Here is a 72,089-nt window from a genome sequence, read left to right as displayed (position 1 = left end):
GAAGATGGGTTTTCTTTACATATGTAAACTAAAACAACATAATACAACCTACTGAATAGCAAGCAGATACGAGAATCCAGCTGTCTTTTATTAAGTATGACATAAAACAGCTGTGCAAAAATGTCAAGCAATGGTGCTTTTCTCACAAATTTATTTTGGAAAATAAAGTTATTTCTTTAAACAGCTTTATTAAGGTATAACTGAAATATAGTAAACTACCCATGGTTTAAAGCGTACAGTTTGGTAAATTTTGAGGTATGAGCACATCTATTGACATCATCACCCTGATCAAGATAGTGAATATATCCACCACTCTCAAAAATTTCCTTTTAAATTTCTACCTCCCTCCCTGACTTGCCTCCCGCATTTCCAGACAACCACTGATCTTCTTTCTGTCATTCTGCCTTACTGTGCATTCTCTAGAATTTTATATAAATGGGTTCATACAGTATGTACACTTTTTTGTCTGCCTTGATATTCACCTGTGTTTTTACATGTGTCAAAAGTTCATTCATTTTCATTGTTGAGTATTCTTCCCTTGTATGGATATAATATAATTTGTTTTTTGATTCACCCATTGCTATGGTGTGAATGTGGGTGTCTCCCTGAAATTTATATGTTGAAAAGGTAAAGCCTAAGGTGATGGTATTAGGAGGTGGGGTCTTAGAGAAGTGATTAGGTCATGAGGACAGAGCCCTCATGAATAGAACTGGTGTCCATAAAAGAGGCCCAGAGATGGGACTCCCCTAGTAGTCCAGTGGCTGAGACTCCATGCTCCCAGTGCAGGGGTCCGGGTTTGATCCCTGGTCAGGGAACTAGATCCCATAAGTGCAACTAAGACCTGGTGTAACCAAATAAATAAATAAAAATATTTAAAGAGCTTGATTGGCTTCTCTGGCACTTGAGTGTACAACAGGAAGTCTGCAGCCCAGAAGAGAGCCCTTGCCTGACCTGGCTGTTACCCTGATCTGAGACTTGTGGCTTCCAGAACTGTGAGAAATAGATTTCTGTTGTTTGTAAGCTACTCAGTTTGTTACGTTTTGTTCTAGTGGCCTGAACGCATAAAGACTCTGGTTAATGGGCATTCGGATTGTTTCAGGTTTCGGTTATTATAAATTTGCTGTGAACAATAACATATACATCTTTGTATGGACATATTCTTTCATTTCTCTTTGATAAATACCTAGGAGAGAGAAGACCGGGTCATATGCTAGGGGTACATTTCATATTTTCAGAAACTGTCAAGGAGGTTTCCAAAGTACTTGCACCATTTTACACTCCCACCAGCAGGGCATGAAGGTTCATATTCCTCCACATCCTCACCAACACTTAGAATAGCTGTTCAGTTTTTGCCATTCTCACAGGTGGGTATCAGCATCTTGGTGGTGGTTTAGTCACTGTCATGTCCAACTCTTTGCAACACTATGGACTGTAACCCACCAGGTTCCTCTGTCCGTGGGATTTCCCAGGCAAGAATACTGGAGTGGGTTCCCATTTGCTTCTCCAGGGGGCGTCTTCCCGACCCAGATAAACTGTGTCTCCTGCATTGGCAGGCAGATTCTTTACCACTGAGCCACCAGGTAGGCCCTATTGACATGGTCATTTAACTGAACGATTAAGAATGTTGAGCATTACTTCATGCATTTGAGCATATTTTCATGCATTTATTCGCCCTCTATAACTTCTTTGTTAAAATGTCTGTTTAAATATTTTGTCCATTTTAATTGGGATGCTTTTCTCATTGCGCTTTGAGAGTTTTTTTAGAAATTCTTTTTCATATTCTTTTCTATTATGTTTTATTACAGGATTTTGAATATAGTTCCCTGTGCTATACAGTAGAGCCTTGTTCACTCATTCTGTACACGATAGTTTGCATCTGCTAATCCCAAACTCTCAGTCTAACCCTCCCCTGAGTTTTCAGTTTTAAAGCCTTAAAGTTCACCAGTGAAGCTATCTGGTCTTGAATTTTTGTTGATGAAAGTTTTTTGTTGATTGATTCAATCTTCCTGCTAGTTACAGTATCATTCAGATCTCCTGTTTATACTTTGAGTCAGTTTCGGTAGCTTCTGTGTTTGTAAGAACTTGTCCATTTCATCTAGTTCATCAAATGTGTTGGCATGCAGTTGTTTAGAGTATTTGCTTGCAATTGTTTTTATTTTTGTTACTTTAGGTTTACTTTGCTTTTTTTCCCCTAATTTGTTCAGGTAGAAAGTTATGTTAGAAATTTGAGGGTGTTTTTTTTTTTTTTTAAGTATAAGTATTTGCAGCTACAAATTTCCCAGTTTTTGCTGCATCCCATGAGTCTTGGTGTGTTGTGTTTTAGTGTTCATTCATCTCAGAGTGTTTTCTAATTTCCCCTGTGTTTTCTTCTTTGTTTATGAGTCACAGTTATAGAGAATAGATTTGCCAAGATAAGGAGAGGGAAGGAAGGATTGGGAATCTGAGATTATCAGAGGCAAACTTTTGTATATAGATTGGATAAGCAACAAGGTCCTATTGTATAGCATAGAGAACTACATTCAATACCCTGTGACAAACCATAATGGAAAAGAATATGAAAAGAATACATATATATATGTGTGTGTATGTGTGTATCTATATATATATAGTTGAGTCACTTTGCTGTACAAATTATATCCTAAAACAACTATTCTTCAATAAATTTAAAAAATTAAAATAAAATATTGGATAGAGGAAAAGTGTGTTTTTAAATTTCTACCACTTAGTGAATAGTCCATGTTCCCTTCTATTATTGATTTCTAATTTCATTCCATTGTGGTTGGAGAAGATACTTTTCTATGACATGTCTTTTAAAATTTATTGAGACTTTTTTGTGGCCCAAGACATGGTCTATCCTAGAGAACATGCAAGAGAGGTATGCAGTGTCAAGGGAACCTGTAATGGAAGTTTGACCTGGGCAGAGAAGTCAGGGAAGGTTTCCCTGTAATAGTGTCAATTACACCAAGAGCTGAGAGATGGCGAAGTATTAACCAGGAGAAACTGGGAAGAAGCAGGAGTCAACAGCAGACCAGCCTCACTTCTCCATAGGGCATATGAGAGGCTGATTTCCTTTTTTGTTCTCTTCCTCCTTCCCCGCTGTTTCTTCTCTTTCTATTCCTTTTCCTATTTCTCCTCCCTCTCTCCTTTCCCTCTCCCCCTCTTTTTGTCTTTATTTTTGGGGGGATAAATGTTGACGTTTTTCTCAATATTGTTTGAACAATCATTGGAAATTTTGTGTATAGGATGTTTGTAAGTAATTGTAAAATTCAAATGGAGAAGGTTTGTGCTAACTTTCTGTGAGTTGATCAATTTTAGGGAGAGGTCAGAGTTTCAGGGTTTGGGTGGTATTTGGTTTATTGTTGTGATGGAAGGCTGAAGGGATGGCAGCAGGATGCCAGTTGACTTTAGATATTTTTGGTTTAGATTTGTTAGACAGCAAAGTGAAGTAGTCACTGTGAGTTGGATATAAGTTGGATATGGGAGTCTGAAATGCAAGTTGGTACTTACAAGTTTGAGAGTGATTAGTATGTAAATGGGAGCTTCCCAGGTGATGCTAGTGGTAAAGAATCCGCCTGCCAAGGAGGAGATGCGGTTGCATTCCTGGGTCAGGAAGATCCTCTAGAGAAGGAAATGGCAACCTATTTTGGTACTCTTGCCTGGATAATCCCATGGACAGAGGAACCTGTTGGGCTGAAGTCCATGGGGTCGCAAAGAGTCGGACACGACTGAATGACTCAGCATGCACACACACACATGCTAGAGAATGGTGATGCTAGAAGAGAATTTAGGAGCTGTATCCTCCAGTGATTTTCAAGAAGCATTCTAACACAACCTGTGGCGCTGCCCCCTCAAGATAGGATTGGATAGGCTCACTTAATTTGGGTATGTTTTAGGACTTTAGTTCTTTTTCATATTGATATGTTTAAAATGTTTAAATTTTTGTAGAGAAGAAACTGAGAAACTGAGCCATGTTCTCTGAGTGGGAGGATAGAAGACTGATGCTCATTATCAACCTTTTCTCTTTTCTACCAGGCATGCCAGCATGGACCCTGGCAGCATTGATTGCCTGCCTCAAAGGTATACAATATGTCCATTATCATGCCCTTTATTATGGGCCTCACTTCTTTACTTCAAATATTCCTTCTAACATAACATATTGATCTTCTTTAGAAAAATTCTGATAGATACACATTTCTTGTTAGCACAAAAAATAGCAGTGGCATAAATGAAATAGTACTCTATTTCCCACACACAGAAAAATCTTGCTGGTATAGCAGCTTTGCTCTCCAAGATTCCTGGGAGCCCAGACTCCTTCTTGCTTGTTGACCCACCAACTGTGTGGTGTAGTTCTCATCTGCAAGTTTCAAGACAACTCACCCCATGTTGGTTGTACTCCAGCTAGGGGGAATTAGCAAAAAGGAGGAAGTAGGTGTCTCCTTTCCCTTTCAGGGCAGAACCTAGTGTTACACATATCACTTTATTCTGATCCTTTGACCAGTACTTGGCCAGTCACAAGGGTGCCTAGGGCAGATAGCCTTTAGTCAGACTGGCCTTATACTTGGCTAAAAAAAATCACTGTAGGAGACAGGAAGATGCATACCTGCATAAAACCAGCAGTCTCTGTTTCAATTGTATTCTTATCCTATGATGTGTTATACTTCTGGCTCTTCCTTAGAGGCTGGCACTTGGGCAAGTGGCTGGCCTGCATCTTATTTGGCATCCACCCATGGGATAGGCACAAAGGTGAGGGGGAGGTATAAAGGGATGATCCTATAATAAATTTTCAACAAGTACTGCAGGATCTCCTTCAATTGTTTCATGTATTTGACTTCTGGATAAGATACTATTTGAATAAAGTGTTACCTAACTGTGATGGTTAACTTATCTGTCATCTCTTTTGAGCCATGGGGGGGTACCCCATAGTTTGATCAAATATTCTGATTATGTCTGTGAAAGTGTTTTGGGATGAGATTACCACTGGACTTGGTAGGCTGAGTAAAGCAGATTGCCCTTCCTGATATGGGTGGGCCTCATCCAACCAGCTAAAGGCCTGAATAGAACAAGAGGGTTGACCTTCCATGAATAAGGCAGAACTTTCCCTGCTTGATTGCCTTGAACAGGGACATAGTCTTTTCCTACTTTCCAACTTGAACTGAAGTATTGTCTCTTCTTGGGGTATGAGCCTGCTGACTTTCAGATGAACTTACACCACCAGAATCTCCAGATCTCCAGCTTGATGACTGAAGATCTTGGGACTTCTCAGCCTCCACAATTGCGTGAATCAATTCCTTACATTAAACCCCTCTCTCTATATATATATATATATGTCTACTTTTATCTTTTCCTCTATCTCCTATCAGTTCTGTTTGTCTGGATTATCCTGGCTAATACACAACTTTTAAACATGTAAGAATTAAAGATTTTAAAATTAAAAAATAAATAAATAAATAACTAAAATAAAAAGACTAGAAGACACTGATATAGTCCCTATATGTAACAGATGGAGAAATTGAAGCCCAGAACCATTAAGTGGCTCCCATAAATTCAGTTCGGTTCAGTTCAGTTCAGTCGCTCAGAAGTGTCCGACTCTTTGCGACCCCATGAATCACAGCACGCCAAGCCTCCCTGTCCATCACCAACTCCTGGAGTTCACCCAAACTCACGTGCATCGAATTGGTGATGCCATCCAGCCATCTCATCCTCTGTCATCCCCTTCTCCTCCTGGCCCCAATCACTCCCAGCATCAGGGTCTTTTCCAATGAGTCAACTCTTCACATGAGGTGGCCAAAGTATTGGAGTTTCAGCCTCAGCATCAGTCCTTCCAATGAACACCCAGGACTGATCTCCTTTAGGATGGACTGGTTGGATTTCCTTGCAGTCGAAGGGACTTGCAAGAGTCTTCTTCAGCACCACAGTTCAAAAGCATCAACTCTTCGGTGCTCAGTTTTCTTCACAATCCAATTCTCACATGCATACATGACTACTGGAAAAACCATAGCCTTGACTAGATGGACCTTAGTTGCCAAAGTAGTATCTCTGCTTTTAAAATGCTATCTAGGTTGGTCATAACTTTCCTTCTAAGGAGTAAGCATATTTTAATTTCATGGCTGCAGTCACCATCTGCAGTGAGTTTGGAGCCCACCAAAATAAAGTCTGACACTGTTTCCACTGTTTCCCCACCTATTTCCTATGAAGTGATGGGACTGATGCCATGATCTTCATTTTCTGAATGTTGAGCTTTAAGCCAACTTTTTCATTCTTCTCTTTCACTTTCATCAAGAGGCTTTTTAGTTCCTCTTCAATTTCTGCCATAAGGGTGGTGTCATCTGTATATCTGATGTTATTGATATTTCTCCCAGAAATCTTGATTCCAGCTTGTGCTTCTTCCAGCCTGCGTTTCTCATGATGTACTCTGGATATAAGTTAAAAAAAGCAGGGTAACAATATACAGCCTTGATGTACTCTTTTTCCAATTTGGAAGCAGTCTTGTTCCATATACAGTTCTAACTGTTGCTTCTTGACCTGCATATAGGTTTCTCAAGAGGCAGGTCAGGTGGTCTGGTATTCCCATCTCTTGAAGAATGTTCCACAGTTTATTGTGATCCACACAGTCAAAGGCTTTGGCATAGTCAAGAAAGCAGAACTAGATGTTTTTCTGGAACTCTCTTGCTTTTTCCATGATCCAGTGGATGTTCGCAATTTGATCTCTGGTTCCTCTGCCTTTTCTAAAACCAGCTTGAACATCAGGGAGTTCACTGTTCACGTATTGCTGAAGCCTGGCTTGGAGAATTTTGAGCATTACTGTACTAGCATTTGAGATGAGTGCAATTGTGTAGTAGTTTGAGCATTCTTTGGCATTTCTTTTCTTTGAGATTGGAATGAAAATGACGTTTTCCAGTCCTGTGGCCACTGCTGAGTTTTCCAAATGTGCTGGCATATTGAGTGCAGCACTTTCACAGCATTATCTTTCAGGATTTGAAATAGCTCAACTGGAATTCTGTCACCTCCACTAGCTTTGTTCTTAGTGATGCTTTCTAAGGCCCACTTGACTTCACATTCTAGGATGTCTGGCTCTAGATGAGTGATCACATCATCATGATGATCTGGGTCGTGAAGATCTTTTTTGTACAGTTCTTCTGTGTATTCTTGCTGCCTCTTCTTAATATCTTCTGCTTCTGTTAGGTTCATACCATTTCTGTCCTTTATCGAGACCATCTTTGCATGAGATGTTCCCTTGGTATCTCTAATTTTCTTGAAGAGATCTCTAGTCTTTCCCATTCTGTTATTTTCCTCTATTTCTTTGCATTGATTGCTAAGGAAGGCTTTCTTATCTCTCCTTGCTATTTTTTGGAACTCTGCATTCAGATGCTTATATCTTTCCTTTTCTCCTTTGCTTTTCGCTTCTCTTCTTTTCACAGCTATTTGTAAGGCCTCCTCAGACAGCCATTTTGCATTTTTGGATTTCTTTTCCATGGGGATGGTCTTGATCCCTGTCTGCTGTACAATGTCACAAACCTCCATCCAGAGTTCATCAGGCACTCTGTCTATCAGATCTAGTCCCTTAAATCTATTTCTCACTTTCACTGTATAATTATAAGGGATTTGATTTAGGTCATACCTGAATGGTCTAGTGGTTTTCCCTACTTTCTTCAATTTAAGTCTGAATTTGGCAATAAGGAGTTCATGATCTGAGCCACAGTCAGCTCCCAGTCTTGTCTTTGCTGACTGTATAGAGCTTCTCCATCTTTTGCTGCAAAGAATATAATCAGTCTGATTTTGGTGTTGGCTATCTGGTGATGTCCATGTGTAGAGTCTTCTCTTGTGTTGTTGGAAGAGGGTGTTTGGTATGACCAGTGCGTTTTCTTGGCAAAACTCTATTAGTCTTTGCCCTGCTTCATTCTGCATTCCAAGGCCAAATTTGCCTGTTACTCCAGGTGTTTCTTGACTTCCTACTATTGCTTTCTAGTCCCCTATAATGAAAAGGACATCTTTTTGGGGTGTTAGTTCTAAAAGGTCCTGTAGGTCTTCATAGAACTGTTCAACTTCAGCTTCTTCAGCGTTACTGGTTGGGGCATAGCTTAACGAACAGAGATCATTCTGTCGTTTTTGAGATTGCATTCAAGTACTGCATTTCAGACTCTTTTGTTGACCATGATGGCTACTCCATTTCTTCTGAGGGATTCCTGCCCACAGTAGAAGGTATAATGGTCATCTGAGTTAAATTCACCCATTCCAGTCCATTTTAGTTTGCTGATTCCTATAATGTCAACATTCACTCTTGCCATCTCCTGTTTGGCCACTTGCTATTTTTTCTTAATTCATGGACCTAACATTCTAGGTTCCTATGCAATATTGCTCTTTACAGCATTGGACCTTGCTTCTATCATCAGTCACATCCACAACTGGGTATTGTTCTTGCTTTGGCTCCATCCCTTCATTCTTTCTGGACTTATTTCTCCACTGATCTCCAGTAGCATATTGGGCACCTACCGACCTGGGGAATTCCTCTTTCAGTATCCTATCATTTTGCCTTTTCATACTGTTCATGGGGTTCTCAAGGCAAGAATACTGAAGTGGTTTGCCATTCCCTTCTCCAGTGGACCACATTCTGTCAGACCACTCCACCATGACCTGTCCGTCTTGGGTGGCCCCACATGGCATGGCTTAGTTTCATTGAGTTAGACAAGGCTGTTGTCCGTGTGATCAGATTGGCTAGTTTTCTGTGAGTATGGTTTCAGTGTGTCTGCCCTCTGATGCCCTCTTGCAACATCTATCATCTTACTTGGGTTTCTCTTACCTTGGATGTGAAGTATCTCTTCACGGCTGCTCCAGCAAAGTGCAGCCGCTGCTCCTTACCATAGACGAGGTTGCCCCTCCTGACCTTGAACGTGGAGTAGCTCCTCTCGGCCCTCCTGAGCCCGCGCAGCTGCAGCTTCTTGGATGTGGGGTTGCTCCTCTCCACTGCCACCCCTGACTTTGGACGTGGGGTAGCTCCTCTCGCTGTCACCCCATAAATTAGACAGCCACAAGTCCAGGATTAGATCTAATCTTATACAAATCAGTCTAATTTTCTCTTTATAGAGTGTTTTCTTATCTTTCAGGTCATATTACTGTTGAAAACAGACTATATTGTACTAAAAGCCATATTCATGTACTGCTTCTAAAGCACAGCTGACCTTAGGTTTCCTATTATTTGAATAATCTCCATAGAAACTGTAAAATAAAAATTCAGTTTTCATATGAAGGTTTTTCCTAGGCTAAAATGATGGGAAGATGTGGAAAACAAGCATATTTTGCAATTTTAATGGTCTGCCTTGGAACAGAACATCCTCTATAATCTGTCTGGTAGCTGAATTGGTGATTGGATTCCACAAACAAATGCCAATATCACCAAAGTAAAAACACAAATGTTAGAGCAGAGAAACACTGTAAGCACTCAGCATTTAGCAGACTAGAATCCAATTTTACTTTCAAAGCTCAAAAATAAACTAACTCTCTATGGCAATGTTTATACAAGTAGCCCTGTGTCTCATTCTCCCTTGTGTGTGGGTGGAAATAAAAAATAGTCTCTCTGGAACAGACACCAGGAAGAATCATAATTTCTGTGCATACTATGACAATATTTTCTGTACCAAACTTAGGTCATGTCAGCAATGACTTTTCAGAAAGAGTTAATAGGAACTATCCACTGGATTGTAGAGAAAACAAGGGAGTTCCAGAAAAAATATACACCTGCTTTATCGACTTCACTAAAGCCTTTGACTTTGTGGATCACAACAAGATGAGGAAAATTCTTAAAGTGATGGAAATACCAGACCACCTTACCTGCCTCCTGAGAAACCTATATGCAGGTCAAGAAGCAACAGTTAGAACTGGACATGGAAGAACTGACTGGTGAAAGGAGTACATCAAGGCTGTATATTGTCATCCTGCTTATTTAACTTATATGCAGAATACATCACGTAAAATGACAGGCTGGATGATTCCCAAGCTGAAATCAAGATTGCTGGGGGAAATATCAGTAACCTCAGATATGCAGATGATACCACTCTAGTGGCAGAAAGTGAAGAGGAACTAAAGAGCCTATTGATGAGGATGAAAGAGGAGAGTGAAAAAGCTGGTTTAAAACTCAACATTCAAAAAACTAAGATCATGGCATCCAGTCTCATTACTTCATGGCAAATAGATGGGGGAAAAACAGAAAGAGTGACAGATTTTATTTTCTTGGGCTCAAAACTCACTGCAGATGGTGACTGCAGCCATGAAATTAAAAGATGCTTGCTCACTGGAAGGAAAGTTATGACAAACCTGTGTATTAAAAACCAAAGACATAACTTGGCCAATGAAGGTCTATATAGTCAAAGCTATGGTTTTTCCAATAGTCATGTACAGATGTGAGAGTTGGACCATAAAGAAGGCTGAGTGACAAAGAACTGATGCTTTTGAATTGTGGTGTTGGAGAAGACTCTTGAGAGTCCCTTGGACAGCAAGGAGATTAAACCAGTCAATCCTAAAAGAAATCAACCCTGAATATTCATTGGAAGGACTGATGCTGAAGCTCAATCTCCAATACTTTGGCCACCTAAAGAGCCAACTCATTGGAAAAGACCCTGATGCTGGGAAGGACTGAGGGCAGGAGGAGAAGGGGCCAACAGAGGATGAGATGGCTGGATGGCTTGACACAATGAATAAGAGTTTGAGCAAACTCCGGGAGATAGTGAAGGACAGGGTAGCTTGGCACTCTGCAGTCCATAAGGTCACAAAGAGTCAGACACAACTGAGCAACTGAACAACAACAACAGTAACAATAGGAACTAGAGATAATTATCGAGCTGTTCTGAGAATTTGTGCCAATATTATGTTTCTACATAGGAAAAAGCCAGATATGATTCATGTAAGATAAAGTTCATTTAAAGCGTACAATTCAGGGGTTTTTAGTAATTCACAGTGCTGTGTAGCCATCACCACTATCTGATTCCAGAACATCTTCATCACCCTGCAAAGAGGCCCCTTACTTAGCAGCAGTGACTCTGCATTTTTCATTCTCTCCAGTTCCTGGCAACCACTCATCTGTTTATACGGATTTGCCTATTCTGGGCATTTTGCAGAAATAGAATCTTGTAATATGCAGCCTTCTGGGTCTGGCTTCTTTCACTTAGCATAATATTTTCAAGGTTTGTTCAAATTGTAGCATCTATCAGAATTACTTTCCATTTTATGACCAAGTAATACTTCATTATATGGATATGCCACATTTTATTTATCATGTCCTAGCATTTCTATATAATTTTTAAAGTTAACTTATTAATTACTATTTATTCTGTTAGGATTCTGATTGTCATTGCAATCAATCTATAGATCAATTTGGGGAGAAATGAGATCTTAATAAAATTAACTCTTCCAATTTATGAATATAGGATTGTTGTTTAGTTGCTCAATCGTGTCCAACTCTTTTGCAACCCCGCGGACTGTAGCTCGTCATGCTCCACTGTCCCTGGGATTTCCCAGGCAAGAATACTGGAGTGGATTGCCATTTTCTTCTCCAGGGGATCTTCCCAACCGAGGGATCAAACCTAAGTCTTTTGCATTGCAGGTGGATTCTTTACTGCTGAGCCACCAGGGAAGCCTGAACATAGGATTACTCTCCAATTATTTCAGTCTCTAAGGTCTCAGCTTTCAACATAGAGATAATATGTGTTATTTATTACATTTATCCTTAGGTAGTTTAATATTGTCTGTTATTGTACATAGTATTGTTTTAAAATGTATTTTCTAGGTTCTTGTTGCTGGTGTAAATAAATACATTTGATCTTGGTGTATTGATGTTGTACCCTACAACATTACTAAATTCAGAGTTGTTTTAATGTTTTCTATATATTTATAAGAGTTTTGTACATACTCAGTCCTGTTGTCTGTGAATAGAAACAGTTAACACCTCTTTCTTTCCAGACTTTTTGCCTTGTATTTTGTTCTGTTGCCTTATTGAGCTGGCTAGAATTTCCAGTATAGTGTGTGCAGAGGAATAGGATTAGGTGTCCTTGCTTCATTGCTGATCTTAGGAGGAAAGATTTAATTCTTTCACCATTAAATACCATGTTGCATGTAGATTTTCCATACGTGTTCTTCAAAATGAGACATTCTTTTCTATTTCATTTTGTTGAGGGTTTTAAATCACGAAGTCACACTGAAATTTGTTAAAAGCTTTTTCTGCATCTGTTGAAATGGTCATGTGATTTAGCTTTGCTTCTAATGTAGTCAATTAAGTTTGATTTTTATATGCATGTTTATGAGAGGCACTGATCTTTGGTTTTCCTATAATGCATTTTTCAGATCTTGGTATCAGGTCCTACAGATCATAGATTAGTAGTGTTTTCATCTCCTCTATTTCCCATGTGTGTGTAAGATTGTTATTATTTCCTCCTTAAATGTTAGAAGTCATCAGTAAGGCAGGTTGGAATCTCTGTAACAAAGGCAAGCTGGAGTTTGAGTGTGAAAGATATTTGCTGGTGCTTAACACCTCTATTGGGAGAGTGAGGAGTATGGGGTAAAGCTAGAAGTTAAATTTCAACAAATACTCTGCTAACTTCAACTGGCAGGCAGGGTCATTGGAGCCAGTGCTGCTTGTTAGGGTATTAGGCCAAGTGTTTTTACCTTTCTTTGAAGGTTGCTTTGAGAAGGTCATGACAACTGATGCGGAGTGCTTTGCAGACAGGTGGGCCCCATCAGTGCCTACCCAGTCAGTATCTGCATGGTGTCCTCAGCTCTCTGAGATAACCAGTGTCCATGAGCCTTCTGCCTCTTGCCCCCCAGTCCAGGAAGTGCTGAGCTGGTGATGGAGCTCATGTCCTTTGCTTCCCTTTACTCTGGGATCATAATCCTGCATTCCTATAGTCAAAGAAACTCAGTATTCCTTTATCCTTGTATTCCTTTATCAGTTTTATTGTTGTTTTCAATAGGAGAGTTGGTTTAAGACCAATCCTCCAACAGGTTAGGAAGAAAAAAGATCTCAGTTTAGCTTTTGACAACCAGTTTCGAAGACATTGATTTTCATTATCTTTATTAGAAATTTATTTTTAACACTATTTTATCCTTTTAAGATATATTTTTCCTCAGTTGACTACAAAAGCTTAACAAACTTGGAAATAGCTATAAGCCTAGATCACAGTACAGAATGTTTGGTTAATGTAGGGCTCTTTTCAGATGTGCACTCCTCCCACTCCCATCCCTATAATATCCTTTTTCAAAAAATTAAATTAATCATATACACCAGGTTCGTGGCAGCTTTCCTGACAGATCAGCCAAAACAGAAGAGCTTCATGATATCTTCCTGCACAAACCAGTTCTGCTCATAAACCTCAGTGGTGTTTGCATATTTGCATAGTGGGGCTCTGGTAGTCCACTCTGGGAACTCTCAGGATTCTTTATACCTACACATTCTAGGGTGTGGGGGGCTATAAAGTCAAATTTGGGAAAGCTTCTAAGGTACTGTTTTTCAAGAAAGCATATTTGGGATAAAAATTGGTTTTCTCAAATGAAAGGAAGCAGGAGGAGGTCTTGATGTAGTTCATTTTCATGAAATTTTTGTACACTGTACATTTGTAAAGTGTGCAGGGTACATTTTTGTACACTGCTAGGTATGCAGAGAGTTTCCCTGGTGGTTCAGATAGTAAAGAATCTGCCTGCAGTGCAGGAGACCTGGGTTCCATCCCTGGGTTGGGAAGATCCCTTGGAGAAGGGAATGGCTACCCACTTCGTATTCCTGACTGGGAAATCCCACAGACAGAGAACGCTGGCAGGCTACAGTCCATAGGGTTGCAAAGAGTTGGACACAACTGAGCGATGAACACTGTCACTTCACTTTTAACATTCAGCATAACTGGTACTTTTCCTTTATTAACAGTCATCTCTTTTTCAGCCCTACATTTCCCTGTGGAAGGAATCATTGCTTTATTTTGGCACTTTTGAAATAATGGCAGACATTTTGAATGCAGAAGCAATAGCAATGGAATAAAAAAAGAATTATCAGCAAGTGAGATTTCTAGTGTGGGTGTTGAAAACTAATGAAATGCTGTATTATTCTGTGTTCTGCTTAAGAGAATTTGTAATATTCTTCTTTAGTTAAATTTGACTCTATTACTTATTATCATTGCAGAAATGTGAAGAATAAAAAGTTCAGAAGCCATTTGTGTTCAAATAGAGTGCAATTAAAAAGTTCCAGGCAAGTATTATAAGCTCATAAACAAGAGAGCTAGCAAGACGAAGAAATTCAAGAAGCCGATGCTGTTATCACCTGCCAGATATGAGAAGGGCAACAGAAAATCAAAAAGAGAAGAAAAGAAAAAGAACAGTGTGACCATTAATTAGCAAATGGAAAAAGATAATTAGAGGCCCCATAGAAGCTGAATTATGGAAAATACTTCTTCAGTTTTAACAAAGAAATTCCAGGCAGTGACAAGCTTTTAAATTTACAATGAGGATTGATGAATAGAAAAGAACTGGTATCGGAATATTTCAGGGAACAAAGAGAAATGAGTCCAAGCTACAGGATGAAAACAGGCTACTGGGCTGAACAATTTCTGCTAAAAGTACAAGATGTCACTGTACTCTCTCTGCCCTCCTTTGTGCTTCCACAACTATTTTGATTCTTCCATTTAGGGTGGTCAAACCTTTGGTAAATGTTTTTCTGGGAGAGAAAAACGTTGTTTTTTTGCTGGTTGTTGGGTCACTGCCATCTGCCATAACCACATCCTCAAAAGATACACAAGCAAACAGATCCCTTATGAATCTTCATTTTTAAGATGCTTCATTTTTAAGATTTTGCAATGATCTCAATTGAGGTCTGATGATTACTGTTACTGTGAGCTCTGAAAAAAAGACCACAAAGCAAAGGAGAATGTCTTTTGGCCAGAACTGATTAAAGAAACATGAACAAAGCAAACTGTTCCTGACAATAAAAATAGCTACCATTTCTTACGTGCCTAGCACAGGCAAGCCCTACACACGTAATGCCTGCTTTAATCATCATAACAATCTTACAATGTTTTATAATGATCCTTATTTAGTGGATGAGGAAACTGCAGTTTAGGGAGACTGAATAGCTTGCTCAAGACCCCTAACTGATAAGTGGCGGAACTGGACTTGGCCCAGCTTCTACTGACACCAAACCCCACGCTCTTATGGGACACAATGCCCTTGCTATTTGTGGGTCCCTGTACAACTTTCAGTGCTTTCTCATAAGAAATGACAGCTAGAGAAATCCGATGACACGTTGAAAAAGTTGCTATGATAAGAGAGAAAACAAAAGAATGGGAGTGAATCTTAAATCAGAGGTTAGATTACAGAGTCCGTGAGAAAAACAAAAATAACTTATAGACAAAATTAACTTTGAGTGACTGTGATGGATTAAGCATGCTTTACAGTATCTCCCTGATTGTAACTCTAGACAGAATGTATAAAGCTATCTGAGAATGCTGAAGAGAAAATTACAGCATGCATATGTGGAGAAAAATTAAATCTTGAAGAATGACTGATACAGGGGTAGATTTCATTTTTTACTTTCTAGTCGGTGCAGTAAGACAAGAAAAAGATTTAAAGGCATACAGACTGAAAGGAAAGAAAGAAAACTGGCTTCATTCACAGATGACAAGACAATCCACATAGAAAATTCCAAAGATTCTACAAAAAGGCTCCTAGGACTAATAAGTCAGTTTAGAATGGTTGCAAGGTACATGATCAGTGTCCAAAATCAATTGTATCTCTCTCTACATAGCTTGAACAACAGGAAAGAGACATTTTGATTTCTTAGACTCCACATATAAATGATATCACATGATGTTGACCCAACTTGTCAACACTGGAACCCAGCTTATGCAGAAGAAAAGGCTCCAATCAGTTTAGGATTCAGAAGGCAGATTTTTTTTTTTTCCATTAAAGAGGAAAAATTTTTTTACAGTTGATATTCACAGCTGTTCTCTTTTGTGGATTTTTAATCTATTACTTAGTAATCTTTCAATATAGTTGGCTTGAGGTGCAAATGCCATTTTTTGCAAAGGACACGTGTCCCTGATCCTGTGCTAAATGGATCATTTTTGTCCACTTGCTTGGGGAAATAAAAGGTCATGAGATAGATGGGTTATTAAGAAAATGACTAACAGAGAGAACCTTTCAGACTATTCGTCATTGCTGCAATCTGAAAGCATCTTTACTCTGATTAAGGCCTCAGAAGAAGGAATGTGAGGCTCCTTCTAGGCTGATGGATGAGTTAGTGGAGATGTGATCAAGTGTTCAGTCATCTACCATATATGTAGGTCTGGGTAGTTGCTGGCCACCGTGACAACTGGCTTCCACTATCAGATGAAGATACACAGAGTAAGATGACGTGAGAACATTGTCAACTCTGAAAAGCTCTTTTCTTGCACAGGGATATGTTTTGTTTCAGTGGATAGCACAGCCCTGAAAGAGAATGGTTGCACTAATTGTTCTGCCGCAGCAGCTTAAAATTTCTCACAAATGAAATCAGTCACCAGCAGAAGCATCCTTTCGGCCAGTGTGGAGATAAAAGACAATTTCTTGATGTAGCTCAGTCTTTCTGCAGTGTGATTCATTTTCTTGGAAAAGTGATACTAAAGGTTTTGAGAAGATTCTACTCATTTAAGGACAAATGTGATGTGCTATCTTGAAGCTTCATAGAAGTCGCTGGGATGGTGTTAGTCTCTCCTTATCCCAAGTGGTCTTGTGCTCAGTGCTTAAACCCACAAGGTCCACAGTTCTTGGTCTTTTACTTGGAAAAACAGAAACCAGCCGTACCTCATCTTGGGCAGCATAACTGACTGAAAGGAAAATTCCAAAGATTCTACAAAAAGGCACCTAGACTAATAAGTCAGTTTAGAATGGTTGCAAGATACATGATCAATGTCCAAAGTCAATTGTATCTCTTTCTACATAGCTTGGACAACTGGAAAGAGACATTTTCACAGATTCTTCTCTCTCCAAGTGTTCCTTCCATTTGAAGACATGGTTCTAATAATCTACATAAGAGCAGACGTGTTTCTGGTGGTCCCCATGTTCGTTCACCTTGTGCTTTTAATTTCACTGGTTCTTTTCAGGGAAAATTTCCTTGGAAGTCATAAGGTAATGTAGAAAAGCAACAGATCTACACTGAAGAGTGAATGTTAAATACAGAGAAAGTGAACTTCATGCAGAGTATATGTCAGAGCCAAGTGAATGGAGACTGTAAATGAGGGAATCTTCATGGCTCGCATATAAATTCTAAATCATTGATAAGAATTATTACAAAAGAAACAGTTGATTGACCTACTTTTATGCTATAAAAATGGAATGAGTATATATAGCAAATTTTTTCTTTGCTATATCATTTTAATTAGTTTTTAATGTAATCAGTGGTTATATCGGCACCATATGTAAATGTTATTAGTGTCATAACTTGCATGCACCATATACCTCCTTTTCCAGGGTGCATGAGGCAGCCCTGGAACACACATGTGATCACGTATGTACATATGTGTCAGATTTGCTTCTATCCTCATATGCAGCCATTCTCAAACTCCTCAATATTATGAAGCTACTCCCTTAATGAAAGATACAGCTGCTGTGAACAGAATAGTATTATTGCAGTTGACTGGTGCTTCTTGGCTAAATTAATTGCATTTGATGTTTAAATAGGTGTAATTTTCTCTCTTCTAGACTAAATTGTCAAATCTGAATCTAACATCTTTCCATAAGTAAAAGTAACTTCTAAAAAATGAAGGAGGAAATGGCCTTTGCTATTTTAGAAATATAGCAATTGTATTTTGATAATCTTGAGGCAAAGAAAATGTATTCTTTTATATGTTCTAAGAGTCTGTTTTTTTCTTTAATTTTTAAATAGGCAGCTCAGTTAGTGTAAGACCATCTTGATGGGGAAAATTAACAAGTAATTGTACATTTAACAAAACAGAAATTCACTTTGGGGAGTATGATAATTTTAGATTTTCTGTGACTATGTTTTTTGGAAAGCAAGTAGAAAATTGAGAATAATTTTCTTTTACATGTCTCAATTGAACTGAGGTTTTTATGAACAGTTAAGGTTGAGAGAGGTAATAAAATATTCTAATGAGATTAAAAAATACATCATGGTTAGATTGTCTATACAATTTTTATCTTTCATTTTGTGGACATGTAATGTTTAAATTTGAATAAAGGAAATTATAAAAGATTAAAAATCTTAATTGATATGTAAGCTTTAACAGATCAAAAGATTAAAAGCAGTTTAGTTATTAGAAGAGGAAATTAAGGAAGTAATATAGGTTTTCATTTCTCTGGATTTGTATTATTGAAATGATCATCTTGGAAATTTATTTAGGTTATCTAATACAAGGCAACTGTGTATAGAATATGACACCTAGCTGCCACAGTAAATCTTGTTTTCAAGGTATTATATGATACTAGAAGTTTAAGGACATCAAGTGAAGAAGAACATAAGAGCCTTGTGATGAAAGTGAAAGAGGAGAGTGAAAAAGTTGGCTTAAAGCTCAACATTCAGAAAACTAAGATCATGGCATCCAGTCCCATCATTTCACAGCAAATAGATGGGGAAACAGTGGAAACAATGTCAGACTTTGTTTTGGGGGGCTCCAAAATCACTGCAGGTGGTGACTGCAGCCATGAAATTAAAAGATGCTTACTCCTTGGAAGGAAAGTTATGACCAACCTAGACAGCATATTAAAAAGCAGAGACATTACTTTGCCAACAAAGGTCTGTCTAGTCAAAGCTATGGTTTTCCCAGTAGTCATGTATGGATGTGAGAGTTGGACTATAAAGAGAGTTGAGCACCAAAGAATTGATGCTTTTGAACTGTGGTGTTGGAGAAGACTCTTGAGAGTCCCTTGGACTGCAAGGAGATCCAACCAGTCCATCCTAAAGGAGACCAGTCCTGAGTGTTCATTGGAAGGACTGATGTTGAAGCTGAAACTCCAATATTTTGGCCACCTGATGCAAAGAACTGACTCACTGGTAAAGACCCTGATGCTGGGAAAGATTGAAGGCTGGAGGAGAAGGGGACAACAGGGGATGAGATGGTTGGATGGCATCACTGACTCGATGGACATGAGTTTGGGTAAACTCCGGGAGCTGGTGATGAACAGGGAAGCCTGGCGTGCTGCAGTTCATGGGGTTGCAGAGTCAGACACAATTAAGCAACTGGACTGAAGGACGTCAACTGAGCATATGCGATCACCACACACTCTCACTTTATAAGTGTTCTCAGTTCTCTTTATTTTAAAAAGCTAATCAAAATGTTACTTTTTTATTCTCTTAAACTGGACACAAATGTGCACTTTTTTTTCCCCTTGTTATTTGCAAATGGAGCATGAAGTTGAAAACAGTTCAGATGCCTTGACTGAGGGAATGTTTTAACTACTCATAATCAGGGAGTTTGTGAAAGTCATTTTTATATTACATAACATTTTGTTATGAAAGTTTAAAAATATATAGAAAACATGAAAGAATTTTACAGCAATCCCCCAAATATTCACCACTTAGATTCTACAATTAACATTTTACTATACCGGATTTGGTTCACAGGTGATTCAGTGGTAAATAATCTGCCTGTCAAGCAGGAGACATGGGTTCCATCGCTGGGTCAGGAAGGTCCCCTGGAGAAGGAAATGGCAACCCATTCCAGTATTCTTGTTTTGGAAATCTCATGGACAGAGAAGCCTGAGGTCACAAAGAATCGGATACAACTTACTGACTAAACAGCAACAGCATACTGGACTTATTCCATCCATCTGGCCAATGCCCTATCCATCCATCAGTCCATTTTATTTTGCGCTGCATTTCAAAGAGTTGCAGACATCAACATATTTCCCCTCAAGCACTTCAGAATGCTTACATTAACTGGAGCTGTGAAAATCTTTTAACAGCAAAAGAATTAAAAATCATTTGTCTGGAGAGGAACATAAAGTCCTTGAATCCTTGGGGCGGGGGGGAAGATAAATTACAATTTGGACACTTGGATGAACTTCAGTGTTTAATAGTTCAGGCCTAGAAAAATAAAGACAAATTGATGAGACAACTTATGATAATGGTAAGAAACAAACCTCTAAACCGTTAAAACTTTCACCAGCAGGAAGAAACCTTCAAAAGTCATTCATTCCCCCAAGAGAGGTATTTAGTGCCAAGCCCAGCTCTGATAGGCCTGTAGAGGTTCCCTCTCCTACCCCGCCCCCCACATGTGGACACATCTTGACAAAGGCAGAGAAATAGAAGAGAGTTTTCTACCTGCAAAAACAGAAGGTTGCTAGCTGACCTGGCTGTTGTTTCAGCATTAAGGATAATCTACTAACTAGCCAGTTAACTCCTAAGTGAGTGGCAAGCTGCTACAGGCTAGTTCTAGTAACTTCTAGAAATGAAGCGCTGAAGAATGTAGAGTTCTTAGCTCCTGCAGTACCAAAATGCAAAGCAGAAGTGACCACATGACACAGAATTAGTTGATCTGGGCTCTCTGCATTCTAAACACATAGGGACCAGGCTGAGTTTAGGAGAAAATATTTTGTAAGCTTTGAGCATGCTAAGAGGCAAGTCATCCTGGGTATCAGTGTTGCTAAGCCAGTGTCTGGCTAATTGCATGCACAGAATTTTCTCAGTGGATTTAACATTCAGTGAATTTCACAGAAATTTCATTTTGCAGTGTGCCATGACCGACTCATTTTAGTGTTGGAGATGGTCTCACAGAATTTCCCCTCTCTGATTGGTGCTTGATTTATAAAGTCTTGCCTCTTTTGGCCATGTCCAGGCAAGTCAAGAGGGTTCTCTTAAGCCCTATCCTCCACATGGAGCTCTTTTGGAAGCTGAGGGTGCAGAGCAGTGGTTCCTGCCTCCAACTGTTCCCCAAAGTACTCCCCCTGCCTCCTCCCGCCTTTCCATCTTATCGCCCTAGCACCATCATGAGGATTTTAGCTCCTGATGACCTAGTTCAGGAAGCACAGAGGGTGGCCACGGCAACTGGCTCTAATGGATCGGAGAAAGGGGCCTCTTTAACTCCAAGGTAACTGTCACTAAAGTGAGCTCTTGGAACATTGTGGACCAACCTCTGCGGAGGCATGGGGCCTAGGGAGGAACATTTGAATCAACAGTGGAGAGAGAGGAAGGGCCCCCGGGAAGTTTCCATCCTCTGCTGTACAGCCCTGCCCCCAGTATTTGCAAGGCCCACAGCCAGATACAAATGGAGGTTTGTATACCTTATGTCTAAACATCTAGAAGGTATTTTAAACAAAATGTTAACTCCTCTGACTTTGACAAATATACCATTAGAAAGACCTGAAAGGCCTGGCTTGAATTCAGAATTCCTGGACTCCTCTGAGATCTGAGCTCGAACATGGCAGCCCAGGAAGATAGACCTCTGGCCACACCCTGCAGGCTTCTCCTCTCTCCCTCCCTCCCACTCCCATCCTGTCCCACATGCCCTGGCCTACTGTGCCAGCTCTACCCACGTGCCTACAAACAGTGGCCCCATGGTCCCGTGTTAGGTCCAGGGAGCACACACTCGGTGTGGTCCATTTTCTGGAACATAGACTCCGGGGCACATCTGCTTAGCCCACTGATTCCTCACCTAGTGGGCAAGGATGCTGCCCAGTGTTGGCCAGAGCAGGACACTTTAAAGCGTGGGGCCCTCTTGCCTGGTCCAAGGCAGTTTATAGGAGCTCTCACGTATTGTCAGATGAGGCTTAGGGAATGGGAGGTGGAGAGGGCCAGGCATTACTTGGAGCTCATTAGTTCAGCGAACTGATATTTCTATGAGTGCGTTCTATATGGTTGTGATACAACTGCAAACAAGACAGGTGGAGTCACTCCCCTTGAATGGCTTTCAGTCTGAAGGTAGAGACATTACACAGTTATTCATGTCAGTACTTTGATCACAAATGTATTGAGGGCTGTGGAGGAGAAACACGTGGAATCAAGAGAGTTTTCAGCAGGAGGCCTTGACTTGGTCTAGCAGGCAATCGGAGGAGGTTTTCTTAGGGAAGTGATGTTGAAAAGACACAGAGGATGAATAAGTTATTCAAGAGGAGACCCGGGAGTGGGCGGGGGAAGGGTTTCATACAGAAGGAGCTCATAGGTAGGCAGCACTGAAGCGGACATCTTCAAGCTGCGCTCTGAATCAGGGGGAAGAGGTGGGGTGAACCTCAAGAGAAGGAAATGCCGGATGGGTAACTCATCAGCAAACAGGAATGTGGAGAGAACTAAAGTGAGCTGTTTCTACCTGGACCACACTCTGCTTTGTGATCAACACGCAGCATCTCTATTATCACTGAACGTGACTGTTGCTCAGAGGGTCAGGCACTGCTGTCCTGCGTTCACAGGGGAAAGATGAAGTCCAGAGGCTAAGTAGTTTTCCCAAAGATGCACTTGTATTCAGGGACGACACTGTATGCTCTGCAAGTACTAAAAAAAAACAAGTAACTCAGTGAATTGGCTTTTGGTGAATTCTTCCTTCTTTCTTTAACAAAGGTAGAGATTGAGGCTCTGTTGAAAATAAATTTCAGGGCAGTGTGACCGTATGTTACAGGATATATGTTTATTGGGTTTTCTTTTTGTGTAATGAGACTCCTTTTAACACATCATGACCAAATTATTTGTAACCTGGAGATAAGGTATCAGTGTCTTGGGTGGTCCAGGAGCTATTTCCACAGGTTTTTGGGTGATGTTTAAAAAGAAAGAAGAGCTATTCTCAGAAAGTGTGTTTTTTGACTTAGATATTTAAAGAGAATGAAAGAGTAAGTCAGGAGAGATGCAGGAAAGAGGGAAGAAAGAGAAAAGAAAAGTATCCTATTGACTTTTGTGTTTACACATACACCACACCCACACATGCACTCATACAAATTTACGCGTTCTTCAGATCAGACCTTGAAATTATGATCCATTTCTAGAACCTAGTGGGGCAGAGTGCCAGCAGTAGCCCAGTTTTCAGTCCAGTTAATGTGGGTGTGAGTGTGGGGCAATCAGAACAGTGTAGAATGACTCTGATGGAACATGGGGTCTTCAGTGAGACCACCTATTTGAAACCTCGCCCTACCACTTGCCTGTTGAATGACTGTGGGCAAGGCATTTAACTGGGCCTAAATCCCTTATCTGTAAAATGAAGTTAATATACTTCCTGCACAGGATTGTAGTAAAGTTTAAATGAAAGGAAATCATCACATATAGTAGATTCCCTTGGATGCCTATTCAATAGCTCTCTATTTCTTCTTTGCTGACAGATCACAGTTTTGTTTGGGGATTTGCAGAAGTGCAGGCTCAAGAAAACTGAACTCCATCTCTGGGGCCCAGGGAGGCCAATTTAAATGACTTTTCTCCATTTGTTAGAGATATATAGGACGGGTTCCTTCTGCTGTGTCTTCTATGCCGTGATGTTGGGAGCTGTGGCAGCCATTCTGAAAGCGTGAAGAGAATTAGCTTAAGGGCAAGCCAACCCACGGAGAACGGCAGACTAGAAAGGAGAAAAGAACCTGGGGGCCAATGATACTGTTTAGCCCCTGAAGACATTTGATTTCTGGTCTTTTTGTACATAATACATGTCTGATTGAGATAATAAATGTCTGTGCTGTTTAGGCCCGTTTAAACTGGATTATGTATAAATGTTTCCCAAAGCGCCCCAAGGGAACACCCCTGCATACATCCATAATGCGTAATGAAGATGCAATTGTGAAGCACAACCAATGAAAAGTGTATCAGACTTAGAGACCGGAGACAGTTCTGGCTGTTTCTCATGACTGTTACTATTATTAGTTCTCTCATCCTCTGAACCCTTGAATCTTACTTGCCTAGGCCTGTGGTACTGACCAGATTCTTCCTATCTGAGCTGATTTTACTCGGAGCATCTTCTCTGCCCAGATACTTTCCTGCAGTATTACCAGTTGAATCTCTTCCCCAGACGTCTACCCCCACCCACTCTGCCCTAGCACTTCATCCCCTACCCGTGACCCGCACGGCTCCTTCTGGATCAGTCCTGCCCTCCTCCCACATCTATACACTTTGCACCAGCTTTGCCTGTTTTGTTTATGTCTGAGTAAACAAAAAGGCAGTATTGCATTTTTACATTACACAAAACTAAACATGAACGTGGGGAGCTAAGAAGTCACTCCCAATATTTGCAGTCTCTAGAATAAGATTCTCAAGTTGGGGAGAGGAGGACTGTTTTGTCCATGAAAGGACACTGTAGTGTCTGGAGGCACTTTGGTTGTTACAACTGGAGCATGCTCCTGGCATGCACCGGGTAGAGGCCAGGGAGCTATTTTCAACATCCTACAGTGCAGAGGACAGCCTCCCATGACAAAGAATTATCTGGTCCAAAATATCAACAGTGCTGAGGCTGAGGATCCTTGCTCTAAAAAAATGAAAATTGAACAACAACAACAACATTACATTCCAAGGCTTTCACGGCTTTGAGCAACCCCACCCTCCTTCCTCCAATAGCAGAGGCCCTGCGCCCTCATCTCTTGCATTCTGTGTTACTCAGAAAGTAGAGGAGGCCTCCCAGACTCGAATATTACTTATCCAACTGGGCTTCCTCTGCATCCTTCTAGCTTTGAAAAAAGAACTGTATGAGTAATGAACGCTTACTTTGGGGACAAGAGCCTTTGATCTTCCAGGCCTTTTCCTGTTTCCCGAAGGATTTTACTCTCTCCTTCCTCCTCTTCAGCATAATTCTAAAATCATTTAACTTTGTCCTTAATCAAACTCTGTTTGTAATGTTAGTAGACTCTAGCCTTAGGAAACTAGACCGTATCTTAGATTGATGCTGCCTCTGTTAAGGTTCAAACTTACAGTCTGCTTTGCTGTTGTGGAAATCTAACATCTTAACAGTGAGGGTGGCCTTCATCCATCATTTCCGTGAAACTTTATTTTTACAGAATTTCCTTTCAAGATGGTAGATTGCTATACATTCTGGGGCGGAAGGTGAGAGAGCAAAGTCCGTCACTGATGGAGAAAGGAAATGGCAGGCCTGATCTCTATGGGAGTGGTATAAGAGGTCAGATCAGGTCATTGAATTTTTTTTGAGTTGCTGGATTAACTCAGAATTATTTATTAAATGACCTCCAAGTCTTGAAACTTCTCAGCTCTGAAAGATGCTCCAAAACAGAAAGAAACACCAGTTTGTGCCATGAAGGACTATGGAGCTGTGGGGCCAGAAAATCAAAATTTGGAGCTTCATTTCTATGTTTGGTAAAATGGGAAGCTGCATTTGTAATTTGCTTGCTTGCTTAGTTGCTCGGTCGTGTTCAACTCTTTGTGACGCTTTGGACTGTAGCCCACCAGGCCTCTCTGTCCATGGGGTTTTTTTCAGGCAAGCATACTGGAGTGGGTTGCCCTTTCCTTCTCTGGGAAATCTTCCCAACCCAGGGACTGAACCTGCATCTCCTGCCTCTGCTGCATTGCAGACAGATTCTTTACCTGGTAACTATGACCTTAGATCTTACAGTGACTTTGAATTTCCCAGAGATTTCACCCTCATCATGATTTCCTTTGCCCCCTCATCAGGGCTTCCCTGGTAGCTCAGTTGGTAAAGAATCCACTTGCAATGCAGGAGACCCCAGTTCCCTTCCTGGGTCGGGAAGATCCACTGGAGAAGGGATAGGCTACCCACTCCAGTATTCTTGGGCTTCCCTGGTGGTTCAGCTGGTGAAGAATCCGCCTGCAATGTGAGAGACCTAGGTTCAATCCCTGAGTTGGGAAGATCGCCTGGAGAAGAGAATGGCTAACCACTTCAGAATTCCGGCCTCTAGAATTTTATGGACTACAGTTCACTGGGTCGCAAAGAGTCAGACATGACTGAGCAACTTTCACTTTTCACTCATCAAAGTGATCCCGTGTGGCAGGCAGGTCAAGTTATTACTCTCACTGGACCAAGAGGAATGAGGTTAAATGCCTTACTTAAGATCAACACAACATAAAGCTATGTTCACTCATTGAGAGATAATGCATGGCTTCTAAATATAACCAGATGTTTCAGATCTTCCCTAGGACAGATAAGATTTAAAACAATCTGCTCTTTATTCTGGGCTTCCCAGGTGGCGGGAGTGGTAAAGAACTTGAACACTGCAGGAGATGTTAAGACAGGCAGGTTAGATCCTTGGGGCTGAGAAGATTCCCTGGAGTGAAAGTGAAAGTCGCTCAGTCGTATTGGACAGTTTGTGACCCCATGGACTATACAGTGCATGGAATTCTCCAGGCCAGAATACTGGAGTGGACAGCCATATCCCACATGGCAACCCATTCCAGTATTCTTGCCTGGAGAATCCTAAAGGATGGAGGAGTCTAGTGGGCTACAGTCAAAAAGATTTGGACATGACTGAAACGACTTACGACGCACGCACGTTCTTTATCCTGATACATTCCTTTCTCAGATAATAGGTCATAACCCTTTTATTCAGGGTATACAGTCACTGGCACACTGAGCTGGGATGGTCAAAAAGGAATCCCTTCTTCTGTTCAGGTAGCTTCCCTTGATGATTGCGCATGTGTTATGTGCGATGTTTTGTATTAGGAACTGGAAGAGGGAGAAGGGAGACGATGAAACCATGCTATAACGTGTGATTTTTGCCCTCAGGTTGCTCAAAGTCTTCTAGAGGATGCTAACGTGTAAAACACCAGCAGACACAAAGGCAGAAGAAGGTTTAGGGCAGAAGCCACAGTTTTGGAACTAGAGTGGAAGAAGCATTCATTCTGCCTGTGAGAGAAGGGAAGCTTTTGGGGGAAAGAGTCAGCATATAAGCTGGGCCTCAAAAGGGCAGGATTCTGAAAATCTGAGAAGATAAGCATATCACAGAGTAGCAAGGAATATTTATTTGCTCCTGACATTCCTAGAGAAGGTTTCCCCAAAGTTTTACATGTAACATCAACTTGCTGCTGCAGTCGTGTCTGACTCTTTGTGACCCCATGGACTGTAGTCCACCAGGCTCCTCTGTCCATGGGATTCTCCCGGCGAGAATACTGGAGTGGATTGCCATGCCCTCCTCCAGGGGATCTTGCTGACCCAGGGATCAAACCCGAGTCTCCCACATTGCAGGCAGGGTCCTTACCACTAGAGCTACCTGGGAAGCCCATAACATCAGCTTGCTGCTGCTAAGACGTGTCCGACTCTGTGCAACCCCATAGAGGGCAGCCCACCAGGCTCCCCCGTCCCTGGGATTCTCCAAGCAAGAACACTGGAGAGGGTTGCCATTTCCTTCTCCAATGCATGAGAGTGAAAAGTGAAAGTGAAGTCACTCAGTTGTGTCTGACTCTTAGCGACCCCATGGACCGCAGCCTACCAGGCTTTTCTGTGGGATTTTCCAGGCAAGAGTACTGGAGTGGGTTGCCATTGCCTTCTCCAACATCAACTTAGTCATTTTCAATTCATTATTTGACAGTGTCCTAGACTATAAATCTTCTGTCTTATTCTTTTTTTTTATCTTAATAGGTAGAACATTTTTTTTTTATTTTTTTTAAATTTTAAAATCTTTAATTCTTACATGTGTTCCCAAACATGAACCCCCCTCCCACCTCCCTCCCCATAACATCTCAGTGGGTCATTCCCATGCACCAGCCCCAAGCATGCTGTATCCTGCGTCAGACATAGACTGGCGATTCAATTCTTACATGATAGTATACATGATAGAATGACATTCTCCCAAATCATCCCACCCTCTCCCTCTCCCTCTGAGTCCAAAAGTCCGTTATACACAGCTGTGTCTTTTTTCCTGTCTTGCATACAGGGTCGTCATTGCCATCTTTCTAAATTCCATATATATGTGTTAGTATACTGTATTGGTGTTTTTTCTTTCTGGCTTACTTCACTCTGTATAATCGGCTCCAGTTTCATCCATCTCATCAGAACTGATGCAAATGTATTCTTTTTAATGGCTGAGTAATACTCCATTGTGTATATGTACCACAGCTTTCTTATCCATTCATCTGCTGATGGACATCTAGGTTGTTTCCATGTCCTGGCTATTATAAACAGTGCTGTGATGAACATTGGGGTACATGTGTCTCTTTCAATTCTGGTTTCCTCGGTGTGTATGCCCAGCAGTGGGATTGCTGGGTCATAAGGCAGTTCTATTTGCAATTTTTTAAGGAATCTCCACACTGTTCTCCATAGTGGCTGTACTAGTTTGCATTCCCACCAACAGTGTAGGAGGGTTCCCTTTTCTCCACACCCTCTCCAGCATTTATTGCTTGCAGATTTTTGGATCGCAGCCATTCTGACTGGTGTGAAGTGGTACCTCATTGTGGTTTTGATTTGCATTTCTCCGATAATGAGTGATGTTGAGCATCTTTTCATGTGTTTGTTAGCCATCTGTATGTATTTCTTTGGAGAAATGTCTATTTAGTTCTTTGGCCCATTTTTTGATTGGGTCGTTTATTTTTCTGGAATTGAGCTGCAGGAGTTGCTTGTATATTTTTGAGATTAGTTGTTTATCAGTTGCTTCATTTGCTATTATTTTCTCCCATTCAGAAGGCTGTCTTTTCACCTTGCTTATAGTTTCCTTTGTTGTGCAGAAGCTTTTAATTTTAATTAGATCCCATTTGTTTATTTTTGCTTTTATTTCCAGAATTCTGGAAGGTGGATCATAGAGGATCCTGCTGTGATTTATGTCGGAGAGTGTTTTGCCTATGTTCTCCTCTAGGAGTTTTATAGTTTCTGGTCTTACATTTAGATCTTTAATCCATTTTGAGTTTATTTTTGTGTGCGGTGTTAGAAAGTGTTATGAAGAAAGTATTCTTTATTTTTTTCTTCTCAGAAATGAGTGGCCTCTAGTTAAGGGCACAGACTAAATGGAATTTTCAAAAGGGAAAATCTCATCTCTCATTCCGGTTTTCAAGATCAGTGCCACCTTGATCATTTGCCTTTCCTGTATCTCTTCCCTGCATAAACTGGTAAAAGTATATGTACATGGATACAGATAGACATGTAGATAGAGATACAGATATGATGTGTGTATGGATACACACACAATTTTTTTTCTATGTTTCAGGCACTGTGAACATATAATTGCTCAGTCTTCACAGGTCTCTGAGTTAGGTGGGGTTATGATTCCCATTCTGTAGTTAAGGAAATGGAGGTTCATTGAAGTAGAATAATATGTTCACAAACACACAGACATCAAGTGAGAGACACAGGATTGTGAGGTGTCTGTTTCACTCCAAAGCCTTGCTCTTTGCCTCTAATTCTATAAAAGAGAATCCACACTGTGTCAGAGACTGATCATTGTTCCCCAGGATCCATTCTCCTTTTTCTTTTCTTCTAAGAATAGAATTGACTCCCGCCCACCGCCAGTCTCAGCAGAGCCTGCGGCTTCCCAGCTGTGACCTTGGGATTTACTTCTCCCCAGAAGAAGCCAGTGGGTGGAGTAACTGTGTGCTACCTGGACAGCACACCCTTAAAGGGAGACCACCTGCAGTCCACTTCCTTTCTTTTTCCCTCCTGTAGCCTGGAATATGGGAGCAGCCCTGGGGGTCCTCCCTAATGCGCTATACCAACTAGTTTTGGAACAAGAGTCCCTGGACAACTTGAGCTTGGACCAACCACCTAGCTCTCTGGGCAATGAGTCAGAGAGAGATTTCTATTTTACTTGAATCACTGTAGTTTTTGTAGCCTAAACTGCTCCCTAGCTAATATAATTTTCGTGATGCAAGAGCACTAGTCACAGTTTCCTAAGATATCAGAGCTGGCCCACTCCAGATACATAAACATTGCAAGTCGTGATGGGTTGCTGACTTAAATGCCCTGTTACTTTAAAAGTTTGCTGCAGCCTTCTGATGGCAAACCACATCCTGCACACACCTAACATTGTTACCAAAAGTGGGATTGATTGCAAGTGATTTATCCTAAGAAATAGTGTTACTTAGACTGATACACACACACTGCTATATATAAAATAGGTAACTAATAAAGAGATACTCTATAGCACAGGGAACTCTGCTCAGTACTCTGTAATGGCCTATATGGGAAAAGAATCTAAAAAAGAGTAGATACATGTATATTTGTAAAAAATTAAAAAAAAAAAAGAATGGTGTTCCTTTGTGGATCTGCTCTATAAGACCTAGCTTGTGAGTTCTAACACTTCATGGCCTTCTACTTTGTCCCTCGTCCTGACTGATTGGCTACTCCAGTAAGAAACTGCCCCTCCTTCACCTCTAGGGTCCAGAACACCAAGGATGGATCACAGAATGTCTGTCGTCTCCGTGCGTGTGCTCAGTCCTGTTTGACTCTTTGAGATCCCACGGACTGTAGTCCACTGGGTTTCTCAGTCCATGGAAATTTCCAGGCAATAATACTGGGGTGGATTGCCATTTCTGACTCCATTATTTTCTCTAGATAATGAGAAACCATGAATGGAGATTTATGATCACTGGGAGCTAACCTCTTTGATTAGCTGATGAAATCTGCAGAAAGAAATGCATGTTTGAACCTAATTTTGCACATTTCAAGACTGTCCATAGAGCTCCATGAAGCCCATCCATGAACACCTAGGTTTATAACACTTGCATCCGTGCCTGGTTGCTATTAGTACGTTTGCATAAAAACATGTCATAATATTCAATACTGTCATGTATTAAGTTTGAAATTCCTTAAGGACAAGAGTTATAACATGTTGGTCTGGCACAGTCCTATGTAGGTGTTTAATGAGATGTATAAAGGACCAAGCATCAGAAATTGATTTTTCCATTTGGTCTAAAGATTTACAGTCAAAATGCTCTATTTTTAGAACTACTCAGAAAATGAGGTGAGAGAGAAAGAGTGAGTAAAATGGTAGGGACTCAATGTCCAGGAACTCTCAGTCCCATCCATGTGTAAATCATTTAATAGCTTATGAATGATTTAGCAGCTGGTCACTGGTCAGAGAATAAATCTTTTAATAGGCAAGATGCCTGCCTCACTGTTATTGTTAGAAGATCCAGCCTAAAACTGATGTAATACTTTGAGCTAATTTTGCTTAATGATATAAAAATTTATAACTTGATCTCAATGGAAAAATCCTCCACTATTTTCTTGCTTTCTGTGGCAGAGACTGTTAGTTTTCCCCCAATATTTATATCCTCCTTCCCCAGTAGAGAACCCTGGGATGCTGGAGGGACCTGTGACTGCCCAGAATTAAGAGGACATTTCTCAGCCAGCCCTGCAGCTGGAGGTAGCTCTCTGACTAAATTCTGGCTTATGGGATGTAATTGATTTATATAAATGTAACGAAATGTAATTAAATAATGGTGAGGAGGGTTGTTCTTCTCATTCCTTTCCTCTTTTCTATTGGTTGGAATGTAGACATAAGGAAGGGGACACCCACAGGGACCAGGTGTGCGTTGAAGATAGCAAACCACAGGTGGCGGGGGGCCAGGCCCCTATCACTGTGGGTTGCCCCAGCAGTCCAGACTGGTTTTGGCTCCCCAACACCACCCCCACTCTTGGAGAGTTCTTAGAAGGACTCGCAGGACTCAGCATATGAATATGCTCATGGCTAAGATTGATCACAACCACAGCAAAAGGACACACCGCCCAATCATAAGAGAGCAAAGCGGAAGTGAAGTCTGGAAGAATCCATGTGCTGGCTTCTCTGTGCATTCTGCCTCCCGTGAGGGACACACAGAACTTGTCTTCCCTCGGCATTGAAAATGCTGCAACATGCATGTGATGTCTGTGCACAGGAAACCCCAGCTGAGACTCAGCGCCCAGTTGGGAGCTAGTCCTGTCAGGCACCATCTGCCTGGCATGTACCAAAATTCCAAACTCTCACGGGGAAGTGGACAGATAATTGAGGCACAGGCTTAGTGGAGTGAGGTGTCTTTAACCATTTTATTTGTCTTCTGGCTGTGCTGGTCTTCGTTGCCGCAGGGGCTTTGCTCTGGTTGCAGAGAGCAGGCACTGCTCTACAGCTGTGGTGTGCAGATTTCTCACTGGTGGCTTCTCTTGTTGTGGAGCATGGGCTCTAGGGCACGCAGGTTCCAGCAGTTATGGCACGTGGAGGGCTCAGTAGTTATGGCTCCTGGGTTCTAGAGTTGTGGTGCGTGGGTGTAGTTGTTGTGAGGCACGTGGAATCTTCCCAGATCAGAGATCAAACCCATATCTTCCGTACTGGCAGGTGGATTCTTTACCACTGAGCCACCAGGGAAGCCCAGTGGGATAGGATCCCTGATCTCAATTTTAAAAAAAGAATCCCCCGCTATTTCCTTGTCTTTTGTGCTGGGGATGGCTATTGCTCCGTAACAGCTCGCTGTTGACTTGGAAACCCAAGAGCCAAGTTCTCAGGTGCCAGCTAAGGGCTAACCTTGCAAGCATGTCTTTCTAAGGAGAGTGGTTTCAGGGCTACTAAACTATCTCTTCTGCACAGGCATAATCTATACATTTACCTGAAAGAGAAATCAACTCTCAAATTTGTTTGAGTCCATGTTTCTGTGTGTGTGTGTGTGTGTGTGTGTGTGTGTGTTTTCGGTCTCTTTTAGCCAAATCTAATTCTAACAAATGCTCTTCCTTCTTCATCTATTTGAAAACTAGGTGGAAATAAATCTTGGTGTCAAGTTAACCGTGGATATGGATACTGAAGGCTGGTTGGGATTTTCTCATCTCAGAACAGGTATTTTCTTATCTCCAAATTCTGCTTGAGAGCATTAATTTACAAAAGAACCTGTGTTCCCAAGGTTCATTTGTAAACTGCACAAATCAGCTCATGAAAGACAGCCATGGTGAGTCTGTGGTGGGGCTAGAGGGATTAGGTTCCCATGAGGAAACTGCAAGTTGCTTCTTCCTATTTCCTGGAGCCCTACAGCAGTGCAGGCAATGACCATGTGCTGTGAACGCCTGGAGAATGACCTTCCTCTGGCTTCTGATAGATCTGATAAACCATAAAGCCTCTTTAACATTTCAGCTTGCTATGGTAGTTCCTACTAAGAAACACTGCAGTTTATAGAGTTTCTACATCAACATTCAAGCTCCAGAGATTTTTTTTAAAATTCATTTCTTCATTTTACATAGGTGAAATGTAACCCATCTCAGAAGATCCAGCACATTAGTCAAAAGTGGAAATAGATACTGACTTTCCGTATTGCCACTGACTCACCTTCAAACTGTGCGGAGCTTTCAGAGGCAGGAAGAAAAGTCTCCTAGTAGAGGCATGTGGGTAGATAGAAGGCACTTCACTCCATGACAGTCAGTCACTCTATGACAGTGAGTCAATGGTTAGGAGCTGTCCATTGCCCAGATCTGTTTTCACAGAGGATCCAGATGATTGTTATTCAGGAGGGGTATGTGGATGGGGATCAGGACACAGGTTTCTGTTTCCACTTTTGACTAATGTGCTGGATCTTGTGAGATGGGTATTATAAATGGTGCCTGTGGGAGAGCAAAAGGTATCTTAGCACACAGGAAGTAATCAGTGCCTCCATGCTGATTATAATCACAGGACGTCCCTTCGGTCGGCTTCAGACACTTATCTGACAACTTCTTTTGAGGTGCTCCTGAGACACGTGTTATTAACAAGGAAGGCACTAATTAATTTCCATGCACGCCAAACAATGCTGCAGTTTTCACATGCCTATGTGGGCCCTTGATAAATGTTATTCGAGGATGCTAATATCTATTCATCAAACCAAAAGACATTTCCCAGCTCCTGAATAACAACTTTTAAAGAAAAGTATATATTGAATGTGAAAACCCTGGTCTTAAGAATCAAATGACTCAATGGATTTTCTGTGTATTATTTGGAGCCAGTTTTGGACATTCTCTTTCTGCCCACTTATTTGAGATGTCTGTTTGCTGACCAGAGTCTAAGGCAGCTTAATAACTGGGTGAAGAATAATCAACAAATTGCTGAGGGCTGCTCTTTGTCACATAATGGCTATGCTGAGTAGAAAATAGAAGTCCCCCATGTACTCTCTGCTATATTTAAAATGGATAACCAACAAGGACCTACTGTAGAGTACATGGAATTCTGTTCAATGTCATATGGCAGCCTGGATGGAAAGAGAGTTGAGGGGAGAATGGATACGTGCACATGTATGGCTGAGTCCTTTCTCTGTTCACCTGAAACTATCACAACGTTGTTAACCAGCTATGTGCTCCAATACAAAATAAAAAGTTTAGAATAAAAAAATCATAAAAAGAAGTCCTTATGCTCACAAAGCGGAAAACACACACAACCCCCGAATAATATCATTCACTTTACCTGGAAGCAGTGGGAATGGTGGCAAAGGTATGGCCTTGGGGTGAATCTGAGATTAGCCTCCGTGAGGCTCAGATCTGTGTAAGAGTGTGGCAAGCATATCTAGCTGTTAGGACTGCTGGGAAGATACAAATGAGAATATTTATGTAAATATCTGTGGAGTGCTGGGGAAGACACAAAGAGGCCGATCTCATCCCTTCCATCTACCCAGAAAAACAAAAACATTTTTTCTTGCTATTGAAGACATGATTAGACTCTTAAAAGTGTGAGACATCAGCTATGCAAATTGGAAGGCATATGTCAAGGTTCTGTTTTTGTTTTTTTTTAAGAAATACACACTTTTACTTTTCCACAGATGCAAGCGCCTCAGCTCTGCCATCACTTCCCAGATGGCGTTCCATGTGCCTGACTGTGACAATTTGTTTATTTACATGGGCATTTTACAAAGCTTGTGGTATCAAAGTTCTTTTCTCTTTCCGTTTCTCTGACCTCTTGACCATGAAGTACTTAAATAATCATTGATGATTTCTTTCTTGCAAAAGGTATTTTTACCAAACACCTGTCCCCACCTCTGAGTGGCCTTGCCGTGTGATCAGACCCTGCCCAGTTATTGCTCACCTTCCCTCTTGCCTCTCTTCTCTCATCACTGCCTCTTCCCTTGAATGTCCATCATTCCTAAGATACAGGAGTCCACAGTATTCCAGGTGTGCAGAAACAGTCTTTCCCGGGAACATCGTCCCCAAACTGTGGGGTATGATTTAGGTGATTGCAGGTGACACATTGATGATCCGTGACGTGACATTTTATCACAGACTGAGAAGACCATTCCCTTTCAATTCTCTTTCATGCTTTTGATCTCACAAAGGGAAGAGTCTATGCTTTGGCACTATTATGCCTTAACACATCTCTAATGCTTTCATTCTTCATTTTTAACAAAGAAAGAGAAGCTTGCAGGTTCAGAGTCTTGGGCACATTAAGATTTAACTATAAAGTCTTAAATTATTTACTACCATTTCCAGTTAATTTAAAAAATAGACCATTTTTCACTCAGAGTAATAACATAACTGTTTTAAGAACAGATTTCCCATGAAAAAATAATAAAATTACTTTTAAACAACAGTCCTTGAATTTTAAAAAATAGGTGATTTAAAGAAGCAAACATGAATATAACTCATGAATATGTCAAAACTCTGAAGGTGACACTTCAGAGTTTGGCTTAAGTTTGCCCATTTGTCCAGGATCATTGAGAGAAGTTAAATGTGCCTGGGAGGGTGGAGTAGGAACTGCTCATAACATATTGTTTCTCTCTAAAGAAACACAGAGGCCATTGCTTTCTCTTCTCCCGCTGATACCCACCAGCCCCATCACTATCACCATAACTACCGAGATTGTCAACATTCCCTCCGTTATCACTTGAGCCATTACCTCATCACCATTATTAATCCATGTCAATATCTCACCACCTTCATCACCATCACCTCCAACCCCACTTACAACCCAGGTCCTTCACCTTGGGCCTCTATTGCTGCAACATTCTCCTGCCTGGGGTCCATGATTCCAGTCTGTCTTAGTACCAGTTAATCCCTCACATACACACAAAACCCACTTTTATCCTACCAGTTTCTTACTGTGGAACTGACAGTGCTTCTGACTTAACTACCTTGTTAAGTCTGAATTCTGTTTTTCATGACTCCCCCATCTCTCTTCCATCGTTCTTCTTCTCCACTTCTTTTTTCTAGAGAATGGTAAACTGAATAAAGGGAAAAAGAAAATATTTCAATTGGGATATGTATACCTTTCAATATAAAAAATAGAATATAGAATATTCCCCATTTACCATGATTGACTCCAAAACTACTAAGTACCTCATCTACAGAGAGAAAATATTCTGAATTTTAAAATGTTATCATCTCAGAGAACAGTTAATTGAAGGGGGTCAATATTTTTTTAACTCACTAATTATTATATTAATTGTGCATTGCAACACCAATTCTCAGTAACTCACAATCACACAAAATCTCAATGGCATTTGACAGTACATGCTTACTGTTCACATGTCTGGGGTGGTCAACCAGGAGCTCGGATGATCCTGGCTGGCCTGGTATCGTTGTTGTTTACCTGCTCACTGATCAAGTCTGGCCTCAGCTGGCACAGCCTCTGCTCTGTTGCTTGGTCCCTTATTTCATAGCCAGTAGCCTGGGTATGAACGGAGGAGCCTGGTAGGCTGCAGTTCATGGGGTCGCTAAGAGTCAGACACGACTGAGTGACTTCCCTTTCACTTTTCACTTTCATGCTTTGGAGAAGGAAATGCAACCCACTCCAGTGTTCTTGCCTGGAGAATCCCAGGGACGGGGGAGCTTGGTGGGCTGCTGTCTATGGGGTCGCACAGGGTCGGACACGACTGAAGTGACTTAGCAGCAGCAGCAGCAGCCTGGATATGTTCCCATGGCAACGGCTGTCCAAGACTCTGCTTGCATCTCATTTGTTATCATCCCAATGGTCTAAGGAAGTCTTATGGCTGGGCCTAGAGTCAAAATGGGAAGGAAGGGATAGCAAATTACCTGGCAAAGAAATGTGGATTCAGTGAGAGACAGTGAACTGGGGCTATTTTGCAATGTACTGAAACCTTAAGATACATTTTTGAAAAATATTTCAGATTGACTTTTGAAAATCTAAAGTCACATTGGAATAAATACATTCTTTAAAAATACCAGTGATATGATGTTAGATGTACAAAGAGACAGAGTAAGTTATGTTAATACGTACCAAAGCATAAGTAGGTGCCAAATAGTCATTGTTTGTGGTATTTTTAAATGATCATATAATCAGTATAGAAAAGTTTCTTAAGTTGCTTTAATATATAAAAATAGATATTATTTGTAGTTTAAAAACTGTTTTAAAAATTTTGAAGAAAAGTTTTAGACCTATTTATAAACTTACCAATATAATAAAACCCATTGATCAATTAACAAATGACTATTTCAAACTTTACATAATTTTAATAACTTTTGGTACCCCCTTTTATTTTTAAAATATTTCAGTTTGGAAAATTAATTATATGGACACCACCATATCCCCATCAATAGATACAGCCACTTTTAACAGTTTGAGAATAGATCCTTAATGATTACTATTGTGCCTAATTGTGTTTCTTAAAACTGAGGATGAGTTGATTTTTAACAGAAAATATGATATCGCACAGTTGCACTCATCTCAGTTCAGTTCCATAGTTCATCAGGCACTCTGTCTATCAGATCTAGTCCCTTACGTGTATTTCTCACTTCAACTGTATAATCCTAAGGGATTTGATTTAGGTCATACCTGAATGGTCTAGCAGTTTTCCCTACTCTTCAATTTAAGTCTGAATTTGGCAATAAAGAGTTCATGATCTGAGCCACAGTCAGCTCCTGGTCTTGTTTTTGTTGACTGTATAGAGCTTCTCCATCTTTGGCTCCAAAGAATATAATCAATCTGATTTTGGTGTTGACTGTCTGGTGATGTCCATGTGTAGAGTCTTCTCTTATGTTGTTGGAAGAGGGTGTTTGCTATGACCAGTGCATTTTCTTGGCAAAACTCTATTAGTCTTTGCCCTGCTTCATTCCGCTTTCCAAGGCCAAATTTGCCTGTTACTCCAGGTGTTTCTTGACTTCCTACTTTTGCATTCCAGTCCCCTATAATGAAAAGGACATCTTTTTGAGGGGTTAGTTCTAAAAGGTCTTGTAGGTCTTCATAGAACCGTTCAACTTCAGCTTCTTCAGCATTACTGGTTGGGGCATAGACTTGGATTACTGTGATGTTGAATGGTTTGCCTTGGAAACAAACAGAGATCATTCTGTCGTTTTCGAGATTGCATCCAAGTACTGTGTTTTGGACTCTTTTGTTGACCAATTTTTGTTGACTCTTTTGTTGACCAACTCTTTTGTTGAGAGACACCCCTCATCCAAGGTAAGGAGCAGTGGCTGTGCTTTGCTGGAGCAGCTGTGAAGAGATACCCCATGCCCAAGGTAAGAGAAACCCAAGATGGTAGGTGTTGCAAGAGGGCATCAGAGGGCAGACACGCTGAAACCATACTCATAGAAAACTAGTCAATCTAATCACACTAGGACCACAACCTTTTTGAACTCAATGAAACTAAGCCATGCCCACAGGGCAACCCAAGACGGGCTGGTCATGGTGGAGTGGTCTGACAGAATGTGGTCCACTGGAGAAGGGAATGGCAAACCACTTCAGTATTCTTGCCTTGAGAACCCCATGAACAGTATGAAAAGGCAAAATGATAGGATACTAAAAGAGGAACTCCCCAGGTCAGTAGGTACCCAATAAGCTACTGGAAATCAGTGGAGAAATAACTCCAGAAAAAATGAAGGGATGGAGCCAAAGCAAAGACAATACCCAGTTGTGGATGTGGCAAGATCCAATGCTGTAAAGAGCAATATTGCATAGGAACCTAGAATGTCGGGTCCATGAATCAAGGCAAATTGGAAGTGGTCAAACAAGAGATGGCAAAAGTGAACGTCGACATTCTAGGAATCAGTGAACTGAAATGGACTGGAATGGGTGAATTTAACTCAGATGACCATTATACCTACTACTGCGGGCAGGAATCCCTCAGAAGAAATGGAGTAGCCACCATGGCCAAAAGAGCACTCATCTCACACGCTAGTAAAGTAATCCTCAAAATTCTCCAAGCCAGGCTTCAGCAATACATGAACCATGAACTTCCAGATGTTCAAGCTGGTTTTCGAAAAGGCAGAGGAACCAGAGATCAAATTGCCAACATCTGCTGGATCATGGAAAAAGCAAGAGAGTTCCAGAAAAACATCTACTTCTGCTTTATTGACTATGCCAAAGTCTTTGACTGTGTGGATCACAATAAACTGTGGAAAATTCTGAAGGAGATGGGAATACCAGACCACCTAATCTGCCTCTTGAGAAACCTGTATGCAGGTCAGGAAGTAACAGTTAGAACTGGACATGGAACAACAGACTGGTTCCAAATAGGAAAAGAAGTAGGTCAAGGCTGTATATTGTCACCCTGCTTATTTAACTTCTATGCAGAGTACATCAGGAGAAATGCTGGGCTGGAGGAAGCACAAGCTGGAATCAAGATTGCCGGGAGAAATATCAATAAGCTCAGATATGCAAATGATACCACCCTTATGGCAGAAAGTGAAGAAGAACTTAAGAGTCTCTTGATGAAAGTGAAAGAGGAGAGTGAAAAAGTTGGCTTAAAGCTCAACATTCAGAAAACTAAGATCTTGGCATCCAGTCCTATCACTTCATGGCAAATAGATGGGAAACAGTGGCTGACTTTATTTTTCTGGGCTCCAAAATCATTGCAGATGGTGAGTGCAGCCATGAAATTAAAAGACACTTACTCCTTGGAAGGAGCAATATGACCAACCTAGACAGAGTATTAAAAAGCAGAGACATTACTTTGTCAACAAAGGTCCATCTAGCCAAGGCTATGGTTTTTCCAGTAGTTATGTATGGATGTGAGAGATGGACTATAAAGAAACTGAGCACAGAAGAACTGATGCTTTTGAAGTGTGGTGTTGGAGAAGACTCTTGAGAGTCTCTTGGACTGCAAGGAGATCCAACCAATCCAGCCTACAGGAGATCAATCCTGAGTGTTCATTGGAAGGACTGATGTTGAAGCTGAAACTCCAATACTTTGACCACCTGATGCAAAGAACTGACTCATTTGAAAAGACCCCGATGCTGGGCAAGCTTGAGGACAGAAGGAGCAGGGGATGACAGAGGATGAGATGGCTGGATGGCATCACCAACTCAATGAACATGGGTTTGGGTAGACTCTAGCAGTTGGTGATGGACAAAGGAGGCCTGGTGTGCTGCGGTTTATGGGGTCACAAAGTGTCAGATACAACTGAGTGCCTGAACTGACCTGAACTGATGATTTATCACGAACATTTTTCTATGCCATTAAATACTTCTCTAAAAGCCCCAAATTTCTAAGAGCTCCAAAATATGTATTTCTGGATGTTCTATGATGCATTTATCCAACCCCCTTATTGTTAGCTGTTTTTGCTGTTTGTGTTTTTTCATATATTGAACACTGCTACAGTGAAAATTCTTACACACGAGCAGACTTCACCCCATTGATCATCTCTTTCTCATTTCCTCACCTGCAGGCAACTAAACAGTTACTGCTCCAGCCTAAGAGATAGCAAAGGCATTCCAAAATGCCACTTTAAAAGGGAACCTTGAATTGTTGGGGGGAAACTTTGACTTGGATGACCTTGTTTCCTTTTCTAAGCAGAGAACAAAGAGAAATGGAACAGCAGCAAGAGGACACAACTCTGCCCTTTCAGAATCTGGGAGATATTTATTTCTGAGGTCTCGTGAATGCTATGATTATGATTGGAAAGCTTTCAGCTCCCTGCTTGACCCCAGTAGCCTGAGGCTACAGGTCAATCGCTTGATGAAGTGACAGCCTCTGGTCCCAACTATCTGCACCAGTGGAGATTGGAAACATGACCCGGGACTGCTTAGGAGAAGTTACTTATTTTTGTTTGCTAGGAAGCTGGGGCAGGGGTGGTGAGAAGACTTTGCCCTAAATATGATATAATCCAGCTGTCCAAACACATATAATTCAATTCGGCCAGCCAGCCATTCCCCCAAATCCAGATGTTTGCCATCACACAATCTCAGATTATCTTTCCTTTTATCAAACGTGATTTGTCCTAATCATGTTTGTCAAAGACTTGCATTTGCTTTTAATTAGAAAACATCTATTTTGGTTCAGCTAGGACCTCCTCATCTCCACACAGGGACACAGCCTCTACTATTAATAAGCTTTAAATCAAAACTGCCCTCTGTCTTCTGACAAATCACTGAGGTTTTTATTCCATTTAAGAGTTCAATTATAAGAATCTCACAACTACTCTAACACTAAATATTTGCTGATTACTAGTATTATTTGAGTATAGACAATTCCATTTCATCTATACATTCTCTAACCACTGAGTTCTCACGGTGGCAGTGTTCTCTTAATATTTGCATCTCCTTGTGTTTAGAAATCTCCAACAATTATGTCTCATCATTACACGTGCTTTCAAAGCTTGACCAGATGTGTGGTCAGGATCTTGCCTAGATCATTAGCAATGTCTCTGAGCTTAATTTAATTATCTGAAAGTTAGAGGATTGTACAGTGTTGTTGTGTGGATTAAATATCATAAGATATTGCAAACACCCAGCAGAATGCTTAATACATAGAGTGTGCGTGCATGCTAAGTCACTTCGTTCATGTCCAACTCTTTGTGACTCTATGGACTGCAGTCCATCAGGCTGCTCTGTCCATGGGGATTCTCCAGGTGAGAATACTAGAGTGGATTGCCAGGCCCTCCTCCAGGGGATCTTCCCAACCTAGGGATCAAATCCATGTCTCTCATGTCTCTTGCATTAGCAGGTGGGTTCTTTACTACCAGCACCACCTGGGAAGCCCCTTAATATGTATTATGTAAGCAAATACTAGGTGAACCCTCCATTTCCTTAAAAACCTCTCGATGGGAGTCTGACTTTTCCAGTAATAAATCCCTATCAGCCCTGCTTCCAGGAAACTGAAGTAAACTTTCAATAGGTCAGTTTCTTTAGTTCTTGATGATGTAACTGCCTCTGGTCCCAAATATCTGTACCAATGGAGATTGGAAACATGATCCAGGACTGCTTTGGAGAAGTAGCTTTAGTTCTTTAGACTGAGAGATAGTGAGAAAGAAAAGTAAGGGGAAAACCCTCTATGGGCATTCTGAATATTCTGGAAGCAAGTGAAGACCATTATAATGGGTTCCTTCCTTGTGAAATGGTTTCTGACTATCCTTTGATCTAATGCTTTGCCTACTAACAGCAGTCCTCTGATTGTTGATTTTACTTCTCAAAATATATCAATACTAGTTACTAACAGAGTAGTGTCTGGCATTTATTACCCTGGAGACATACATCTACTATTAAAAATAAATATGTACAAAAAAGATCTTCACGACCAAGATAATCATGATGGTGTGATCACTCACCTAGAGCCAGACATCCTGGAATGTGAAGTTAAGTGGCCTTTAGGAAGCATCACTATTAACAAAGCTAATGGAGGTGATGGAATTCCAGTTGAGCTATTTCAAATCCTCAAGGATGATGCTGTGAAAGTGCTGCACTCAATATGCCATCAAATACGGAAAACTCAGAGGAGGCCACAGGACTGGAAAAGGTCAGTTTTCATTCCAATCCCAAAGAAAGGCAATGCCAAAGAATGCTCAAACTACCGCACAATTGCACTCATCTCACACGCTAGTAAAGTAATGCTCAATATTCTCTAAGCCAGGCTTTAGCAATACATGAACTGTGAACTTCCAGGTGTCCAATCTGGTTTTAGAAAGGGCAGAGGAACCAGAGATCAAATTGCCAACATCCACTGGATCATAGAAAAAGCAAGAGAGTTCCAGAAAAACATTTAGTTCTGCTTTATTGACTATGCCAAAGCCTTTGACTGTGTGGATCACAATAAACTGTGGAAAATTCTGAAAGAGACGGGAATACCAGACTACATGACCTGCCTCTTGAGAAATCTGTATGCAGGTCAAGAAGCAATAGTTAGAACTGGACATGGAACAACAGACTGGTTCCAAATTGGGAAAGGAGTAGGTCAAGGCTGTATATTGTCACCCTGCTTATTTAACTTATATGCAGAATACATCATAAGAAACGCTGGGCTGGAGGAAGCACAAGCTGGAATCAAGATTGCTGGGAGAAATATCAATAACCTCAGATATGCAGATGACACCACCCTTGTGGCAGAAAGTGAAGAGGAACTAAAGAGCCTCTTGATGAAAGTGAAAAAGGAGAGTGAAAAAGTTGGCTTAAAGCTCAACATTCAGAAAACTAAGATCTTGGCATCCAGTCCCATCACTTCATGGGAAATAGATGGGGAAACAGTGGAAACAGTGGCAGACTTTGTTTTTGGGGGCTCCTAGTTCTTAACTAGGCAGCCCCTTGTCAGTTGGACCTCTGTGTGATGGAGAGAAGAGTAGATCTGATTGTACATTTGATTTCCTTTGCCAAACATATGCAGGCCCCAGAACGGAGGTGAGAGGCAATGGTAAGTAGAGGGCACAATTATACTTTGCTTGACTACAATTAACAGTCTTTATAATAGCAGGATTGTGTGATACCTTCACACCTGCATGTTCCCCAAATCTCTACCACACAACTCACTGAGCAACCCTGGCTGCTTAGAAGGGAAGCCAAATCAAAACAATGTTCACTTAATGAAATCTATGTGTCAGGCATCATGCTAGGCTATTTCCATATAACCCACACAGCATGGGTTCTCTCTGAACCACAGCAAAAGCTGTTTCTTCTATTTACAAAATATGGGTTCACTGTGGGAAAGACATAGTACTTGGGCGTCTTTTAAAAGGAGTAATTTGGCATAAGTGCCAGTCTTAGGAACACAGAGATGGTAAAGGCTCCATGTCTAATTTTCAGGAGCTCAGTTTTCTCCAAAATACAATCACTGTGCAATGTGATCAATGTTATAGCAGGAAGGAGTGGAGAGAGAATGTTCTCTGCCTAGGGTGGGCTGTGAGGAAGGAATCAGAGAAGGTGTCACAAAGGAAATGTCTAGCATTTGAATAGGGTCTTCAAGGATGATTAAGAAGTTTCCAGAGAGAAGGGAGGAGAGTATAAGCAGAGAGCCTCACATATAAGGGTCAAGTGTCATGGACCGCCCTGATAGTGATGGCTGATCCATGGGGCACCCCAGGAAAAGGAGGTTGGAAAGGAGACATGGTGGGGAGGAGGAAGGGGAGGATGGGAGCTATCACTAGCCCTTGGGTGACTTCCTGGGACAGTCTGAATGTCAGGCTACCTGCCTGTTCTAAATAGTTTATCCCACAGTCACTTCCCTCACCAGCAATTTTAGCTTCCTCAGGCAATGGAGTGCACAGCTTCCTCCAGACCAGGGTTTCTCCACCTCAGGCCTGTTGACATTTGGGGCCAGGTCATATTTTGTTATGGGGCTGTCCTGTGCACTCTAGGACATCTAGCAGCATCCCTGGCCTCCACCCTCTAGAGGCTGGGAGCATTTCCAACGGTGTGGCAACTGAGAATGCCCCCTTAGGACCTCCATGATGGTCCAGTGGCTAACCCACTTGCCAATGCAGGGGACACGGATTTGGTCTCTGGTCCAGAAAGATCCCACATGCCCAGAGTAACTAAGGCCCAGGCACCACAACTGCTGAGGCCCGTGTGTTCTAGAGGACGTGCTTCACAACAGGAGAAGCCACTACAATGAGAAGCCCGTGCACAGCCAATAGAGAGTAGCCCCAGCTTGCCGCAACTAGAGAATGACTGCGCGCAGCAACAAAGACCCAGGGCAGCCAGAAAGAAATAAATAAAGTTAAAGGAAAAAACGTCCCTCTAGATGTTGCTAAAAGCCCTCTGGTGGGAAGAATGGTCTGGTTGAGAACCACTGCTTTAGACAGACGTCAGCTTTCTCTTATCATCTATCGTAGAATCAAGTAGGGTATTTTGCACACAGTAGATCTACGTGTGATTTGAGGACAGCTCTCCTTTGAGCCAAAGTGCCTTAGTCCTACTGCTTCCATCCAGCAGTCTTGGTCTGGCTCAGAATAGCATTATGAGGAGCAACCAATATACAATGCTCACTCTCTCCTTTATATTCTGGTTGCCTTGAAAATGTCTGTTTACTGAAGGAAATCAAAAGCTAGCCTAGTAAGCATTCAGTGGATATTTATTTTCTTAAGTGGATGGGTAGGTCACCTTTTGAAAATAAACTGATGGAGATCCAAGCAGATTAAAAATGATTTTTGAATCCCCCTTCTATCTTTTGTGGTGAGAATGATCTCTCCATGCTTTATGACCTTAAAAAATAATACTTCATTCACTTGTAGACAACCCTGCCGTCCATCTGGGGGAAATATCAGACAGGCTCTTACGTTTTCTCAAATAGCGGTTGACTTTCCTGCCTGCACAACTGGCATCTGTAATGTATGGCTCACTCTTTAATCAACAGCCCAGAATATCATCACTTTAAGCACCTGTCAGAGAATTCATCCAAGAATTGATTGCAGTTCAGCTTTTGCCAAGAGAGTGATGGAGACATCTGATTTTTCAGACAGTTTAAATAGTATATTAACTCCCATTCCTCTTCATTCTTGAAGTTTTATCCCAGTACAAATTTGAATCATTAGAAAAACAACAGGCCTGGGCTCTATTATTCCAGCTTTTTACGGAAGTGCTTTTGGTGGGGAAAAAGTTGTGATTTCACTTTTTTTTTTTTTTGGTAGAGAGAAATATAAAAAATACCCCATCTGTGGGGAAAATCTGTCTTTTGCAAAACCATAGTTAAAATTCCTGCCAGTTGTAATCCAGTGTCTGCTTCCTAAGAGTGAGCTAAGTTCTGTCTCCGGTAATGAGGCAGCCTTTGGACTGAATGCAGGCTAGTTTCAAGCCCAGGAAAAGGACTGGCCAGAGGGTAATGTCCTTGTCTCCCCAGACTGCTGGGATGTCAATGACAACTGCATACAGAAGAATGAAGCATGTTCTGGGGTAACAGATCACACTAGGGGGCTAGAGTTGGGGTGGAGACATCTTTCATGCCTTCAGAAATAGTCATTTGGACACAAGGGAGCCCTCAGGGGAATCCTAGAAGGAAAGAAAAACATTTTTGCTCTAAGTGAGATGAGGAACCTGAGACACTTAATTTCAATCAGGAGACAATATACAAATGGACAATGGCCAGATCATTTATAAGAATAGAACTCTGACCCACACCTGCAGTAACTTGCTCAGGAAACCAACTCATTACTGAGACTCACCAGCCCAGGAAGCCAGCCTGCTGTAAGTCAGGCTTGTAGAAAATCAAATGGCTATCTCTAGGAACAATCCAGAAAGCCAAACAGTAACTCCTGTGACAATCTGCCCTGATAGGCTTGATTAATAACTGATAGCTCCCCTAATTTTTGTCCCTTCCAACTTAGGACCAATCAGAGAAAGCTGGATATGTGCTCCCAACCAATCACAGAGGATGCCTACTTCCTTAGCCCACCTCCAGCTTCCCCTGATGCCAACAGCTTCCAATCAGGGTACACTCGAAGCCTCCCCTTTCCCCACTCTAAAGCTTTCCTACTCCTCTGCCTTTGGGTCTTTGCCAAAACCTAAGTGATGGTGGCTGACTCCCTTTCTAAAGCAAACTGAATAAATATGTTCTCATTTGGTTGGTCCTCATGTATTTCCACAGAATGTTGAAAATTATATCACCTAATTTTGAACCCCAAGCTAGTCAACTGAGACAGTTGCAACGCTCACGGAAGGGCATGAGTGTAGCAGGTTGCACTTCCTCTGTACCTGCCTCTGTCTGGAATGGTCCCACCCCTGCTCTGCTCCCCAGAGAAACCCCATACATCCTCCTGAGGCCAGTGTTAAGTGTCCCTGCATCTGAAGAGCCTTCTCTGCCTATCATCAGTAACATCTTAGAAATTCTGCTCTTCCTGCATGTTAGAATGACCACAGGAGTCCAGTGATCCATGTCAATGGGAAACAAACTAGTATTTCCCAAGTAGTATTTATTTCCTGGATGTTTCTTACACGTATCACTTCACTAAATCTTCTCTTAACTTTGTGAATTAGCAACTGCTTTCTCCACAGATGATGAAAGCAAGATCTTAGCTCATAAAAGTGATGTGTCTGTCTTTCCCAATGAGGTTTTGAGTTCTTGATAAGATTATTTCTTACACATTTCAATTCTTTAGGAGGAGCAAATGCCGGACACATGAGAGATGAATGAATGAATGAGTGAGCGACTACAGAGCAGGAAAAATGAATTTGTTTGCAAGCCTAGGTTGGCCTAAAGAACTAATTATTCAAGGCATGGACCATATGACTCCTAAAGATAAAGGAATATAAGTCAAACTTTATCTTTCTCCCAGACTCAGTTTCTCTGGACAGGAAATCAATCACTGTAAAATTCCTGGTAGAGGCTGCAAGCGTTTCTAGCTCTGACTACCTTGATTTGGGGTCTTTGATGTCTGAGTCACATGCTGAAGATTGAAGACAGCAGTAGTTTCCTGCCTCAGTGAGGAGATGCGTGTCAGCAGGTGATCCGCAACCATGCCTAAGCAGTGGAGGAGGAATTTTCTCTTATAAGCAGTGTGTGTGAGAGTGCATCATTTCGCCCACAGTTAGGGAGTTCACATCTTTGCTGCCTCTGGTATACTTAATTATTTTAAACATTTTTGTTGAAAAGTTGTCATGGCAACAGCATGGACAAATATTTTGAAGGACAAATTCTATTTCCAGCACCCTCAAGTAATGTTTCATTTTTTCCCATTATCTACCCATGCTCATCCACTCATAAACATTTTATTTGCTTACAACCACAGAGCAACATCTATTTTGGATTCTGCTGTTTCATTTAACATCACATCAAAAACACTTTCTACATTGCCAAAGCCTTCATGTTTAAAAATTTCAATAGCTGCACAATATCCTGTGACTTAATAAACATTCTCACATTGCTGTGCAAGTTCACTTTTCATATTTTCACTCTGGTTTAGGTAATGTTAGAATATTCTTGCATATAGTTTTTGCCTTCCGATTAACATTTCCTTAGAAGAAATTCTTAGGAATAGAATTTTTGACTTCTTTGTGGTTTCTGCCACATAATACAATCTTGCTCTTCAGAATCCCTTGTGCTAATTTAGAGAACCAGATGGGAGCTTGAGGAGAATGCTCTGCTGCAAACCCCCTGCAGACTTCTTCTCAGGGTGAGGGGCTGGACAACTGGTGGGTTCAGCATCTTCTTAAAAAGAATTAAATGGCATTTCGTAAGGTACCCATGTGGGCTGCCCAAGTAGGAAAAATTATCTCCAAGGCTGCTTTGATTAGAATTTTTTGAAGCAAAACTCTTGCTCTGGATATATGAATGCTCATCATGATAATAGAGGGATTTCCTTTTTCCCATTCTAAATTTTGCATCTCATACAGTTAGGTGTGATTGTAAAACCAGAGATTGGTTTTTAATAAACAAACTGGAATTCTTACACGCAAACAGTGACAATCTTTCAATAGTCTTTCCATAAGAACATCATATGCAATTCCTAAAAACATGAAAATGTCCTTAAAATATTGCATTCGTATCCAGTTTTTAAACTACAAAAGGAAATTTAGACTCCTTTCATCTTTTTTCTGTACTGCAAGAGGTTATCACCTAGCTTGGTGACCAAGCAGTGGAAAATAGGCTGGACGGGCAAGTCAACTGCATGATCATAATCACACCTGCCAACCCAGGAGCACTCACTGTGTGACAAGCTCAGAGCTCAGTCTCATTGAATCCACACAACTAATGCTGAGAGAGAGGTGTTTCTAACACACCCATGTTCTAGATCAGGAAACTGAGGGTTGAGAGTAGGAGAGAAGTGCTCTGTTACATAGCAGATCGATGGCCAGTGTTGATTCTGAAGTTGGAGAACTTAACCACTCATCAAAGGGTGGGGTGAATTACACCCTGTTAGTTCCCTAACAGCAGAACTGGGTAGCAGAAGAGTTTCCTGAAATAACGGCAATGGTTCAGTCCTAGGGACTAGGGCATGAGGGCACAGGAAGGACAGGGACTCAGAGCCCAGCATTTAGGCAGGGACAGCTGAGTCATGGGTTTGGAGGAGAAACATGGTTATTCTCACCTCCTCACCACAAAGCTTTGCTGGGGAGCCCTAGAAGTACAAAAACCTTCCAGATGATGCCTACTTTCCATTACTACATTCCATCTCCTGTTGGAATCCACCATTTCTTCCTGAAAGCTCACTGTAGCCCATCGTAAAACCTTACACTTCTTGCCTTGTCCTTGGACTCGGGGCAGTACTTCCTAGCTACTAACTGATTGCCTTCTCCTACTAGCCATGCCTTAAGTCAGGTCCTGGCTTCCTCCTGTCCATATGCCCCTCTCACACCTAGGAGGCATCATGGTTTATTTCCAAGAGACAGCAGGGCGCCAAGTCTTTATATGACTTGTCTAACTGGTTATCTGCCTTTCATCAATCATACCTGCACCCAAGTTCCCCGCTGTTCTAGTAGACAAAGTTCCTTGTACTAGATCCTGGCTCCTCTCCTCTCACCTGCCCACATTGACTCTCTCCCCCAATAACCTCATCTTCACACCCCAGTCCTGAGATATGGCGCAAGAAACTGGGGAAAAAAAAAAAAATAGGACACAGCCAGGGAGAGAACACTTAGAGCGCCCTTGCCAGTTTCTCATACACTCCCCTCTAAAGCCTCACAGCAATCACGAGGTGAGAGAAATTACTTGTCTCTTCTGTCGTGTGAATAGGGGAATTGAAGTTCAGAAAACTTAAGCAATTTTCCCAAAGTCACACAGCCAGGAAATGGCAGATCCAGATATGAGGGCAGAATTCTATCTCTGCAACCCACACAGTAGTACATCTATGGGTAGAGGTTAACAAAGGGGAAGGAGTGGGACAAATCTAGACACCAGAGTGTAGGGGTCCTTGGGAGCAACCTAAGTGTCCATCAACAGATGAATGGGTAAGCAAGATGTGGTCCATATACACAGTAGGATACAATTAAGCCATAAAAAGGAAGGAAATAATGCCATTTGCAGCAAGATGGATGGAGCTCAATCTTACCATACTAAGTGAAATCAGTCAGAAAGAGAAAGATGAATATCATGTCACATCACTTATATGTGAAATCTAAAAAAAGAAAAAAGATATAAATGAACTTATTTACAAAACAGAAACAGACTCACCAACTTTAGAAAACAAACATATGATTACCAAATGGGAAGGAATGGGGAGGGATACACTGAGAATTTGGGATCAGTACGTATACACTAGTATATAAAACAGAACTATATTCAATATCTTATAATAACCTGTAATGGAAAAGAATCTGAAAAGGAATAGATATATATGTATGCATGGATAGCTGAATCACTGCTGTACGCCTGAAACATCTAAATCAACCATACTTCAATTTGAAAAAAGAAAGTGGAGGTCCTAGTTTTTAAATAAGGGTTATACAAGGGAGGGGGATAAAATTTGGGAAAAATAGGACACGTCAAACATGTTGAAAATGAACTCTAGATATCACTCCCCCAAACCAATTATCCTTATCTTTCTCAGCTCAGTCGGTGACAATCCATCCTTCCATTTGTTCAAGTAAAGATGGCAATGATGACCCTGTATGCAAGACAGCAAAAAAGACACAGATGTGTATAACGGACTTTTGGACTCAGAAGGAGAGGGAGAGGGCGGGATGATTTGGGAGAATGGCATTCTAACATGTATACTATCATGTAAGAATCGAATCACAAGTCTATGTCCGATGCAGGATACAGCATGCTTGGGGCTGGTGCATGGGGATGACCCAGAGAGATGTTATGGGGAGGGAGGTGGGTGGGGGGTTCATGTTTGGGAATGCATGTAAGAATTAAAGATTTTAAAATTAAAAAAAGAAAAAAAAAGCCCCTGAAAATTCTGGAGCATTCACAGAAGTATTCTTTTGGTTTTAAAGTTTTGTTTTTGGGAATAAAACTAAAACTGCAAGCATTTTTGGCAGGAAGGTTCTAAGTTAATCAATGCCTATGGAGAATTTGAGTGTATCACTTAAAAATCACTCTTTAATAAAGAAGACACGTAAAGTCTAAAAAAAATAAAATAAAATAAAAATAAAAACCTGAGAGCCCTCCTTGATTCTTTCCTACATTTCATTCCTCAGAAAATCCCGTTGGCTCCATCTTCAGCCACTTCTAATACCTCCATCATTGCTCCCTGGGCTCGGGCACTGTCATGTCTCATCTGAATCATTCCCATAGCCTCCTAACAATGGCCCTGCTTTACCCTTGCCTCCCCGACTCCATAGTCTAGTCCCCATGGGTTCACCAGAGTGGTCTTAAAACACAAATCAGACCAGATCACTCCTTTACTTAAAACCCACTGATGGCTCCCATCTTACTCAGCGTTCAAACCTAAGTCCCTTCAGGGGTCAGGTCCTCATCCCCTCCCAGCTCCTTATCCTCCATTCATCTCCTCACTCACTTTCCCCACATTGAACCCCTGGTGATTCCTCAAACATGCCAGGCATGGTTTGACCTCAAGGCCAATGAGGTGTGAGCTGTGTATTGTATATGCTTAAATGTTATGTGTTCCCCACCTCTAAACAATGGGAACCAAACAATTCTCCTGAACTCTGACAGCAGGCCACACTTGCTAGTTTCATCCTGTAAGTTTTCATGCAGATAGTTATTCGCTCAGTCGTGTCCCAAGTGTTTGTGACCCCGTGGACTGTATCCCACCTGGCTCCTCTGTCCATGGATTTCTCCAGGCAAGAATACTAGAGTGTGTAGCCATTCTTTTCTCCAGGGGATCTTCCCAACCCAGGGATTGAATCCAGGTGTCCTGTGTTGCAGGCAGGTTTATTATTATTAATATATATATATATTATATATATATGGTTATATATATAACCATCTATATAATCTATGGTTATATATGTAACCATATATATATATAACCATCTAAGCTACTAGGGGCAGATAGAAGACTTTCTAACAAAAAAAAAAATCAGTGACTTTGGTTAACAATGACATGTGATTGGGAAATTTTGGGGATAGATATATATTTTACTTATTAATTAAATAAATATTTTCCCCAATAGTCTTGACCAAGGCATATGTTGGCTAACTGATGAAGCCATGCCTTTGCCTCTTTCTGGCATTGCAGGAATTCCCAGGAATGGGGAGCACGTATCCAACATTCCCCAGTTCATGGTTTAAGGAGGAAATTGGCAACATTTTTTTGTAAATATCTAGACAGTAAACATTTTATGCTTTTGCAGATCATTCTAGTGTGAAAGGATCTTTAGATAATACACAAATAAATCACCATGGTTACATTTCAATAAGATTTTATTTACAAAAAATGGTGGTGGCCAGATTTGGTTCATCAACCATTAAGTTGTCAAACCTTAAACTAGGGACACATGTAGGAGCCCAATCCAACAAATGGGAGCACAGGTCAGGCAGGATACTTCCGTGGGAGCTCTTGACCAGACTATAAACCACATTTTTTTTTCTTTTATTTTCAGTGTCTAGCACCTCACCTGGTACATAGTAGACAGCCATACAGCTTGCTTGGAATAAATTGCAGAATGAGGTATAGTTAGCAGTGGATGGATCTCTTTCTATACTTATAGAGAGATCTTGTTCATTTGGACATGTATTAGACAGACATTTACTCAGTGCCCCCAAGTGCCAGTACATGGCCTATGGGCTGAGCAAAAGGATGGGAATTTTGTCAGACCTCACAGAGTGTATCTGAGGAGACGAGTGTATCTGACAGCACACATGTTTGAGAAGGAATATCAGTTGAGTGTGAAACATGGTAACGGGATGTTCAGGGGGCTTTGGGGTCACTTTGGGGGTGAAAAGAACACTCTCAGATGTGTTCCAAGAACAAATGATGATGTTTTCACAGTTGTCGATCAAAGCAGGATTGAGTTTGGCTAGAGGGCAAAGATAAAAGCCCACACGAGGGGACCAGAGCTTACCAAGTGATGGACTTGGTTGTTTTTGTAAACATTGATAAACTGGCTGCAAGGACCTGTCTTCAATAAGGGAGGCTCAAACTGGTTCATAACGGGACTTTCCGACTGTTGATCAAGGGTAAATCACTCTGCTGTGAGGCTATTTTAGGAATTTTGAGTACCATTTTCTCTCTCTTCAAGGCTTTTTGAGAAAGTATTATGTTCAAAGCCAGCCCTTTAACAAAGCATTATATTTAATCTTTTTCCCCTTTGATCTGTTTCACTAAAAATTATTTCCATTATTCCAAGCTTCATTTTTCCTTTTCTGTAATTCCTTTATAAAATTTTCTTTAAAAGATAAAGAGCCCATTAAATGTTGTGAAGTCCCAATTTTCCTTTAATAAAGAAAGAAATATGGGAGCCATAACAGAAGGTCACTGCATTGTGAGAAAAATGGGTTCACAGGATGTGGATTTTTTGGGACTTTGTTTTTTTTAGTGCACATGCTGGAGGGAGCATATGGCTGTGACTGTAAGAAAAATGGTAAATTCCAATCCTGAGATTTATCAGAATAACATTACTTATACACAAGATAGTCACACTATAATGAAAGATCTAACACTCACTTCTTTAGAGCCTCAAAAAGAGGAAAAAGAAGGCAGGGCTGAAAAAGTACACAAGTATTGTAATAATGGCTGAAAAGTTCCCAAATTTGGCAAACAATACTCACGCAAAGATGGGCACAATAAAGGGTAGAAATGGTATGGATCAAATGGAAGCAGAAGATATTAAGAAGAGGTGGCAAGAATACACAGAAGAACTGTACAGAAAAGATCTTCATGACCCACATAACCACGATGGTGTGTTCACTCACCTAGAGCCAGACATCCTGGAATGTGAAGTCAAGTGTGCCTTAGGAAGCATCACTACGAATAAAGCTAATGGAGGTGATGGAATTCCACTTGAGCTATTTCAAATTCTAAAAGATGATGCTGTGAAAATGCTGCACTCAATATGTCAACAAATTTGGAAAACTCAGCAGTGGCCACAGGACAGGAAAAGGTCAGTTTTCATTCCAATCCCAAAGAAAGGCAATGCCAAAGAATGCTCAAACTACTGCACAACTGTACTCATCTCACACGCTAGTAAAGTAATGCTCAGAATTCTCCAAGCCAGGCTTCAGCAATACATGAACCATGAACTTCCAGGTGTTCAAGCTGGTTTTAGAAAAGGCAGAGAACCAGAGATCAAATTGCCAACATCCAATGGATCATTGAAAAAGCAACTTCCAGAAAAACATCTATTTCTGCTTTCTTGACTATGCCAAAGCCTTTGACTGTGTAGATCACAATAAACTGTGGAAAATTCTGAAAGAGATGGGATACCAGAACACGTGACCTGTGTCTTGAGAAATCTGCATGCAGGTCAGGAATCAACAGTTAGAACTGGACATGGAACAATAGACTGGTTCCAAATCAGGAAAGGAGTACGTCAAGGCTGTATATTGTCACCCTGCTTATTTAACTTATATGCAGAGTACATCATGAAAAATGCTGGGCTGGAGGAAGCACAAGCTGGAATCAAGATTGTCGGGAGAAATATCAATAACCTCAGATATGCAGATGATACCACCCATATGGCAGAAAGTGAAGAACTAAAGAGCCTCTTGATGAAAGTGAAAGAGAAGAGTGAAAAAGTTGGCTTAAAGCTCAACATTCAAAAAACTAAGATCTTGGCATCCGATCCCATCACTTCATGGCAAATAGATGGGGAAACAGCAGAAACAGTGGCTGACTTTATTTTTCTGGGCTCTAAAATCACTGCAGATAATTGTTTTAGCTATGAAATTAAAAGATGCTTGCTCCTTGGAAGAAAAGTTATGATCAACTTAGACAGCATATTAAAAAGCAGAGACATTACTTTGCCAACAAAGGTCTGTCTAGTCAAAGCTATGGTTTTCCAGTAGTCATGTATGGATGTGAGAGTTGGACTATAAAGGAAGCTGAACGCCAAAGAATTGATGCTTTTGAACTGTGGTGTTGGAGAAGACTCTTGAGAGTCCCTTGGACTGCAAGGACATCCAACCAGCCAATCCTAAAGGAAATCAGTCCTGAATATTCATTGGAAGGACTGATGCTGAAGCTGAAACTCCAATACTTTGGTCACCTGATGCAAAGAGCTGGACTCATTTGAAAGGACTCTGATGCTGGGAAAGATTGAAGGCAGGAGAAGAAGGGGGCGACAGAGGATGAGATTGTTGGATGACATCACTGACTCAATGGAGATGAGTTTGAGTAAACTCTGGGAGTTGGTGATGGACCGGTAAGCCTGGCATGCTGCAGTCCATGGGGTCGCAAAGAGTCAGACACTACTGAGCGACTGAACTGAACTGAATAAGTTCACAGATGCAAGAAGGTGGGTGAATTCCACACATAATCAAATTAAAAGAATTAACTCCAAGACACACTGTAATCAGACTTCTGAGAAGACAGAAGAGTATCTTAAAAGTAATAAGGTGGCTCATATGGTAAAGAATCTGCATGCAATACAAAAGACCGGTTTCAATCGCTGGGTCGGGAAGAACCCCTGGAGGAAGGCATGGCAACCCACTCCAGTATTCTTGCCTTGGAGAATTCCATGGGCACAGGAGCCTGGCAGGCGATGGGGTCACAAAGAGTCAACATGACTGAATGACTAACAGTGAGAAGGAAGCAGAACCTTATCTAAAGGGGAAAAACAAACGGAATGGTATTGGATTTGTCCTCAGAAACCACGGAGGCATTTTCCAAATGTTGAAAGAAAAGCACTGTCAAGCCAGAATCCTATCCTATTCCTCTGAAGATATCTTTCAGGAATGAAAGAGGAATCAAAATAGTCTCCGGTGAAGTAACTAAGAGAATAGGTCACTAGCACACCTACCCTAAAAGAATGGCTAACTAAAGTTCTCTAAGCAGAAAGAGAATAATAAAGGAAAACACCTTGGATCATTAAGAATGAAGAAAGAATACAGCAAAAGTACAGATAAATACAGCAGGATTTATTTCTCCTCTTGAGTTCTCTAAAGCATATGATGGTAGAAGTAAAAGGATATTGTCTGCTTCGGTTCTAAGTGTATGTAGAAAAAAATGCTTACAATAATTACATTATAAGTGGGGAAAGTAAAGGGACATTAAGAAAGTTAAGTTTTCTTTTCTGGTCGCACGGTGTGCAGGATCTTAGTTTCCCAACTAAGGATGGAACCTGCATCCCCTGAGGTGGAAGTGTGGACTCTTAACCACTGCACCACCAAGGAAGTCCCAAGAAAAGTAAGTTTTCTATACTTGATTCAAACTGGTGAAATGACACCACCAGTAGACTGTGTTGTGTACATATAAGATAAGATTTACAACAACCGCTAAAATATAAAAATAATATACAATAGATACAAATATTTGCAAATTAATACAAATACATACAAAGTAATATACAATATGTAATATTATACAAAAGCAGAGACATTACTTTGCCGACTAAGGTCCATCTAGTCAAGGCTATGGTTTTTCCAGTAGTCATGTATGGATGTGAGAGTTGGACTGTGAAGAAGCTGAGCACTGAAGAATTGATGCTTTTGAAGTATGGTGTTGGAGAAGACTCTTGAGAGTCCCTTGAACTGCAAGGAGATCCAACCAGTCCATTCTGAAGGAGATCAGCCCTGGGATTTCTTTGGAAGGAATGATGCTAAAGCTGAAACTCCAGTACTTTGGCCACCTCATGCGAAGAGTTGATTCACTGGAAAAGACTCTGATGCTGGGAGCGATTGGGGACAGGAGGAGTAGGGGACAACAGAGGATGAGATGGCTGGATGGCATCACGGACTCGATGGACGTGAATCTGAGTGAACTCCAGGAGTTGGTGATGAACAGGGAGGCCTGGCGTGCTGTGATTCATAGGGTTGCAAAGAGTCGGACACGACTGAGCGACTAAACTGAACTGAACTGAACTGAATATTATACAATCAAAAATATCACAGATAAGCCAGAAATGGAATTCTAAAGAATGTTGCCATAATTCACAGAAGGGAAGGAAAAAGAAAACAGAGAAATGAAAAGCACCTTCTTAAATCCTCAAAAATCATGAACAAACTTCAGATAAAGTTGTTCTTTTGAATCCCTTCATGGTAAGGGCTGTAACTTCACGCCAAGCAAAGTCAGTGTATTTTATGGCCTTGTAGATGTTATTGTCCTTTCAAAATTGTTGCAAGGTTGTTTCTGATTCATCACTTGTCTTTATGGCTTGGCAAAAAGTGTGATGTAAATAATATTTCTTGAAAGTCACTATCATTCCCTGGTCCATGGGCTGGATGTGTGATGTAGTATTCAGGGGCAGAAGCACTACTTTGATGTTGACGTGAAAGTCTTCCATGAACGGGGGTGGCCCAGAGCATTGCCTAGGAGCAAAAGAATGTTGAATGGGACCTCTTTCTGCAAGTAATATTCCCTAACTCCAGGATAAAGTGGTGGAAAAACCAGTCCTGGCAAATGAGCTACGTAACTCAGGCTTCGGTGTTACTCTTCCACACAACAAAAAGAGAGCCCTTGGCTCTGCTTTCAACGGTTCTTGGGTTCTCTGAATGATAAACCAAGAGAGGCTTCAGCTTCGTATTACCAGAAGCATTGCCACCAAGCATCAGAGTTAGCCTATCCTTTGCTGCCTGGCATCAACTTTTCCTCCTTATTGAGGTAACTTCAACCTGGCATCCTCTTCTGGTACAGCCCCATCTCATCCACATTAAAAGCCTGCTCGGGTAGATAAGTGCCATCAGCAAAAATTTCTGGAAGCATTTCAGGAAATTCCCAGGCAGCTACTATATCTGTACTCACTGCCTCGACACACTTTTGCGTTGTGAAGTTTGGCACTAGCTTTGAACTGGTGAAACTAGTCATGACTGGCATTAAAAGGTGCACCCGTCAATTCTTCACCATACTTCTTCAAGTCTTCAAAAAGGCTTTTAGCTTTCTCTTGAGTCAGCATTAAGCTGAGCGGGGCTTGACACTGATGCTGATACTGCATCCACATGCTGAGAATTTTTCCACCTCCTCCATCACTTTTCCATGCTTCCTCAGTGTTATTGTTGATGTCATTGGCACAGCAAACTTCACACGTTCCATGATCTTGTCCTTGTTCTTTAGAATCATGTTGATGGTTGAATGATTCATGTTATAAGAACAATCTTTTGTTTGAAAAGATGGTGTACCACCTTTTCACCTTGTTCTGCTCTCTCAATTATTCTCCTTTTTGTTTCCATCATTATCACTTGGTGCTTCTTAGCAGTAACAGCTACATCACCGCTGCTTTTATGCTTGCTTTTGGATATCATGGGCTGGAAATAAAGATACTATACTACTGTACTCTATACAGTACTGTACATAAAGTACACAAAATCACAGCCGCTTGTAGAGGACACATGCGTGAGACAAGATATACTAGACATATGAACTAACTTGCATGATTGGACATGAGAACACATGCCTGCATCTTTGAAAGTTCACAACTTGAAGGTTCATATATAGGGGACTTACTGTAATGAGAGGCTTCAAAAAAAGTCTGAATCAGGAAATGTTTATTGAGCACTTACTATGGCCAGAAACCATTTTAAGAGCAAAGGAGACATCAAGGAATCAGACTAAGTCAATGATTTCATAGAATTTGTAGTCTAGCGTAGGAGAGAGAGAATTAACAAAGAAGTTAATTTATAATGTAATGTTCAATGTTGGTAAGTGCTTTTATAAAAATAAAACAGTTTAAGGAAACAGTGATTGGGGGAAAGAGTAGGCGGAAGGCACTTCAGGGATCTGTGTGGAGGTTTAAGAGTTTGGTTTGGAACATGCTGCATTGAGATGCCACTGGAATACATAGATATCAGGTAGAGACATCCAGAAGGTAGAAATAAAGACATAAATTTTTGGAATCATTTTCATGGGAATGAATTTTATAGTCAGGGGAATAAATGAGATAACTAAGGGTGACAGTGTAGAGGGAGGGTAGAAAGAACCAAGGACAATCTTCATGAGTCAATATTAACATTTTTCCCCCTCCTCGTGAATCCTGTGTTGGACAGTCCCAGTTTTCTTCCTGAGTCTCTCCTCCGCTTCTAGCCCTCCTAACATTGGAGTCTATCAGCCCCTAGTCCTTGAATCTCTTCTCTTCTCCCTCTCCATCACCCCATTAGAGATCTCAGCCATCTGAACCCTTCTCCTAAGCTCTAGACTCTTCAGTTCAACTGCCCCTCTCCAGTCCATTTGGGTAGCAAGCTAGTTTTCTGGAATTGAATTTGAGAAGGTAGATATAAACAGAGCAGAAAAGCAAGAAATTTCAGCAGATCCTAAATTTCAGTATCTTGTTTTCATAGGAGTTGGGGAATCTTGGCCCAATTTTTTTTATGGTATATATTCTTATATTAATAATAGACATTTATATATGGACACACAAACAACCAGGAGAATATAAGAACAACAAAATTAAACAGTGATAAGGTTGGCCCAAATTTTTAACAAGAGGTTTTTCTCTAGGTTTCCTTCAGAGATATTCTATTCTTATTGGCACAAATATTATACACTTTATCTACAGTCTATGTTTTGCAACTGTGCTAGAGCAAAACCCATAATACGGATTGAAAATGAAGTAACTGAAATGGGTGGGATGATCTTATTATCTCCTTTTTTCATTTTATTTGCAGTGCTTCCATTAACAAAGATGAGTTTTACAGAGGCAGATGTAAGTTGAAATAATTTCTAATCCAGGCTCTAGACACCTTTTGTTCTGAAATATATGCATATTTTCAAGTTCTTAATGAACAGTTTCCAAGCAGTCTGAAATATCTCACATAATTAAAAGTCCTTCCAAATCACTTTAACTTATGGTTAGTTTCATGAATCTTATATATTTAGGCTAAAAGGCCAAATTACATTATTATTATGTTACCATTGTGTTTTGTACACAGATGCAATAAAGGCTCAGACAGTAAAGAATCTGCCTACAATGCAAGAGACCTGGGTACAATCCCTGGGTCAGAAAGATATCCTGGAGAAGGGAATGGCTACCCACTCCTGTATTCTTGCCTGGGAAATCTCATGGACAGAGGAGCCTGGTGGGCTATCGTCCATGGGGGTCGCAAAGAGCTGGACATGACTGAGGGACTAACACATGACATGACATGATACAGTGAGGCCAGGTGCCACTTTCTATGGAAATTGTTTGCTTGTCTTAAGAAAAAGACCAATGTATTTTTTTTTCAATTTGTATCTTCGGTGCCAGGAAAGTGTGTATTGATCATGTCTCTGTGTAACAAATTACCCCAAAACTTGGTGGACTGAAACATCGACATTTATGGTCTTGCAGTTTCTGTGGATCAGAGATCAGGGCATGGCTTGGCTGGGTCCTCTGAATCAAGGTCTCTTGAAGCTGGGGTGAAGATGTCACCCTGGGCTGCAGTTAACGCAAGGCTAGGTTAGAACATGCTTCTGAGCTCACTCATCCAGTTCACAGCGTCCAGTTCCTTGTCTCATGAGCCTCTCAACAGATCAGCTCACAGTTCAGCCACTTACTTCAGCAGATAGAGTCAGCAAGTGAGATGAGACCAGAGGGAAAGAGAGACAGACAGACAGACAGACAGAGAATGAGAATAAGACAAAAGTCATGGTCTCCTGTAACCCATTCTTGCAGGTGATATTCCATGACTTTTTCTGCATTCTCAGTAAGCCTAGCCCATATTCAAAATTTATATTTAAGGGAAATTATACATGCATAGTTCCAGGAGGCAGAGAAAATACACATGCATAGTAACAGGAGGCAGAGATGGTTGAGAAACATTTTAGGAGCCGTGTACCATATGATGCTTGTATACTTGTTGAATGAATGGATAGATTAGATACATGCATGAGGTTATACAGTCTGATGTCAAGCCTTGCGAAATAGCAATCTGTATGATACCCTTGATAAAGTCAGTCCATCTGATCGAGCACTTCTGGGTCAAAGCATATTTCAATGAAGGTCCATTCTTGGAAGGCTCTAATTGTCAGTTATATGTTTCTCCAGCTTTGTTGAGTCAGTGGGACATGGAGTGGGCACTTCCTTAAAATGTTCATTTGTGTCAGGCTAGAATCTGCCAGCCTGGTTGTTGGAGGTAAATATTTCCATACAGCTGTCATTGACTCACTCAAGAAGATTCAAGCTTATAAAAATAGTGGACATATAAAAATTTCCTTAATTAAACCAAAAAAGGACTGTTATCAGCCCAAGGAAAAAAAATCCCCTTTTAGAGTCAATGAAATGGCCCAACATAGACACAAGAGAGACTTCAGGCTAATAAATGAGTGAGTAACAATATCAGATATCAAAAGACCTGTGTAGTTATCTATCTCAGTGCATTCAGTGTGGACTCACAATGCAGGAACCATGCTCCTGGCTGTCTCAGCCACTGTGCCCAGACCAGCCCTTGAGGTAAGAGCCACTGGCAACGAGAAATATTCCTATAAAAGTCTGAAGCACGATCCTCAGAATATTCCAGTTGTATTCCCTCAGGATTTGTGACTGCTGATTGTGCACAATTTCCAAAACAAAACCAGGGCTAGCCCTACAAGCATGAGGTTAGGGGGTCACCAATGGATGCCATCGGAGGCTGAGGAATCATGGCCCTGCTCAAATGTCCTCCAAACCCCCTTGCCCTCGTTGGCCTCAGGTTCCTGTGCCACCAAGAAACCAAAGCAGAATCTGAGTAGGACGTATCCCTTTAAATGTATCTCATCCAGGAGGAGACACACAACAACTCATAAAGTTCAATATATCAGATTCCAAGCTGGTAAGTTGGCAAGCAGAGATCCTGAGAGTAAATTTTAGGGCAAAGCAGTTGGAACACACTGGGAGGTCTGGCCAAGTACCTGCGAACAGGAGAGAGAAGCCCCCACCACAGCTCTGCTGGTCTCGCCTACTATTTTATACCAACTGTATCCAGCATGTGATCTCTGACCCATTTCACAATCCCACTGAGGATTATTCAACCATCTTACAGATGGGAAAGCGAGGTTCAGGGGACAGAGGGGCAGGAGGAGGTAGAGCCAGGATTTGAGGGCAACATTGGCTAGTTTTATTGCTGTAACATAAGTACTATTAGGGGTCTGCAGGCTGAGGAGCGTTCCCTAATATATCCACCCAGAACCTCAAAAAATATGATCTTATTTGGAAATATGGTCTTTGCAGATGTAATCAGTTACCTTAAAATAAGATCATGCTAAACTAGCCTGGGCCCTAAAGCCAACGGCTGGTGTCTTTCTAAGAGGAAGGAGAGGGAGAGTCAGACGTACAGGCATGTGCGCACGGAAAAGAAGGCCACGTGAAGATGGAGGCAGAGGCTGGAGTAATGCAGCTGTAAACCCAGGATCTCCAACGAATGCCAGAGCCGCTGGGAGCTGGGAAGAGGAAAGGAACAATGCTTCCCTAGAGACTTCAGAGGGGACATGGCCCTGCCAACACTTTATTTAGGACTTCTGGCCTTCAGAATTGTGAGAGAATAACTTTCTGTTGTTATAAGCCACTCAGTTTGTGGCGCTTTGATACGGCAGCCCTAGGAAGCTAATAAGATTCCCTAAAATGGACATAAGCCCAAATGTTCTAAACCATTGTTGCCAACAATTACAATTGTCATTGTAATTGACTTACAGTTACAACATTACAGCCTAGGACCACAGGTAAATCTTTCCTAAGCAGGACCCTCCCACTGCAATCATTTCCTTTCCTGTTTCCCCTTTACACTCTTTTTTTTGGATCCAGTTTTTTTTTTTTTTTTTAATCAAGGCTCACATTTTTACCTATCTCAAGGATGCTTGGGCCAGTGACAAATTCAGTACTAGACCCGAATGCCTACCTGATCTCACTCTCTTTCCAGCATCCTTTATTTCTTTTCACCTGATAAGGTAAATCCTACTTAAGATGCCCCATGCTGGGTGTTGTATATCCCAGCCACTCAGATACTCTTGGCTAGTAAGACCCATGTTTTTAGTTCATAGTGGCATGAAGATAACTCGTGGGATTTTATTCAAAGGGAACATTTTCCCCTCTTATCTATGGAATATTTCCTAAAGAGCATTCATATCACCAAGTCTGTGGACATCACCGCAGAGAACCAGATTCTTTCAAAAATTCCGCTGGGCTGCCTTCTCCCATAAAGCTTAAAAAAAAAAAAAAAAAAAGGCAGTCTGGCTATTGTCCTTGGTAAATCTTGTTCCAGCAAGTTCTGCATCCACTTAACTTTATGAATTTGGGTTCTGTGGTTTGGATTCCCTCCTTGTTCCCCTCACCGCCCTCTTCCCGGTTGAAATCCAGGATTTCAGACAAAGTAGGGGGCTGGGGAAGCCAAAAAGAACATCAGATTTACTGTCTCTTGCTGCCCCCTGCTGGGAAAATCATTCCTTGTATATTTTCCTTTTTCTTTCTTTCTCAACTAAGGAAATATGGGCGGGTTCCCGGGGGTGAATGGGTAACGGAGAAGCAAAATGTCTTAGAGGGCGATAGAGGGCCAGACAGTTTCCATTACTTGAGATTCTTAGTTTACTTATTTTTTTTTTAATGAAGAAATGGAATTTGTTATATTTAAAACATGTTTGTATTTATCTGATTAGCATTTTTAAACACACACAAATACAAAATAGTGTAATGGTGCTTCCATAAGCGTGCTTTCAGATTAGATTTGTGAAAGCGTTGATTGAAGGACTTCCCTGGTGGGCCAGTGGCTAAGAATCCTCCTCCAAATGCAGGAGGCGCAGGTTCAATCCCTGATCAGGGAACTAAGTTCCCACATGCTCGTGCTCAACAACTGAGACTGTGCGCCAAAAACAGATTCCTTGTGCCTTAATGAAAGATCCCGAGAGCCCCAGCCAAGACCTGGTGCAGCCAAAGAGGAAAAAAAATGTTTGAAAGTACACTGCTGGCAGTTTGGCCTAGAGACGGAACATCAGAGCAGTTTTCTTCTTTAATCCATCTTGGTCCTTGGCCACATCTGGCAACACTTTGGGATGATGGTGAGATTTTCTGCATGCTGAGATGAGGCTCATGGTCTCCCACCCTCCCAGGGACAGTAGGGAGGAGACTGGCACTCAGAGGGCCTTCAGTGAGGGCGGTGGGGGACGCAAGGGTAGGCACAAGCTGGGGACTACACAGTCCCTGGTCAGTGCCCAACACGCCTACCACCTAGTGAAAGACTGTAAGACCCTCTTCCCTAGGACGCCATTGCTATTGGAAAAGCTGAGGGTAGGAAGGCCTCTTAGGTGCCTCTGTTTACAGCTTCTCTGGGCCGGCCCTGAGAGCTTGGGGCCAGACCCTGATGTCAGAACTTGGAGGCAAGAGCAGAGGGAAGGTCACAGAGACAGCCACAGCAGCTTCAGGGCTGCCTGCCCAAAAGGAGAAAGCCAGGGTCTGCCTCTGCTTCCTGGTGCTGATAAACAGGGATTTCTGCTCAGGATTCAGATCACAGACCTCATTTGAAGAGTCAAGGCCTTTCGGGAGAAAGCAGTTTCCTGCCAGCAGGAGTAAGTTCCCCATGCTGTGTATACTAAGGGTCTGCTGCTTCTGGGTCTGTCCCACCCACTTCCCTTCTAAACACACATTTAGTAGGTGCCCCGACATAATTCATTAGCACTATTGTTTCTTTTTTTTTCACTGTAAAATCAGTTCACATTGACTTTATCATCTAAATTAGTTTATCTAAAATGCTGAGACAGTGAATCAGTTGCAGATTAAAGTTGATTTGAAGGAACTAATGGAAATGACCAGGCGCATCACTCCTCTCACTTGAGTCTGTATACGCTCGAACCCACCTCCTTGTTTGTCCTGACATCTCTTGCGTTCCATTGCTGCTGCTGCTGCTGCTGCTAAGTCGCTTCACCCCCACAACCAATATCTCCAACATGGAAACTTCCCTTAGGTCTGCTTCTGTCTCATACTCCTCCCTAGTTGTGGGTCATTGAGAGTAAAGGTTTAAAAACTTTGGTTGCAATTTGACGTTGCTGCAACATGGCCATGGAATGGACTGTTCTCCTAGAATGGAGTAGAACACTCAGGTATTGACAAGCTCAAGTTGTGGGTCTCACGTGTGTGTGAGTGCACAAATCATGGCCTTTAGAATATTAGTGTAGGCTGAACTGGAAGAAATTCCAGCCCTTCACCACAGGTAGTGTGAGAAGCGTGGGAGAAACATCCTCCCCTCCACCCCGCTCCCCCCACTTCTCACCTGAAGGGAGGTTACTGTGGCCTCTGTGTATGTGCAGCCTTACTTGATTTGTTTCCTCCATTGAACTGTGAGTTCCAGGAGAACACGGCTCTTGCTGTCTTGATTCCCACAGCACCCAGTGCCAGAGTGATGACAGTACACAGCAATGAATCACCTGACAAATACTTGTTAATGTTGCCTCTGCCCATGATCCGGAACTACCCAAACCCAGCACATTTTCCTGTGTTGCAGTCAGAACAATCTTCCTAAAACTTAAATATGATCAAGACCCTTCCCTATTCAAGGCCCTTCAATGACTCCTTGGATTTCCCTGGTCGCTCAGATGGTAAAGAATTATCTGCAATGAAATAATCATTAGTCAAATAATCTGCAGTCAAAGCTGATTCAAATTCTCCTCTCTTTTTCAGGCTTTCTTGAAGTCTCCTCTTTTAGGATTGAACATAAAGGTAAACTTGATGGGGAAGTCCTTCTCTGTGCTTGCAAGTCTCAAATGGGTGGTTGTACTGGGAGCAATCCCAGGGCCCACTGCCACATGATGAGGCTAAAAGCAATAATAAATGAATAGCCATAAAATCACTGATTAATGGCACTTGTTGCTACAGGAAGAACTTCACTCTTCTCATGTCACCACTGGCAGAAGCGGGCTTTGAGAGCAAGTCCAGTGTTCTGTTACAGAGAAGGTCACAGGATAAACGTTCCTCACCTAGGACTGCAGGATTTCATGGCAAGCAACGCAGTGTGTCATGCAGGTCTCTCCTGGTCAACCACCAATTTTGTCCTGTCCCTTTGATCCAGGAGTGCTGCTAGGGACAGGCGACATTCTCCTCATGGAGCTGGTTGTGTGCACATGAGAATCTGCATGTGTGCAGATATGAGCATTTATGTGCAAGTGTGCACATGTGTATTTGCTAGAGTTCATGTCTCTATGTTCCACATGCTAACCACCCCCCTTATTTTGTTTTTAGTTCAACCTTTCCAAATTAGGTAAACAAAGTCTGGTTGAATAGATACAATGAAATAGACATTTTACACTCTTTTTTTAAAAAAAATAATGGGCAGTAAGAATGGTGTTGGTTTGGAATCATACTGACTCTGGGATATGGAAAATTCTCTCTGTGAAGAAATTTGAATCCTGGTGTTTTAACTGAAAGAATACAAGTTTTCTTTCTTTTTTCTTTTTTTTTTTTTGGCCACACCACATGGCATGTGGGATCTTAGTTCCCCAATCAGGGATGGAAGCTGTGCCCCCTGCGGTAAGAGCATAGAGTCTTAACCACTAGACCACCAGCGAAGTCCCAATAAACGTTTTCTTAAGCAGTGACCTGAAAGGGTAAGCTTTAAAAATGCCTACATGACAGCCTGAGAGTGACTTGGTCTCAATCTTCGGTGCACACCAGAACCATGAAGAGGGCCTATTAAAACACAGATTGCTGCTGTGAGGTAGCCATCAATCCCTAGAGTTGCTGACCCAGCAGGTCTGGGGTGCGGCTCAAGAATTGGCATTTCTCACAGGTTCTCAGGTGCTGCTGGTCTGGGGCACACACTTTACCACCTATTAGACCACTGGTTCTGAGACTTGGCTACATAAAAATTAATGACACCTTCACCCTGCCCCCCAGTGACTCATTTAATTTGTATGGAGAATGACCTAGGCATAAGAGAGTCTTAAAAGCTCCCAGGTGATTGTAATGTAAAAAGTTGAGAACCATTGATATGGAGGGAAAAAAAAACCTCACTTGTTGATGGCCATTCAGGCCATTCCCTGGTGGCTCAGATGATAGAGAAACTGCCTGCAGTGTAGGAGACCCAGGTGTGATGGATCCCTGGGTCAGGGAGATCCCCTGGAGGCGGGAAGGGCTACCCACTCCAGTATTGTTGCCTGGAGAATTCCATGGTCAGAGGAGCCTGGCGGGCTACAGTCCACGGGGTCGCAAAGAGTCGGACATGCTGAGTGACTGACACTCACTTCGCTTCATTCTGACTGAAACTAACACAACATTGCAAGTCAACTGTACTCCAATATAAAATAAAACTTTAAAAAAATGTATAAGATTTTTTAAAAATGAGGGTGTGGGAATCCCCAGGTGTGAAGTGGTCTGCCATCCCCTTCAGATGAACACTGTCCTGGACGGTTACAAAGGGGCAGGCGAAGAGCACGCTGTGCTCGAAGTCTCCAAGCGCCTAGCTTGTTAGCAATAGCTCTGGTCAGCAGTGATTCTCAGGCTCCTGGAAGGCTGAAAACATTCCCCAGTATTTTGCACTTGTATCTCTCAGGGTTTTTAGTTTGATGCAAAGAAGTTTGCTGCCAACTAGGTAAGAAGAGTTTGTAGGAAGATACTGGATGATTTGAGGCTAAACTTCTGGAAGTCATGGACAAAATCAAGCTCAGAATGGCCTGATGAGGAAACTGAAATGGTTGCCCCTTCCCCGCTTCCCGGACACTTGAAAAACCACTGTAGCCACTGCCCCACCAAGAACTTGACACCGAAAACTTCTGGCACCTGTGGAAGCCAGACACCCACTGTACCACCCTCATCAATAGACTTGGTCCCCCAAAGTATACATCTCACTTGGGTGAGCCTGATTAGAAGAGCTTCTTCACATGCTCTGTTCTGGAAACCAAAGATGCAGGTTCTCATTGGACATGGCCATAGATGTCTGGAAATTCCTCCAAGTATCTTCCATTGACAGGGAACATGATAGACAAGGTGTGTTTATTATTGCTCAGACTCATGGCTCCTGCATTTTTCTTTTCTGATCTTCCGTGACCTTCACCAGAGGTGTCTTCCACCCTATAGTTCAGCTCAGTTCAGTCACTCAGTTGTGTCCAACTCTTTGCAACCCCATGAACCACAGCATGCCAAGCCTCCCTGTCCATCACCAACTCCTGGAGTTTACCCAAACTCATGTCCATTGAGCCGGTGATGCCATCCAACCATCTCATCCTCTGTCATCCCCATCTCCTCCTGTCCTCAATCTTTCCCAGCATCAGGGTCTTTTCCAATGAGTCAGCTCTTCACATCAGGTGACCAAAGTATTGGAGTTTCAGCTTCAACATCAGTCCTTCCAATGAACACCCAGGACTGGTCTCCTTTAGGACTGGTTGGATCTCCTTGCAGTCCAAGGGACTCTCAAGAGTCTTCTCCAACACCACAGTTCTAAAGCATCAATTCTTTGGCGCTCAGCTTTCTTTGTAGTCCAACTCTCACATCCATACATGACTACTGGAAAAACCATAGCCTTGACTAGACAGACCTTTGTTGGCAAAGTAATGTCTCTGCTTTTTAATATGCTGTCTAGGTTGGTCTTAAGTTTCCTTCCAAGGAGTAAGCATCTTTTATAATTTCATGGCTGCAATCACCATCTGCAGTGATTTTAGAGCCCAAAAAATAAAGTCTGACACTGTCTCCATTATTCCCCATCTATTCTCCATGAAGTGATGGGACCAGATGCCATGATCTTCATTTTCTGAATGTTGAGCTTTAAGCCAATTTTTTCACCCTCCTCTTTCACTTTCATCAAGAGGCTCTTTAGTGCTTCTTCACTTTCTGCCATAAGGGTGGTGTCATCTGCATATCTGAGGTTATTGATAGTTCTTCCAGCAATCTTGATTCCAGCTTGTGCTTCCTCCAGCCCAGCATTTCTCATGATGTATTCTGCATATAAGTTAAATAAGCAGGGTGACAATATACAGCCTTGACCTACTCCTTTTCCTATTTGGAACCAGTCTGCTGTTCCACGTCCAGTTCTAACTGTTGCTTCCTGACCTGCATAGAGGTTTCTCAAGAGGCAGGTTAGGTGGTCTGGTATTCCCATCTCCTTCAGAATTTTCCACAGTTTGTAGTGATCCACACAGTCAAAGGCTTTGGCATAGTCAAGAAAGCAGAAATAGATGTTTTTATGGAACTCTCTTGCTTTTTCCATGATCCAGCAGATGTTGGCAATTTGATCTCTGGTTCCTGTGCCTTTTCTAAAACCAGCTTGAACATCTGGTAGTTCATGGTTCACATATTGCTGAAGCCTGGCTTGGAGAACTTTGAGCATTACTTTACTAGAGTGTGAGATGAGTGCAATTGTGTGGTAGTTTGATCACTCTTTGGCATTGCCTTTCTTTGGGTTTGGAGTGAAAATGATCTTTTCCAGTCCTGTGGCCACTGCTGAGTTTTCCAAATTTGCTGGCATATTGAGTGCAGCACTTTCACAGCATTATCTTTGAGGATTTGAAATAGCTCAGCTGGAATTCCATCACCTCCACTAGCTTTGTTCGTAGTGATGCTTCCTAAGGCCCACTTGACTTCACATTCCAGGATGTCTGGCTCTAGGTGAGTGATCACAGCATTATGATTATCCAGGTCGTGAAGATCTTTTTTGTATAGTTCTTCTGTGTATTCTTGCCACCTCTTCATAATATCTTCTGCTTCTGTTAGATCCATACAATTTCTGTACTTTATTGAGCCCACCTTTGCATGATATATTCCCTTGGTGTCTCTAATTTTCTTGAAGAGATCTCTGCTGCTGCTGCTAAGTCACTTCAGTCGTGTCCGACTCTGTGCGACCCCATAGACGGCAGCCCACCAGGCTCCCCTGTCCCTGGGATTCTCCAGGCAAGAACACTGGAGTGGGTTGCCATTTCCTTCTCCAATGTATGGAAGTGAAAAGTGAAAGGGAAGTCGCTCAGTCGTGTCTGACTCTTTGCGACCCCATGGACTGCAGCCTACCAGGCTCCTCCATCCATGGGATTTTCCAGGCAAGAGTACTGGAGTGGGGTGCCATTGCCTTCTCCGGAAGAGATCTCTAGTCTTCCCCATTCTGTTGTTTTCCTCTATTTCTTTGCATTGACCACTGAGGAAGGCTTTCTCGTCTCTCCTTGCTAGTCTTTGGAACTCTGCACTCAGGTGGGTGTATCTTTCCTTTCCTCCTTTGCTTTCACAGCAGTGAAACCAGTCTTCCCTGTCGTTTCTATCACCTGCTCCTTTCACAAATGGATTTTACTCTCAATCACTGCTTTTCACAAAGAGCAAACTTGTGTTGTCAGCATTAAAGAAAAGAACTACTGTACTTGTTTTATGTGAAATGCCTCCTCTTCAGCCAGATTAAAGGAGGCCAATAGATTAAACCTTCTGGAATGTTGTTCACACAAAGAAGAAAGGCCAAGAGTGGAGCCATTTGGAGCTGCTGCCTGGAGCTGTTTTGAATTCCTGATATAAAACAGAAATGAGGTTTTGACAATGCAAACTGGAGTTGAAACAAATCTAGCTGCCTGAGTTGATGGCGGCCTGAGTTGGTGGTAGCCTGGCTTGCCTTGGAATGAGAGTCAATGGCAGGTCTTAGAGATGCAAATTTCATTTGTTTCCTCAGAAGCCACCAGTTGTGAGCTCCATGAATGCAGGGTTCGTCTTCCTATGACCTTCTTCCTCAGGCCTGTGAGAGCAGGGTGACTCTGTGGTCAGGACTCTGCCCGAACACTACTCTGCTGTCCCCTCCTCTCCACTGCCATAGCAGGTGCTTTCATTGGCCCCATTGCAGGTAAGCAAGCCCAAGGCAGGGAGGATAAGAAACTTGCCTAAGCCCAGATACACGGTGACCCAAACCCAAACTGACTCCAGAGACATCACTCTTTATTTCACAACAGAAATAATTTAATATCTTTTTTCTCATTATAGAACTGCATGTTACTCATTGTAAAAATGCAAACAACATAGGAAAATTTAAGAGAAGAGGTCAGGTTCACCTGAAATCCCATGGTTCTAAGATAATGTTTATATTTTGGTAACTATTCTTCACACAGACAGACATACACACAGAAGCACACGCCATGTTGCACAAATGGAATCCTTATGCTAATATTGATTCAGAATGGTTGCTGCTGGTCAGTATAACTCAAACAAACCCTCTGTTTCCTTATTGAAGTTACGATTATTGTAGGTAAAGAAGAAAGTCTGATCCAAGCAGAGAGCCCTATGCAGCCGAACTCTTCACTGTGCATGGATCAGTCCATTGCACTCCATCCCTATAGAAGGGAGGGAGGGAATGTGGTGTGATTACAGTGTGGAGTCAGAATGCAAGGGCTCCTTCACTTACTAACATCTCCCCAGCTTGAAGGCAGGATAACAGTATCTATCTCATAGGTTGTTGTGAGAACTACGTTAGAAAATACATGTAAATTTAGAACATTCCTTCATCTAGCGTAAAGGCTTAATGTGGATTGATACATCCGCAGTGTGCAGAAATCCAGAAGGTATTCAAGTGAATCGTTCATTACCATAAAAGTATATGTGCTGTATTTAAAATTTCTTTCCTTGATACTAGTGATATTTACTGCTATTTTTAATCTCCCAAGTATGAGGTCTGTGGACAGTAACGGGTTTTTAAAAATTGTTATTTTTCTGAGGACATGAAAAACAAGAGCACATAATGTTGGCGAGATATAGTAATGTCTTGAAGCTGGTGGTTTATTCGTTCACTTGCTCATTTACTTCTTTATTCATTGATTGATTGATTGATTGATAATGCTAGGAAAGTAGTAAATGTTGATTAAAAGAATGAATTGAAGTTACTGAATTAAACATTTTGTGAGTGTCTACTATGTAGCAGTTACTAAATTAGAGACATAAGAGATACAGGCTTTAGTAAAACAAGACCATACCCTCAAGATGCTTACAATCTTATGATTCCTTATGTTTCTTCATTGGAATCACACATACACATGGTTTAAGAAAGTGATTTTCCAATAGTAATAGTTCTCTGGTTCAATTGTTTCAAAATTTAAGCTACAAGGTACAAATGGATGAAAATTAAAGCCCAGACACATTCAAATTAACTGCACTTGTTTTTATCCTGTTTGGTTTATAAGGACAACAGAAAAAAATTTTTTCAAAATTGAGTCCAAATGTCAGCCACCAGTTAGACTGAGTGTAAACTTTGGGGAAACAGTGGAAATGGTGTCAGACTATTTTTTTGGGCTCCAAAATCACTGCAGATGGTGATTGCAGCCATGAAATTAAAAGACACTTACTCCTTGGAACAAAAGTTATGACCAACCTAGATAGCATATTCAAAAGCA

The sequence above is a fragment of the Capricornis sumatraensis genome, chromosome 7, assembly GCF_032405125.1.
Source record: "Capricornis sumatraensis isolate serow.1 chromosome 7, serow.2, whole genome shotgun sequence".
Taxonomy (NCBI): domain Eukaryota; kingdom Metazoa; phylum Chordata; class Mammalia; order Artiodactyla; family Bovidae; genus Capricornis; species Capricornis sumatraensis.
This window is presented reverse-complemented; position numbering follows the sequence as displayed.